The sequence below is a fragment of the Mustelus asterias genome, chromosome 3 (genome assembly GCF_964213995.1).
Source record: "Mustelus asterias chromosome 3, sMusAst1.hap1.1, whole genome shotgun sequence".
NCBI lineage: Eukaryota > Metazoa > Chordata > Chondrichthyes > Carcharhiniformes > Triakidae > Mustelus > Mustelus asterias.
Window position 1 is genome coordinate 151,269,389 of NC_135803.1, and position 72,089 is coordinate 151,341,477.

General features: G+C 43.9%; 1 protein-coding gene across 7 annotated transcripts; it reads left to right on the plus strand.

Moving 5' to 3' along the window:
• The first annotated feature begins 4,000 nt into the window (after positions 1-4,000).
• LOC144491716 (inositol hexakisphosphate kinase 2-like) lies at positions 4,001-30,291 on the plus strand. 7 transcript variants are annotated; one of them, XM_078209928.1, is made up of 8 exons: positions 4,054-4,125; positions 5,042-5,169; positions 23,811-24,120; positions 26,209-26,248; positions 26,377-26,599; positions 27,238-27,398; positions 28,438-28,613; positions 29,523-30,291. In XM_078209928.1, the coding sequence occupies exons 3-8, from the start codon at positions 24,025-24,027 to the stop codon at positions 30,012-30,014; spliced, it is 1,188 nt and encodes a 395-aa protein (XP_078066054.1). In that variant the 5' UTR covers positions 4,054-4,125; positions 5,042-5,169; positions 23,811-24,024; the 3' UTR covers positions 30,015-30,291. The 7 variants fall into 7 exon arrangements, with proteins under 7 accessions (XP_078066052.1, XP_078066054.1, XP_078066051.1 ...); XM_078209925.1 differs by lacking the exon at positions 26,209-26,248; XM_078209930.1 differs by lacking the exon at positions 5,042-5,169 and having other exon boundaries at positions 4,069-4,125.
• Positions 30,292-72,089: the final 41,798 nt, after the last annotated feature.

A 72,089-nucleotide genomic window follows, 5' to 3' on the forward strand; every position in this document is an offset into this window, starting at 1 on the left:
AGCACAGAGACAGAAGGTGGCGCGGTGGCACTTTAGCATGACCAATCCACTTAACCCGCACATCTTTGAACTGTGGGGGGAAAACGGAGCACCCGGAGGAAACCCACGCAGACACGGGGAGAATATGCAAACTCAGCACAGTCACCCAAGGCTGGAATTGATCCTGGGTCCTTGGTGCTGTGAGGCAGCGGTGCTAACCACTGTGCCTCTTAGAAATAGTCTAAATACTAAGTTGAACTGGAGCTCCATCCCAGACAGCCATATGAACGGAGTGGGAAGGGAGGGATACAAAAGAATGGTCTAGTTTGGACCAGGGAGCGGCACGGGCTTGGAGGGCCGAAGGGCCTGTTCCTGTGCTGTATTGTTCTTTGTTTGTTCTTTGTATAAGTGAGGGCAGGCAATGATGTATGAAGATAATTATCTTACAGGTGTAATCAGAAATTTTGCTGCAATTAACCATCCTAATAGTATAATTATTGGGTGGATAAGCCAGTGAAAACATCTAGGTGTGTTCTGTTCCTAGATGCGCTTTCTGTGAATGCTAAGGTAAACATTGATTTATTATTGTCACATGTATGGGTAGTCATGATGTGGAGATGCCGGCGTTGGACTGGGGTAAACACAGTAAGAAGTCTAACAACACCAGGTTAAAGTCCAACTGGTTTATTTGGTAGCAAAAGCCACGAGCTTTCGGAACAGGCTGTCCCTTCTTCAGGTGGGTGGGAGTTCTGATTACAAACAAGGCACAAAGACACAAACTCAATTTACATGAATAATGATTGGAATGTGAGCCTTTACAGCTAATCAAGTCTTAAAGGTACAGACAATGTGGATGGAGGGAGCATTAAGCACAGGTTAGAGATGTGTATTGTCTCCAGACAGGACAGCTAGTGAGATTCTGCACATCCAGGCAGGTTGTGGGGGTTACAGATAGTGTGACATGAACCCAATATCCTGGTTGAGGCCGTCCTCATGTGTGCGGAACTTGGCTATCAGTCTCTGCTCAGCGACTCTGCGCTGTTGTGTCATGAAGGCCGCCTTGGAGAACGCTTACCCGGAGATCAGAGGCTGAATGCCCGTGACCGCTGAAGTGCTCCCCAACAGGAAGAGAACACTCCTGCCATAGTGATTGTCGAGCCGTGTTCATTCATCCGTTGTCGTAGCATGGGCATACAGCCTCTGATCTTCGGGTAAGCGTTCTCCAAGGCGGCCTTCACGACACACGACGGTGCAGAGTCACTGAGCAGAGACTGGTAGGTCCATTCAAAACTCTGATGGCAGCAGGGAAGAAGCTGTTCTTGAATCAGTTGGTACGTAACCTCAAGCTTTTGTATCTTTTTCCCGAAGGAAGAAGGTGGAAGAGAGTATGACTGGGGTACGTGAGGTCCTTAATTATGCTGGCTGCTTTTCCGAGGCAGTGGGAAGTGTAGACAGAGTCAATGGATGGGAGGCTGGTGTGCGTGACCAAGAAGTGTGTCTCTAGAAAGTCACAGATTTGTGCATCGATTTTGTCAGAAGATCTTTGGGCCTTGGGCAGCTGAGGAAGATACAGCTTCGAATCATGAACAATTAAAGTTGCGAATGTGTAAGAGGTCAGAATTTTATGCTCTTTTAAGATTGAGATGAGGTAAGGTCAGAGAAGACTCGTGTGGAGAACAGCAGCAGAAAAGCATTGGACCAAATTGCCTTTTTCTATGCTGTAAATTATGTGTAAACCTATATGAATGCATCTGATTAAATAGCATTTGACCTGCCAATATTGCTCACTGAGGTTACAGGACCTATTTAAACAACTTGTGGAAATAATCACAGCTCCATGTGTTTGAATAGGTTTGCAATCTGTCTCGATCTTTTTGATAGTTAATCTCACTCCTTAACATTTTTTTTCTAACCCTAAATAAACTGATTCCATCTTACAGAAGGAAGTTATTGAATTATCACTTGGTGTGATAACATATTTAACTGACAACACTTCTTTCCAATTGCTACTCTTCAGAAAAATACAGGAAAGTTCTAAACAAATATTTGTCTATGATTTTGGACTCACTCCTAATGTTTTATCCACAGTGGATTATTTCTGCAGTCAAAATTTGTTTGGCCGCCCGTAACCATGTGACTAATTCCAATGACTTGGGTGGGGGGGGGGGGGGGGGGGGAGGGTAGAAACATAGAAACAAAAAATAGGTGCAGGAATAGGCCATTCGGCCCTTCAAGCCTGTGCCATCATTCAATATGATCATGGTTGATCATTCACTTTCAGTATCCCACTCCCGCTTTCTTTCCATATCCCTTGATCTCTTTAGCCACAAGGGCCACGTCCAGCTCCCTCTTGAACATATCTAACGAGCTGGCCCCAGCAGCTTTCCATGGTAGAGAATTCCACAGGTTCGCAACTCTCCCGAGTGAAGAAGTTCTTCCTCGCCTCAGTCATGGAATGACTTACTCCTTATTCTTAGACTGTGACCCCTGGTTCTTCACTTCCCCAACGTCGGGAAATTAAAGTTTATTTATTCATCACAAGTAGGCTTACATTAACGCTGCAATTAAGTTACTGCGAAATTCCCTAGTCGCCACGCTCCGGCGCCTGTTCGGGTACACTGAGGGAGAATTTAGCACAGCCAATGCACCCAACCAGCACATCTTTCAGATTGTGGGAGGAAACCTGAGCACCCGGCATAACCCATGTAGATATGGGGAGAATGTGCAAACTCCACATAGACAGTGACCCAAGCCGGGAGTCGAACCCAAGTCCCTGGTGCTGTGAGGCAGCAGTGCTAACGACTGTGTTCTTCCCATATCTAGCCTGTCTAGTCCCATCAGGATTTAATATGTTTCTATGAAATCCCCTCTTATTCTTCTAAATTCCAGAGAGTACAAGTCCAGTCGATCCAGCTTTTCTTCATATGTCAGTCCTGCCATTCCGGGAATCAGTCTGGCGAACCTTCACTGGACTCCCTCAATAGCAAGAGTGTCCTTCCTCAGATTAGGGGACCATAACTGCACACAATACTCAAGATGTGGCCTCACCAAGGCCCTGTATAACTGCAGCAAGATATCCCTTCTCCTATACTCAAATCTTCTTGCTCTAAAGGCCAGCATGCAGCTGGGTGGCACAGTGGCTCAATGATTAGCACTGCTGCCTCACAGCGCCAGGGATCTAGGTTCAATTCCGGCCTCGGGTCACTGTCTGTGTGGAGTTTGTACATTCTCCTTGTGTCTGCATGGGTTTCCTCCGGGTGCTCTGGTTTCCTCCAACAGTCCAACAATGTGTGGCTTAGGTGCATTGGCCACTCTAAATTGACCCTTGTGTCAGGGGATCAGCAGGGTAAATATGTGGGGTTGTGGGAATAGAGCCTGGGTGGGATTGTGGTGGGTACACACTCGATGGGCCGAATGGCCTCATTCTACACTGTAGGGATTCAATGCCATTAGTTTTCCTCGCCACCTGCTGTACCTCCATGCCAACCTTCAGCGACTGTTCCACCATGACACCCAGGTCACGTTGCATTTGCCCTTTTCCTAAACTGCCACCATTGAGCTAATAACCTTCCGTCCTGTTTTTGCCACCAAGGTGGATAAGCTCACATTTATCCACAGTATATTGCATTTGCCAAGTATTTACCCACTCAACCAGCCTGTCCAAGTCACTCTTCAGGAATGGGGGGGGGGTGGAATGGTGGGGGGGGGGGGGGGGGGGAATGGTGGGGGGGGGGAAATTAGGGGGGATGGGGGAGGGGGAACAAAGCCTTTGCCGTTTGAAAAAAAACGTTGACAACAGTGACGTAGCCACTTTCCCATGATAAGCCAATGGCCAGCCAGGCATTTGCGCCGCCAGCCAATGGCAGCGCTGTTGCTAAGGGTTGGCGCGGCAGGAGGGGAGGGGCGGTGCCTGGAGTAGGGCCCGCCCCCTTAAGGGCGGGAGCCAATGGGAGGACAGGGGGCGTGACTATGGGGCGGGAAAGCCCCGCCCCCGGACCGGGAGCCAATGGGAGGGCCGGGAGGCGGGGCCAGTGGAGCGGGACCCGCCCCCCCGGTCTGTTGTCCGCAGGAAGACGGCCGCCATTTTCTAACGTCAGGAGAACAAAGAAGAAGCGTCGAGAGGAAGAGAATAAAAGCCCCTAGCAGGTAAGCGGGCAGCCTTTATAAAAACACCGCAGCCACCCAGCAAACATACCCTAAAGACCCCGGGTAAATATAAACCTGTCCCAAATAACACGAGGAAACGAAAATTATTAATTAATGAATGGTTTCCTGCAGCATCTTTGACCGTGAGGCTCTTCTCTGGTTGCTTAGTGACTTGAGGCGAGAGCGCCTCCATCTCCCACCTCAATATTCTCTCTAATTAATTCCCCTGTTAAAATGAATCGACTGATTGGTGTTTTTGTTTGTGTGTTCGTTAAATTAATAATTAATTCGAGTCTAATTTCCTGCTGGTGTGACCATGCCATTGTTTTTTTTCCCCAATTTGCTCTTGAGGTTTTCCCCTAAGATCTTCCTTGTCTTTTCTTTAAATTAATTTTAAAAATCCTTTATTTTTGTTTTCCTATCTTTCCACCCTCCGAACGACTAGCTGAATGTGATCAGAATTAAGCAAATTCGATTTAAATAGACCCTTTTACATTTTTGTATTCATTGAAAATAAATGAGCCCAGATTTCATACATTCAGTGAATATATGATTTTGTCTATTAAGGCAATCAAGCTCTTGACAGTTGCACCTTTTTCTTGGAAAGCTATCCAACAGATGATTAAAATCTAGTCTCTTGCCAAATGTATATTTTGCTGTAGAACCAGGCTCTGAAATTCACCCAGTAGAATGAGAAAACAAGTGCTTGATTAAACCTTTATCATTATAATGGTATGTATTTAAATCTACAGCAATAAGTACAGGGTTTAGGATCTAATTCACTAATTTCCCTGTTATCTTAGGGTGTGATTAAATACAATTGGCCCAGCCAATTTGCAGAGTATTGCACCATTTATTTTTCAAAAATTTCAATTAATTGCTGCTTTGACTAATCGATAATGCAACTCTCTTGCAGGGCTCTTGTTTGTGACGGAAACTTCGTTACAGTAACTGGCCCCTATTATTCACCCAGTCTTGGGATTGCTCGCTGAGCCTATTTCATCGCCTGCTGCGCATGTGCTTGGTGTCCTGCCTGGGTCCACGGTCAGCAACCAAATTATTTTGTGCTGGTCCCTTTGAAGTGTTCTTAAATGCCCATTTTATCAATGATTAATGAAACACACCAGACCTTATCTTGTTTCTGCATTGTATGTGTTCGATTTGACCAGCCTCACTCAGTCTTGATCTCCTGATGATGTGTAAAAAAAATTAATGTAACCATTGCAGGTCCTTGTGCACAATCATCATGTGAAAAACACAGGTTATTAAATGACACAAATTGTGATCATAACCTGTAATTGTACGATCATCGCTGGGATTTCAGCAAAGTATCATGTCCTGAGTTTTCTGCCTGGGTGAGAATGTGAAAGTGTTTACTTTTGTTTCTCTTATCATTTACTCTGCTTTCATTGTTTCCCCATACACTTCATCAGATTTGAGAGAGTCTTTTCCCTGCCAATGAAACCAGTTTTACATAAAATCATAGAATTCCTACAGTGCAGAAGGAGGCCATTTGGCCTGCACTGAGAACAATCTCATCCAGGTGCTAACCCCATAACCCCACATATTTATCCTGCTAATCCCCCTGACACTAAGGGGCAATTTTGCATGGCCAATTAACCCAACATGCACATCTTTGGCGTGTGGGAGGAAACCCAAGCAGACGTGGAGAATGTCCAAACTCCACTCAGGCAGTAACCTGAGGCCGGAATCAAACCTGGGTTCCTGGCGCTGTGAGACTGTGCCACCTTATGTTCCTAAACTGCAGAGTGATTCTGGCTTTATCAAAAGTGTCTGCTCACCCCTTAGTCAAAAGGTTGCATGTTATAAGCCCTGCAGTACACATGAACAGAATAAATAGTTAAGAACCTAGTTAAGCTATCACATCATTTTCTGATACCAGAGTACCATTCCTGCTTCAAACACCAAAAGGGATCCAAGTTATTTGGTGTCTCATTCTGTTAGCGGGAGCCTTCTATATACAGATCAAACACCATCTCGAGGGCAATCAGCGATGTTCAACATGCCATGAAAGCAAGCACATCAGCAATTTTTAAAAATTTTAAAATATTTGGAGTGATTCATCAGCTCGAAAGATATAAAGATGCAAATATAGAAGCAAGTTTTTTTTAGGGTAAAGATCTGGCACTGATAAGAAAATAACTCCTAATGGTATATTAGGTCCCAGTATATTCTCCCAACCTAGTGACAATTATGGTTACTCCATCAAACAGTTGAGATTTGGGTGCATTTTCCAAAGAAAAATAGTACGAAAAGCTTTCATTACGTTTCCAGTATCATTATCTTGTGTAGGTATAGGTATTTTGTTTTTGAGTCCTACAGGCCTGATTTTTAGGTGGAAATCAGAAGCTCTGCATTGGTTAACGTGTTGGTCTAGTCCTTCGCGTCAAGCTAAGGAGGGGTGGCCCTCCTCTATGAAACCTAACATTGTAACCCTGCCTGAATATAGTAGCTATGGAACAGAAAGTGTATCTGACCTTTGTTGCAGTAGGTATGATCTTTCTGGTGTGGAATTACGCTGGCAGTAGCAGTGGGAGATTTGAGCCAGGTATCTTTTGCAGAGCAGGGAATTAAGGTAAGCTTAAAGTTGAAGGAGTATTTTGTAACCTCTATAACACATGATGCCCTGGCAAGTTCGGGAAGCTGAACAATATTCTGTTTTAATACATTTTAAAATAGAAACAAAACCTGCAGGAAAATGCCATTTATTTTTAGATGAACTTGCATACATGACATTGCAGAGTATTTCACATTTAATCTGTGTTGATGGTGTCAGATATTGGCGAGGACTTCCTCTTTTGATTCTAGCCTTGTCCGTGCCTTTGTTAGTCCCGGATTTCAGTGTTCTTCAAGCTGACCTCTCATTCTCCCTTGACTGTAAAATGTAGCTTCTCCAAAACTGCTACTCCTACACTGTCCTGCTTGCCTCTCATCCCGGCCCTTAAATGATCCACAGTGGCTCCTGACCATCCCAAAGCTTTGAATGCTGAAATTCTCACTCTCTGGTCCAAATGTCTGCTCCATCCTGTCTCTTTAACTTTCTCCTTCAAACCACAACATATTCCTGCTGCGCACCTAGCCCTTGCCCTTTGTGCAACCCTCTCCCTTCGTTTGCAGCCATATTTCCATCTGTCTAGGTGCTATCCTCTGGAATTATATAAACACCTTTTTCTCTCCTCCACTATTTCTTCCTTTAAACCAATCTATCAGCCTTTTGGCCATTCCGAGAATCTCCTCCTTTGGTTCAGTATCCATTTGTGTGTGATTAATCCTCTGCGACATCTTAAAGTAAAGCTTAAAGTTTATTTATTAGTCACAAGTAAGGCTTACATTAACACTGCAACGAAGTTACTGTGAAATTCCCCTCATCGCCACAGTCCAGTGCCTGTTCGGGTCAATGCAACCAACCAGCACATCTTTTGGACTGTGGGAGGAAACCGGAGCACCTGGAGGAAACCCACGCAGACACGGGGAGAACGTGCAGACTCCACACAGACAGTGACCCAAGCTGGGAATTGAACCCAGGTCTCCGGCGCTGTGAGGCAGCAGTGCTAACCACTCTGTCACCGTGCTGCCCGTCTTGGGTATTTTTGCTTAAATTAAAAGTGGTAACTAAATAAATTTGCTAGATTTCCTAGCCATATCTTTCAGGCTTCAAACTGCCTTCATTTTTTTTGGTAAAATGTTCAGGGTATTTTTGTTCAAAACAGACCTGTGAGCACAATGCAGTGACGGAAGAAGCAAGAGGAAGTGATGCTGATTTCATCAGTTCACATCAATTACAGTTGGCATCTGTGTCAAACTTAATGGTTACCTCATTTGGAAATTTTTGAATTCCCCCGTGTGGCTGTTTTAATCTTTAGCTGTACTTTAGACCATCTAATTTGTGTTAAAATAGCTTCCTGTATGTTCAAATTTATATTAAAATCTTGTGCTTTTTGAACAGTGGATCCCTGTAAATTGTAGCTGAATCTAAATTAAGAGCAATTAAGTTCAGAAAAAGAATGGTTAAATTTGTCTCTTCCTCCTCTCCCCAGTCTTCCCACCCCCATTAAAATGAGTAGATTAGCAATGTGCTGAACAATGAAACAACTTCAATGAGTAGATAACATAAGTAGGTCAGAATTGGGGAACTTTAAGTACACTTTCCCCATTTTTAAGTTAACAAATTCCACGTTAATTCTGTAAGCCAGAGTTCTGTTTACTTAAATATTTTATAGGTTGTTTGTAGCAGTATGTTTAGCAAACATACTTAAATCCAGTTTCAAGTAAAAGTTTCAGTTCCAAATTTATTCTCATAAAGTTTGAACCATGACTTGCATCCATCAAACTGAGATTCTTCATAAACAAGTCATCAAAACTATCAGAGCTAGCAGCATAAACTACCACAAATCTCATTTTACAGAAGGCTGCTGAAAGAATCCAAAAAACATCAGTCCTGCTCAGAACTCAGGCCTGAGAATGGGATTCCGATCAGCTGCAGTTTGTTCGGCGTGACTACATGCGCAAGCACTGTGCGAGCAGTTTTATGCCTCTGCACATTGGTAGTATTTAATTAATGTACTCAACATTCATGTAGTCAGATTTAATTACTTTGCCATTTCATTTATTTCAGGTATGTAACCTTCAGATTCAGACTGTCAAAGTCAAGATGTGTATAAGCTAACACTAAAATAAATTACTTAATATAAGTTTTCTTTGTAAAAAGCAAGGCAATTAGTCTGAACACTTAAGTGAAACGTCTTTGATTTCAGGCTGAGAGATTTTCCTAGCTCCAATACATTTACGTTTAACAATGGGTAAGCACATACTTGAGCCAAGTGCAATTTCACCCTGACCCATGAAAGGGAGTAGGGAAAGTGCAGCATTGATTTTAAGCATCTTAGGAACAGAGGTCGGCCATTCAGCCACTTGTTTGAGCCTGTTGCAAGTTTTGATGACTAAGTTGTTTGTGATGAAACTCGTAGCTTGATGGCTGTAAGTCATTTTTCAAATTTTATGTAATTTAATGGGGAAGTGAAACCTTTACTTGAAACTGGATTTAAGTATGTTTGCTGAATGTACTGTTTTGTAGAAGCTTGAGCAAATATGTATTTTAAATCTTTCATACCTGCTTCAGATCCTAGCTTTGGAAAACAAAGGTATTCAACAAGAGGGAGAGAACTAAACTTGCAGAAAAGGAAAGTGAAACTTGCATGTTTTAGTTGAAGTTTCAAATTTAGTAATGGATGGATTTTTGCTTGAACTGCTTGTTGTGCACTTGGTTGTGCTTGTACACTGCAGTAGAATTGATCCAGTAGGGTATTTTTAGTTAAATCTTTCGTGCTAATTTCATGAATGACAGAGTTGATCCTTTTTTTGGGCATGCCTTTGGTGACTTGGTTGAAAGTCTCACTGAAACCAGGCTACTCGGGTAGTTAAGTCTTATTTTCTATTACAATGATATTTGAAGTAAAACTAACAGCAATTTGTAGTGAAAGGTGATGCATATTATAATATGCAAAATTAAACCGCTCTTCAGAGAATTTCTGATTAGGCACCTAATTTTTAGGTGTGGATTCTTCCTCCTAGAAGACACTCCAAACAATTTAAATCTGTGACATGAATCCTCAATGACGATTATTTTGGTTGGTCGACTTAACCTTTTACAGGTACCGGACTCCATCTGGTTCGCTCGTGACTGAGCGATTTCTGGAGTGGGGATTTTCTGGATTTTGAATCCTAGGTTTGGGGGTGCGACAGTGGTGTTGGGTGAAATTGAATCTCTCACCATGGTTTCAAGAAATTTTGCAGTTTATCATCAGGATCCAACCAGGTATAGATGGTGTGTAGCAGTGTCTTCCGACGCTAAGCCTGAACCCAAAGAGCAGGGGGCTGGCGCGCTGTGACTCAGCCAACAGTGCCTGTTGGGGTTTTGTTGTTTCCAGGGTGGGACTCGGTTTTCAGACACTGATCTGATTGATACCTGTAGATTATTATGCATGCTTATAACCAACCAGACTTGTTCCCTGATCATGCTGAACCTAGTTTGTAAAATATCTTCCAAGATGCAGATTTTAAAATAGTGAGGTGTCTGCTTGTACCTTATTATACAGTTTTGCTTTCAATTGCCTCTAAGTTTGAGGCGCAAATTTGGATCATAACAGGAAGTAGCTGGTTTAACCAATTCTGCGTTTTGTTACATCGCAGTAATTGGCATCAAACCACTATTAAATTTCCAGTCATTATAAATACACTGCCATCGTCTCGAGGGCAATAAGGATGGCCAGAAATGCTGGCTTTACTTTTGATACTCATATCTCATTAATAACTTTTTAAGAAGTAACAACTAGCGAAAGTTTGAAGGGATAGAAAGAGGATGTTCCAGAATTGCACAGCCGTTGGCTCTGTTGGACTTTGTTATATTGAAGGGCCACTCACTTTGAAAACTAACAAGATTAATGCATGATTTATAAGTTGAACATGGCCCTAGACTGTAATGCACAAAGCTAAATTACTATCATTTTTACTATGGAGAACAATTAAAATGATTGGACAATTATGCACATTCATCAGATCATTTAGTGACTTACAAATGATATCAGCTCTTAATCCAACTACTGGATAAGACTGACCACTAGTAATTGCATCCTCTATTGTAAAGTCAAGAACATCAAAAATTCCACCTCTTTGTTTAGTGATGCAGAAGTGAAATTGTCAGAATTAGTCTTTCGTCACATCTAAAATGTAAACTAATTTTTTCAGCATGAAAGAAATGAAGCTTCTTGATTTCCTCAAATTCAGTTTAGTTTATAAATACAATGATTTTTGAGTAGCTACAGTTATTATGCACAAAAGTCCGATGGAAATGGGGGAGAAGGCAGGAAATATACACTTGAATGCGTGGGCACTTTAAGAGAATGTTCTTTGCATTGTAAATAGAATTTAACCTTTAAATGTCAAGAATTGGTGTTCAGATATTCAAGGTATTATGAGTACTGTTGAATTTAGTAGTTGCAAAGTTCTATGCTTTGGCATTGGATGCTGTACTGATTTCATACTTAAATAAAGACTTGCATTTATATAGCACTTTTCACAACCACCAGATGTCTCTTACTGCTGATGATTAATTTTGAAGTGTAATCAATGTAAGAAAAACAACAGCCAATCTAGATTAGCATGGAAACTTCTGATATTCGGCTTGATCTGTCATGACAACTGTCAAAACTTTTGTATGTTTCCAGTGTAAATTTTCAGTTCATTTTTAAAGTTCTAGCACTTCATTTTGTTTTAATGCATAGTCAAGATACCATTTATACAATATATTTTGTTCAGTGTTATGCTGTAATGAATGATGGTTTTGTTTTTTTAGACTTTTTATAAGTCTGTACCTCCTGCCCGTGTGTGTGTGTTAGAATAATTCTTCATTTAGCAGAGCCAATTTACTGTCAGTTCTTTCAGATTGTTACATTTGGTACACAATGCTGTGACAAACCTGGATTCACTCTATGCATCTGTCTTGCAAATAAAAGAATCAGTTCAGAATCCTAATAATTTTGTAGGATTATTATGAATCCCACATGCCTAAGAGGCTTCCATATTTCTGGACTGCAATCACTTATTCAGCTTAATGGTTCTCCTTTACAGAGTTGTTATTTAGACTGCATGAAATAAATCTGATGTTATCGGAAAAAAAGTAAAATCATAACAGTATCTTTGACCGGAATTTCATGTCAGATTTGCACGTCCTTTCAAAGGGTTGAGGCAATTTTAAAATGTTTTGCAGTTGATATGTATTGTAACTGTCATTTTATAGTCCCATTTAGTTGCATATGCCATTTTAATAAGTGTTATTGTGTTTAAGTCTCCTTTTCATTATCTTATTATTAGTCTCTTGGCTGAGATGGGCAGTGTTGTACTGAATGTTAAGATGGAATGTAAATCGTAGAACCGAGTTAACCTCTTGTACTAATGTCCAGCTTTGAGAAATGAAAGTAAGTTAAATCTCAGTGGCTGCCTTTGCCATGATTCAGCTTCATTAATATAATTTGGGTCATCTAATCCCCTGTAGCCTCTTATAAAATGCACAATATCTATCTTAGTTCATCCTGGAGCTATTTATCAGGTCACTGGAATGCTACTGTAATGTACGCACCTCATACACAAAATCAGACAAGGTCTTGTTCCAACATCTTACAAAATAATGGGAACTTAGTGTTCAGTTAGGTTGCTGATTGCTATTTTTAATTTCATAGGAGGAAATGTAATAAGTTCAGTCTGTTATGTGAAGCCAGTTGGTTTTGGGCTATAAATGAACATGCTTTTTGTCTTGTTTACGGTTATGCATCTTGCTTGGTGAGCCTTAGAATCAGTTAGTTCTCAGTAAATGTCAAGCATAAATGATATAGGTGCTTTAGTAAATTCTATGCAAGTCCTGCCACAGGTAGAATTTTGTATACTGCCCCTTTATAGGAGAGGATTTCGGCAAGAGAGATGTTGTTTTGACTGACATCCAGAGCAGATGACAGCAATTCCTTTAATCGTGCAGGTTGACTGCATTGAGATGGGGAATATTTTCAGCTTTGCAGTTACGAAAGGTTTGGAGGAATAACTTCTACATTTTGCACTTACAGTATTAATACAAGCAAAATTTTGTTTGTGCTTGAATGCAAACGTGATAGTTTATTTCACTTGGAAACTGAGAAATGCTCTGGATGATTAGTCCTGGAGATAATCTATCACTTTGCACAAGACTCCATTTATTGTGGGGTAGTATATTCAAAATTAAATAATGTACTCGATTGCAGGAAATCAATTGGAAGAGTAATTTTCACATTGTTGTTTGCAAAAAGCTTTATACATGCTATAAAGAATCATTTTAGAGAAAGGTATTTAAAGTAACTTTCGCTGTGGAAAAGCTGATTGTGGCATACAGCAGAGTTGGTCCCAGTTCTTAAAATGCCTTCTCTTTGCCACTTCTTGTCTTTGGCACTTCTAGTCTAGTAACTTTCTTTAAGTACTATATAGTGTAATATGTTCAGTTTTGTCATGCTAAATTCACCTTTTTGTTGCTAGATTATATGTTTATACTGTGGTGTTACCACCAAAATGATATAGCCTAGTTGTGGTTCAAGATTGTCCTTACTAAGCAGTAGTTATGCATAATTTGGCATGTACTGCTGGCTTCAGAAGCTTGTATTCTGTGGTATTTTACATAATGTTAACTATGGATGTTATAGTTCAAAATATCCCCTGCAGTATTTTCTGTTACTGGAATAAAATCTTTAAATCTTATATTGCAAAATAATGTTTCCAAAGATAGCAGTGTTGTTTAGTTTCTAGCTTAGAGTCAGAGAATCCCCACTGTGCCGAAAGAGGCCATTCAGCCCATCGGGTCTGCCCCGACCACAATCCCACCCAGGCCCTATTTTCGTAACCTCGCATATTTACACTGCTAATCCCCCCCCGACACGAGGATCAATTTACTGTGGCCAATCAACTTTGGATTGTGGGAGGAAGCCGGAGCACCCGGAGGAAACCCATGCAGATATGAGGAGAACGTGCAAACTCCACACAGTGACCCGAGGCTGGAATTGAACCCGGCTCCCTGGCGATGTGAGGCAGCAGTGCTAGCCACCGTGCCGCCCTCAAAACTGTGTATCGCAATAGATTGTTGATGTGTTTATAATTCAAGTTATTTTTCACTTAGGAGCTGAGATCCAAACTGGGAAAACACTCTAATGAAATTTGATACTTTGTCATAACCCAATTTTTTTAACCTTATTTGAGCTTGAAAGTGGTGGGGCAGGATTCTCAGGCCGTTGACACCAGAGGGATCCTCTGGTCCCGCTGCAATGGACGGAGGTTTGGCTGAGCATCAAATTCTCTGGCCCGTGATCTTTTAATCCTATGGTGTAAATCTTATGAGGTGATGTCATTACGTTATATTAATTATACAATCAGATTATGACCCAACTACTTGCTTTCCATTCATAGACCTGTATGCATATTCTGGTCGGCTTTCAACTGCATTTTGCAGCAGTTTGTAGAATTATTTATGTAGGTGCTTATTTACAATTTTTTTCCAAAACTGTAGATAGTATGTTCTTATTTATATCTAATTTGTAGAATTAAAATCCTGAGATGTTGCCTAAATCCAGATTTGGATGTGTTTGGTTTCTTGCGTTGATGTTTTGTTTAATTTAGCTTTTATTTGTTTTGTGTGTCAGTGCACATTGGATTCATTCATTTGCCTGTCCTTAACTGATGCTTCTGTGAACAGACTTCTTCATTCTATTTTGTAATAATAATGATTTTTAACTTGATAGAAATGACAATATAGAACCCATGCATGTTACTATTTATGCCCCACAGCAGTAATTCTAGATCCATGTATCTGATGCTCTGTTCCTTATCCCTTCCTTGTAACCTATTAAAATGTCAACATGGTCTCTGCTCCAGTCATTGAATATGTTACATAGTGCCTCAACCCTTTAAAAAAAGCTGCTTGGCTTGCTAGCATAAATCTTGCATTTAGTTTATTTGTGTCCACTGAAAACCAAAGTGGGGCTTTCATAAATGGGATTGAAACCATTTGTGGCAGTTGCAATGACAGAATATATTGGTCCAATGTGATGATCAGCTTTCAAAAAAATCTAAACTTTCTACACCAGTGACCTAATTATGGAGCTTTGATCAGTAAGATCGGCTTAACCCGAGAGAATGTTTTCTTTCTCAGAACTGTTCAAGCTGTTTCAGTGGGAATAAATAATACAATATCTACAGTTACATAAGTGTCCATCAGCATAATGTTGGTGCTTGCAGCTTTTGCCAGCTGCATTTGTTTATAACTCCTACAGGAGTAGAAAATCATCTTCTATATTTTAGAAGCATGTGTCCATTTCTTTTTTTAAAGAAGATTTAATAATTAAATAAAGCAAACCCATTAATTTCCAGTTAGTCTTGGGAAGGATTCATTTATAAGGTTACAATTGCGCTCTCTCATCTTGGGTAAATTGTCTACTTAGTTGCTGATGTGTGAATTGTTTTTGTCTCTTATTAAGTTTACAGTTGCAGAATACCCTCAACTATTGGCACATGTTCTAATTTTGTGCAGCCTGACATCCAATGCAGCCAAGGTTAAGACAGGAAACTGAATCTGCATGCTTCGGTTTCTGCACATAGGTAATGGATGTATTGCGAGCTAATGGAGCGGTTAAGTGTTGGATTCCACCACTTTCAAAGCTCAAGTTCATTGTTACCCTGGAATTCAAGCTTTTTGGCTTTTGTTAAGATTTGATTTCTAGCATTTATTGTTAAGTGTGTGCCTGAGAATCTAGTTGATTTAGGCTGGGTGAATTGGAACAACTTGGAATTGCATTTTTAGTAAATGATTCTCTCTTGTGCTGAAGTAAATATTTCAGTGGATAGGGAACAATATGAGGCATTTCTATTTCAGGAGGTCTCAACTATAAAAATAAGATGGAAAAGCTGCTTTGTTTAAAGCGTCTATTTCTCAGGTAACTTGCTGCTGTTTTTTGCAAATTCAGTAATTTGAGGCTGAAGTGACTTGCTGATGCATTAATTTCTGTAGTCATTGTTCTCACTTTGGAAAATAAATCTTTGCGAGGGTTATTTAACAGCCAACACAGGTCTATAAAGCAATTCCTATGATAGAGTGAATGAGTAATACAATTCCATCCCCTTCAACTGCAATAAAACAGTCTTCACTTACTATAGCAAGTGGACATTAGACTAATTGGAGAAATAACTTTCAAACTCTCTTGTCAGTAATGACTAAGAAGGCTCACATTGAAACTTGTTGAGTGATACTCATCATGTTCTCATGTTTCTACTCTGAAAAACCAATTACATCCCCTTTCTGACTGTTTGGTTTGGTGTTTCTAATAATATCAGATGTTTGAAGTGGGGAGGGAAGGAATTTTGGCTGCTGTGAAAGTTTCTGATTTGCAGGTGCTCTTGCGAGGGTATTTTAAAGTTTATTTTCAATTTGCAGCAGTGTAGAAAGGCTACTGGAATGGTAATTCTGTCGAGGGATGTAGTCCAAAGCAGAGAGCAGAGCTCAAGTAATTAGTGTGAAGGAGGAAAATGGATGGAATTTTCTCCTGGGCCCCTCCCTAATGCTGAAGAAATTCTTAAAACAATTGCTTCACTGCTACTAGTACAACATGAGGACCTCAACTTGCCACCCTATGTAAAATTTAATGCTACATATCCCTTGCTCAAGTTAATACCACTAGTATTCCTGCAGAATAATCAAGCATTTACCAATATAGTTAATGTACAATACCAGTTGATTATAATGCAATACAGTTGAGTTTTTTTCTGATTAGCTGAGCTTCTACTTTAGCATTCTAGATTGCAATATTTTTGCTTCACAATTCTTACGTCTCAAGAAATTAGAATTTCTGCTGACATTTTATTATAACATGAAAACAAAGATGGGAAAAACTATAGGTTTGTGGGCAGCATGGTGGCACGGAGATTAGCACTGCTGCCTCACAGCGCCAGGGACCTGGGTCGATTCCCGGCTTGGATCACTGTGTGGCGTTTGCATGCACTCCCGTGCGCTTCCTCCGGGTGCTCCTGTTTCCTTGCACAGTCCAAAGTTGTGCAGTTTAGGTGGATTAGCCATAGTAAATGCATGGGGTTATGGGGCGAGGGTGGGTGTGGGCCTTAGTAAAGATGCTCTTTCAGAGAGTCAATGCAGACTTGCTAGGCCGAATGGGTTCTATGGTTAGCATCTGAAAGGGGAATTTATTTTGCTATTGCTGTCATTGTATACTGATGAAGCTGGATTTTCCTCCCTTAATTAGATGATGAATTATACTTGGATTATTTATCAGTTAATTGAATTTTAATTTTATTAAAAACATGACCGGGGGTGTTAAAACAGCCCTGTATTACAATTAAATATTTAGGATGGACATTATAAATTTTGAGTCATAAATCACAGCTGTAAAAATTGTGGAAGTGTTACAGGTTATCAGACTGTACATGAGACAGCTATTTTAACCAGTGGCAAGTGATGGAAAGCATGTTTTCATGGCTAAGCAAAAATATTCTTGTTATGCGCAACTGTACATGATGGTAAATAATTTTGGAGAAAGGGCAAGGTATTGCCAGCAGTATATAAGAGTTTGTGGAATACTCTATGTTCCTTTGCAAACATGTATAAGTTGTAACTTGTTTTAGGCATTCTCATTTCCATCAAACTTTTGTATTAAAGAAATGCTTTGGCTATTCAATTAGCATTATAAACCTAATCAGCTGGAAAAAGGGATTTACTGGAAAATTATGCATTACAAATGATATGCTGCACTCAACTTGCAAGTTGCATTGAATAACATTTTTGCATTAATCATTTGTAATCTAGTTCAAAGGGCACGATTGTGTATTCAATATTTGTTCAGTGACCTGTTTTAATGACTGGAAAAATATAATCCAAACAAGTCAGGGCTTGCTTTGCACAATTTCATTTTTTTCAACTATTTACTTCCAGCTTTGTGTTCAAATTTTCCCATTGACCAAATTTTCTCATATTTGAAAGTGGTATAATGATCTGCAGATTGATTGATTGTGTAGAGCAGTGTGGTTTATATATTAAAAAAAACTCATAGTTGTACCTCTATTGCACAGTGCAAGTTATGTTTACGCTTTTCTCTTAGCTGATTTGTCTGAGGTTTTAGTTTTAACTGTTAACATCCACCAGCACTCAACCAATTATTACACCACATGCAGAATATAAAAATAATATGCAATTCAGTATACCAATGGAAGGAACCTCTAGTCATTGCGTGGATAAAGCTGACAGATGGTGAACAGGTGATCAACATTACTCTCCGAGCTCCCAAAAGCTTGTTTACATTTCAAAGTTCCTCTTACTTGACAGTTAGTTCTATCAGTTGCTGGTCCACTTTTCAATGAGCAATCTTGTATCTTTTATTTTAAGGTATTGATGAATGCTATATCTAAAGAAATATAAAATCTGAGATTACCAAAAACTTTTTTGTTGATACGATTGGCTAGAAAATTCAAATCTCGGAAATTTTGTTAGAAGCTATCCCATAGTCTTTTAAATAAGAAATGGTTTGCAACATTGATTTGTTTCAAATACCTGAGCCCATTTTTAACCATTTAAGAAACCCATTATGTTAAATCTATTGTGGTTTTTTTCAAATAACAAGTTATAATTCCCAACCAACAATCGGGCTCTCTTCTCTCTCTTCCCCCTCCGCCCCCCCACAATCCTCTCCAATTTAGATTATGCATTATGTATGTTATTTTTTCCTTTTCTGATATTTGACAGCTATGTCTGATGCACGCGCCAAGACTTGACCTGATGCATAATCACTGAGTGAACTCAAAATATATAAAGTTAGCAGATAGCAACAAATATAAAAGCGAAATACTACAGATGCTGGAAATCGGAAATAGAAAGAAAGTACGGGGATATGCTTAGAAGAGGTCTTTTTCTAAAGTCGTATTTGGCTCAGCATTAGCCCTGCTAAATAGATTTGTGGCTAATGTTTAAGCTTTCATCGCAACCAAATTATTTTGTTTTCTCATGCATGTTAAAATTGGAATAATTATCAAATGAGGCTGTTCAAATAATTTCAAATTTACTCTGAAAAGGAGGAATGTGCAAAATTATGGGGATACGGCAAGGGTTGGGACTAGGTAGACTGCTCTTTCAGAGAGCTAGTGCAGACATGATGGGCTGAATGGCCTGCACTGAAAAGATTCTGTGATTCCGTACCTAAATATTCTCTCTCAAAATATTTTTAAAGTTATACTTGAGCCCATTCAAGGTTTTGATGTTAGTATATGATGCATCATTAAAATGTTGAGTCATTCCCTAATCTCACGCCATTAGCACAATGCATGACTTCAAAATTCTGTTTGCTGTTGGTCTGGAATTTTTGTGTGAGGTTTCCCGTTGTCATACTGGAGAGTTAATGAAAACATTGTCTGACACGTACTCATGATTTCCAGTGTGCGCTAATTTCATTTGAGTTAACATCTGTGCACATAAGGATGTGAGTACATTCAGTGTATCACTGATCAGAATCTCTGCCCTGGTAAGTGGGAAATATACAGAACACAGTTTCAGATTAAAACAATTGCAGGAATAGGATGGAGGGTGAAGCTGGTCTTGGGTATAAGGCATATTCAACACTAGTGTCAGAAAATGCTTCCATTGGCTGTTAATTAATCCTGACAACCAATAGAGGATCTGTGATGGGGAAATGATCATGGTCATTTCAGGGTTTTTTTTGTTGCCTTTTTAGTAAGCTATCACATTTGAACGTTAAAAGGACAATGCAATACTTTTGAGGTGGTTGTATTTGCCAGAACCCTGCGCACTTGTACCACAAGGTTTCAAACTTTAACTTAAACAGGATTTTAAGTATCATAATTTGTATAATTGTTAACCTTCAGAATGTTATGTTCCATCCTGAAGCCATGAACTGCAACTACATTTGGAATTTGCTTAAAGCAGTTCTAATGTTAGCTTTGACTTCTGGATACCTTGGCTGTGCGAGTAAAATTGAATTTTGTGCGGACTGTTTCATGTACTCGCTGCCATCCAAACAACATGCCATAATTCCTTGTACAAATTAGAAACATAGAAAACTACAGCACAAAACAGGCCCTTCGGCCCCACAAGTTGTGCCAAACATATTCCTACCTTTTAGACCTACCTATAACCCTCCATCCTATTAAGTCCCATGTACTCATCCAGGAGTCTCTTAAAAGACCCTATTGAGTTTGCCTCCACCACCACTGACGGCAGCCGATTCCACTCGCCTACCACCCTCTGTGTGAAAAACTTCCCCCTAACATTTCCCCTGCACCTACACCCCAGCACCTTAAACCTGTGTCCTCTCGTAGCAGCCATTTCCACCCTGGGAAAAAGCCTCTGAGAGTCCACCCGATCTATGCCTCTCAACATCTTATATACCTCTATTAGGTCTCCTCTCATCCTACGTCTCTCCAAGGAGAAAAGACCGAGCTCCCTCAGCCTTTCCTCATAAGGCATGCCACTCAATCCAGGCAACATCCTTGTAAATCGCCTCTGCACCCTTTCAATCTTTTCCACATCCCTCCTGTAATGAGGCAACCAGAACTGAGCACAGTACTCCAAGTGGGGTCTGACGAGGGTCTTATATAGCTGCATCATTATCCCTGGACTCCTAAACTCAATCCCTCGATTGATAAAGGCCAGCACACCATACGCCTTCTTAACCACCTCCTCCACCTGCGGGGCCGATTTTAGAGTCCTATGGACCCAGACCCCAAGGTCCTTCTGATCCTCCACAGTACTAAGAGTCTTTCCCTTTATATTGTACTCCTTCATCCCATTTGACCTGCCAAAATGGACCACTACGCATTTATCTGGGTTGAAGTCCATCTGCCACTTCTCCGCCCAGTCTTGCATCCTATCTATGTCCCTCTGTAACTTCTGACATCCCTCCAGACTATCCACAACCCCACCAACCTTTGTGTCATCGGCAAACTTACCAACCCATCCCTCCACTTCCTCATCCAGGTCATTTATGAAAATGACAAACAGCAAGGGTCCCAGAACAGATCCCTGGGGCACACCACTGGTGACCGACCTCCATTTAGAAAAAGACCCATCTATACACACTCTCTGCCTCCTTTGGGCAAGCCAGTTCTGGATCCACAGGGCAGCAGCCCCTTGGATCCCATGCCCTCTCACTTTTTCTAGAAGCCTTGCATGGGGGACCTTATCGAATGCCTTGCTAAAATCCATATAAACCACATCTACCGCTTTCCCTTCGTCAATGTGTTTAGTCACATTTTCAAAGAACTCCACCGGGCTCGTAAAGCACGATCTGCCTTTGACAAAGCCATGCTGAGTATTCTTGAGCATACTAAACCTCTCCAAATGCTCATAAATCTTGTCCCTCAGGATCTTCTCCATCAGCTTACCAACTACTGAGGTTAGACTCACCGGTCGGTAATTTCCTGGGCTATCCCTATTCCCCTTGAAAATAGGAACCACATCCGCAATCCTCCGGCACCTCTCCCGTCTCCATCGACGACGCAAAGATCATCGCCAGAGGCTCTGCAATCTCTTCTCTCGTCTCCCACAGTAACCTGGGGTACATCCCATCCGGACCCGGCGACTTATCTATCTTGATGCCATTCAAAGATTCCAGCACAACCTCTTTGTATGTTTAATTTTTTAAAGAGAATATATCATGCACTTTTTCATATTCTGTTAAACTCATTAAGCTGCATCTGACTCTATCCCAGTCAATGGCTCTTCTTCCAATTGTAGCAGCGTGCTAGTGAGGAGTAGAAATGAGCACCCTCTGCTTTAAGAGGCAGGGTTTGAAGGGCAGAAGCAACCAGGTAGGTTGCTTAGACCCATTGCGCATGAAGGGATATGTACTAGAGGGCAACCAGTGTTCATTAAACTGTCATCAAGTTGCAATAACTTTTTAGAAGGTTCAAAGTCACTGACAAACTAAACCATGGTCGTCGATTTGTAAAAAAACAACATATTTGTCACCATCATGCAATACTTGTGGGAAAACTGGGTGTACTTTATTGATAGAGCCATAGCAATGTATAAATCCTTGAGAGAAAATATTCTTGCTGATGAATTGCTTATTATAATGGAATTTGTCACTGATAGATTGGGATTAGTAAGAAAACCTGGAGATAACATGTTAAAGTAAATAATAGATTATTTGACAACATAGGGTAGGGAAGAACCTAAATGGCCAAAGTTGGGTGGGCATAGATCTGTGCCTGCTGGTATCCAGGCATACAACACCAAAACCATCTGATATTTTAGTCAGAAATCTTCAATAAAATTGCTGGGTCATGAAGAGACCACCAAATCTCTGTTGGAATAAGTTGAAAGAGGTCCAGCCTCCCAAGAATGTAAACTTGTGAAATGTTTCTAACATTGTGCAAATGTTTTGAAACAAAAAATCAGTAATATGTTGCATTCTTGCAACCCTCAGTAAACACATCTGACCAATTGCTTTATGTGTATTCTTCAGCAGCAAAGGGACCATTGTGTTCGATCTGCCATTTGGTCATCCTTGTACCCATTAATCTTGTTCAAATTGTAGTTCAGGAGGAAATGTATGTGGTTGTGTTAGTTTCATCATTGAGGCATGGGTGTAATTGGACTTGTTTTCTTGCTGCGAGGGCGTGTTTTTAGACAGCAGGAGCTGTGGCCTTCAACCTTCATTGCAATTAGTATTCAGCAGTGAGATTCATTAGCTCGTGACTCAACAGATGGCGCCACTTGTTTGTGCCTGTAATTCTATTTACAAAATCCTTTGTCTTGGACTTGCACTGAATCTGAATTCTACGAAAGTTTATTGTATTTTATGCTTTACTGTTAAGTGAAGCGATTGTTCTTTCCCCTTTGTTTCCCCCAACACCCTTCCCTCCCACAAAAAAAATCTGTTGCTGAAAGTAAATAATTTTAAGAGCAAACATATTGGAGGCAGATGTAAACCCAATGGTTGATTTTTTTTGATTGTCAAGCCCATACTGCTTAACCTGAGATTTTATGCTTTTCCTACCCTGAGGAGGATTATCTCTTAACCTCTGAAACGCTTAGAAATAGCTGATTTTTGTGTTTAAACATTTGCTACAGTAATTTTACTTGTAGTAAATGAGGATGAGTGGATTGCTGGCTGTTGTTTTGAAGTTGCATCATTTGTTCTGCAAAACTGATGACGCTGTTCATGTCTCCTGACTGGTACAGCCAGTTAGTAGTCATTAAAAACTTAAATCTGATGGCTGAAAATATGTCTCAATAATTGTATAATCAAAAATGGTTGAAAGGTGACAACAGGCATTTTCAGTTCACCATTTATTTCCCTTTGCCTTTATTCTGTGAAATGTCAAAGTTACTGACATCCTACTTATTATAAAGTCTTTTGTAATCATCCAGCAAAAATTGCTATCTATGCACAGAAACACCACGCTTCCAGCTAGTAAAGCAAGAGTTTAATTCAGTTTTGAGTAACCTTTAGGACCATGTTTGTCAGTCTCATCTGGAAGACCCCTGCACAAAATTAACTTCCAAATAGTTCCTCTGACTTATTGAAGTGTTTCTATGTGCTTGATGGTTTCTCCTTAACTTCTATATTTAAGAAGATATCAGTGCATTAGAAATCTTTTCATTTAACTATTTAATCTGTTAACCAAACTTGATAAAAGACTGAGGCAATTGCCTTTTTAACGATAGCTTCAATTTGAGTGCATTGTTCAAGTGCTTTTATGCTGCACTTTGATCCTTTTGCGATAAGGGAAATGCTATGAAATGGATAGAAACCAGCTGAGGGCAGCATTGTTCTGCAGCTTTCCCCAGTCCAGCTCATTCTCTGTTTGGCTCACTGCCATTGCCTTCCCACTGCAAGTTAGTGGCTGTCAATTGGTCACACTTTGTGACGTAGGAGGAATATAATTGGATCAGTTATTTTTGTGTGTGTGACCTCACAGTTCAGTATTTCATTGCTCTTCCCAGTGTTTCAGCTTAGTTGCGTCTCAGCTCAACTAATGAAATTGTTTACTGGAATGTTTGTCTGACACCCAAGAGGACTTTATCTATCGGCTATATGGTTGAAAGAACCTAAACCCTGGGAATTTCATTGTTGTTACAGGATCCTGGCAGTATTATTGACCACCTGAGGAAAAAGACACTCCAACTGGGTTACAGCCTCTGTCTTCATAGAGCCTGCTGTACTTGTTTTGTCTAATGTGCTTTAAGGATGAGCCCAGCACTAGGAGCAATGGAAGTGGAGAACTATGCAAAGGGAGTCCTCCTAGAACCATTTGTTCACCAGGTTGGAGGACATTCGTGTGTCCTCCGTTTTAATGACAAGACCATTTGTAAACCCCTCATTCAACGGGAACACCAGTTTTATGAAACACTGCCTGCAGAGATGTGCCAGTTTACACCACAGTATAAAGGTAAGTACAAAAACCCTCTTCTAGTCTGACAATGTATTCGTGTTCTGTGTTTTGTTTTCTTTCCTCCTTTGTTCATGTACAAAGTCTAATGGTGTTGGGTTATCTTGGGAGGGTGGGGAGAAGAATATTTGTCTCTTGTTTTTGTTTCAAATTTATCAGATGAAAGCCGTGTTCTGACAGGTGGTTGCCAACTAGATCGCAGTGTAGTTGCGTGACGCTTGAGTAGCCTGTAATCTGCTATGCTTTAGTGGGTCTGCTGATGGAGGTAAGTTCACCCAAGAAGGATGATAAAATGTTAAGTATTTGTAAAGTTTTTTTTTCAGGTTTTAATCTTGAACTGAAGTAGATTTTAAATAAATACAGTTTCTAAAGGCTTGCCAATGTGCAAAATTGTATGTTTTTATTAAATTGAAGTGTAAATGAAACCGCTGGAGCTTTTCTCTCTCTAACGATTTCAGTAGGCTTTAGCAGGCTTTTTAAAGTTGAGGTAAGAGCTGGAAAAGCAGCATTCAGAGCCTGCCGCCTTTCACCTAGAGGGAACGGGATCGACTTGGAACAACTAGCTCCACCAGGGTGTGAGTCAGCAGTTCTGTTGTAGGCTGTAGTTGGGAAAATTCCTAGTACAGTAAGTGACAACATCTGGACATTGCAATCTCACGTGCATTTTTTCTATTTATGAGGGGAAAAAAATAATGTGCACAAAATGTAGAGGAAATATGTTCACAGATTTAGTTGCTATCAGTATTTGAAGCAATAAAGTATTTTAAAATGAGGAGGTTAACTTCAGTACTGGGATATGGGCAACAGTTTTTATTCCTTAACAGTAATTTATGCCAATCATATAACATTCATTGGAATGCTTTAATGTGAAAGATTAAGTTGTATATTTTCAGAAAGATATAAGCTTTTAACCTTGTTGTAATGAATAATTTTTTTAGATAAGAGAATTTTGTAAAATTAAGTTTTAGACTAATTTAGGTAAACATGTATCGCATGTGGTTGTCAATTTAGAATTATTTTCAGGGATGTGTTGTCTTGTGCTTTGGGGGAGGTGGGGCTCACAGCTCCTCTTTGTCCCCTCATGTTTTTTTTCCAGGATAAAGCCCTAGGCCTTGTCCTAGCTTCCCTTAGTTAACCCTGCCTGTCTGAAGGACAACCTGGGTTCCGCCACCCCCTGGTTAGATCCATTCTTGATGTGTGCTCCATGGCCAGCTGCTCAGTGCACGAATCTGAACTGCGGGTTCCTTCATCCAGAATGCTCTGTCTGGCAGTCGTGCAGGATGACAAAAGACCCATTCAGGCTGCTGTTGGACTGTTCAAAAAAAAAGACGAAGTTAGGATTGAAGCAGCAGTCATCCAACAGCTGAACCAAATTCTTTGTAAACTCATTAAGCCAAACCAAAGACTGGCCTCAGATTTACTTACAGACCTCTTCAATGAACTTGCGAAACAACAAGCACAGGTCATTGACTGTGTGTTGGGGAAGGGGAAATGCACTACATCTACAGTAAATTGCAGAACAGTAAATGGAAATATGAATTGGTGTTTTTTTTTGCATAATTGGCAAAAAAATTGGAATGTAATACTTCTTGATTTAACCCTGTAATTGTTTGTATGTAGAGCTTATGGGGGATTATGTGCTGGCTTGTCTGTCTCATAATTGCAGTTTACCTGAGATTAACAAAGCTTTACAGGATTCTGTATTTCACTGTGTCAGAATGTTGCAGCAAGCTTTGTATTCACTATTCTGCATCAGCCTCTTTACCATTTGGCTTTATGAATTGAATTGCTATGCTCTGTTTCATAATTGGAAAACTATGGTGCATTGGCCTCCAAGATTTGGATGAAATGGTATTTTCCATGTTGCTCTATTGCATACATTTTCTCAATAAATTGCACAAAAAAAAACTTCAGTTCCAATAAACAACTTCTTCAAGTCTATTTGTCTCACTTGTTTTATTGACTCCTATTTTATTATACGCTGATGTATGTGCAGTGCATGGGGTGGGTTGTTTTGTATAAATTGGAAGTCTATTTTTTTTCCAGATTACAAAGGTGTCTTTGTCTAGTTTTTTTTTGATTTGTTAGGTTGAAAGCCGGCACAACTGCATAAAAACTGAAGGCTTGGGTAAGCAAAACAGGCTGTTTTTGTTGTCACTGTTACTCTGTATAATCAAGTGACTAAATTAGCTGTTAAGGGTTTTATGTCTGCTTTCTGCCTATCTGACAGCAATGCCTTTTCTGCTCTTCTTGTAGGAGTCGTTTCTGTAAGTTTTGAGGAAGATGAAGAAGGAAACCTCTGCTTAATTGCCTACCCATTATCAGGGGACCAAGCTGATTTGGAAAATGTAGATAACTCCGAATGTGAACCTAAAAATAAGCTAATAAAATGGAGTAATAAGAAACCTGTGTTATTAGAAAATGACAATTATGGAAAAGAGCGGGTCAGGCAAAACAGGAAAGAAGAAAAAATGAAAAGGTTGGTCTCAGAAGCGAAGCACTTGATTTTTTTCTTAATTCCGTAGAATTATAAAATTAAGTATTATTTAGCTAAACATGTTAACTATTGTGATAGGAATCTTTCACTCTGTGGGTGCCTATAATTGATTTGACTTATGCTCTTAGTATATTTGCACCACAATAGAATACCTTTTGTCTTTTCCACATATCTTAGTTTAAGGGTTAAATATATGGCCTATTGGCCTTCAATTTATGTTATTAGTTTTCTATTAAAGGATAAGTACTATCCGTTGTTGGAACTTCTAAATTATCCTGCTGTGCTTTGGCAGAAATTGCAATAGTAAGAAGCCATGTCCAAGTTCTTCCCCAGAATAACTTTTGGAGAATAGTGTTTAATGTGCTATTCACTCATTTATTCATCAAATCTGGCTTCTTCAACTTGCCACTTCATTACTGTAACAATTGCAATTTGACTTTAATAAAGAAATGTACACTCAAAATACATAGCTTTATATTTAATCAGCCGGGAGATGCAGATTTAGAAAGTCTGCTTTGTGTACAGATTAAACAGTGATGTTTTAAAAACTCCTGTCCTTTTGTATTCTCAGAACAGAGACTGAATTTAACAATTAAACTTTCTTGATTCTGTTTTTACAGCCATAAACTTGATGAGGAATTTGAATCTAAGAAGTCGGAGGTATTATATTATAGTATTGAGAAGAAATCGGGGAAGGTAAAGCATAACCCTTGGAGCATGAAGTGTCACCAGCAACAGCTGAAACGTATGAAGGATAATGCCAAGCACAGAAACCAATATAGTATCCTTTTCTTGGCTGTAACATATGACCAAAGCTCATATTTTCCCTGTCTCTCTCACTCGTCCCCTCCCCTATTTTAGTTCAAAGTGTGTATTCACAAACAATTTGTGGAAGTGTGCATTGACGTTTTATAAATTATTTGTACATGGTGAGTGAATGTTTCTTGAATTACTGTGCTGGGATCAGGGCAGATTGAAGTGATTTGCTTGATATAATTTCTTGGGGATAAAGTGGTTGTGGCAGAATAGTTGAAGTACAAATGATCATATCTTTTGGTTTTGTTGCCTTTCGTGATGGGTGTGGTCTGTCCTGTCTGAACCACCTAGAATGAAACCAGACTGACTGGTACGTATGTGCTTCCAGCTGGAGACTGAACATGATTTATTTTGATTGGCGTATGCCCAGTGATACTCCTTCGGCAGGTTGGCAGGCATTTGCACAGTCTCTGGAGAGGTTTGGAAGGGGAGTAAGCTGTACTCTAACCATAAATATTTCCTTTATCATTGAGATTAACGTTAGTGCAGACATAAACATGCATTTTCTGTTTTTGTTTCAGATTTCCATCTTAAATTATAATTTGCTTTTGTGTGCAGTGAAGGTTTATCAGGCTGATTCCTGGGATGGCAGGACTGTCATATGAGGAGAAACTAAGTCAATTAGGATTATGTTCATTGAAGATTAGAAGAGTGAGAGGGGATCTTATAGAAACTCAAAATTCTTAACAAGGTTAGACAGGGTAGATTCAGAAAGGATGTTACAGATGTTGGGGGAGTCCGGAACTCTGGGTCACAGTTTGAGGATAAGAGGTAAACCTTTTAGGCCAAAACGTTGTGTGATTTCAAGAAGAAATTAGATAGTTTTTGAGGCTAAAGGGATCAAGGCGGAGGAAGGCAGGATCAGGATATGAAATTTGATCAGCTATGATCAAAATGAATGGTGGAGCAAGCTCGGATGGCTTACTCCTGCTTCTATTTTCTGTGTTTCCCTATTAACTAACTTTATTCTGAATATCTGAGAGTTGCCTTAACGCTATTATCAGAATTTATTTTACTGGAGAATTTAACCTGCCGGTATGAAGTCCCATGCGTTCTAGACTTGAAAATGGGAACACGCCAGCATGGGGACGATGCATCTGAGGAAAAGAAGGCTAATCAAATCCGTAAATGTCAGCAAAGCACTTCAGCTGTTATTGGTGTTCGGGTCTGTGGGATGCAGGTGCGTATATTTACTACCATATTAAAAAGCATTTTACGTGGTAATGATGGTCGTTGTATTTTATTTTGTAGTGCGCAGGCTCCTTAATTTGCTTGTTACACTCCATGCTTGCATTAACTTAAAAGGGGCCAACTTGAATGTGCCCTGTGTGGGACCTTTGGGTTCCTGCATGGCCGCGCAACTTAACAGGAAAGAAGATTAGTGAATGGGAATGGAAAGGAGACTTTTACTTGGGTGTAGCAGGTTGAAAATTGAAAACTTAAGAAATTGAGACAGGACTAGCCCAAACAGCCCCTATTGAGCCTACTCTTTCGTGGCTGAACTTCCACCTCAACTCTACTTTCTTGTCCAATCCCCAGAGTAACTAGATTGCGCACGCAGCCTTTATGTAATGTTTTGGCTTTAATTACTTAAACCCGTAAGCAGTACATTCGTTGCTAAATTTAAAGATCTTGATAAAAATGGGGCTTTGCTGCATTCCACGTGGAATATGTTCAACATATCAAGATCAAAGGGTCTTTATATTCAGTGCTCACTTTGCCAATTTTATACAATTAAAGTACATTTCAGTAGTTCAGTTAAAAAAAGAATTGTAGAGGTGAGAGACTTTTATCAGGCTGGAAATGGATTCCTGCAGCACTACATTGAGCAAAAATGCATCGAGAAGTGATTTGGTAGGTGCGAGCCCTGAGATGGCTCTGTACGTATTTGAAGGGATAGACAATCATATCCAACCAGTTGTGCTATTTTTAAAACTGGGTTTTGGGGCTGGATTTTACGCTGTTCCTGGGGGTTGCTGGTGCTACATTATGACTTGAGAAGCTTGAAGCTTTTTCTTTCCAATAGAGACAAGTTCATAAAATGTTATAATGGGAAAACTATATTTTTAATAATATATTCTTTCTCTAGGTATATCAGCTGGATTCTGGCCAACTCATGTTCATGAACAAATACCATGGAAGGAAGCTTTCCGTACAAGGGTTTAAAGAAGCACTTTACCAGTTTTTAAATAATGGGAAGTACTTGCGCAGGGACCTGTTTGAACCTGTTCTTAAAAAACTGTCTGAACTCAAATCTGTTCTGGAGAAACAGGAGTCATATCGTTTTTACTCCAGTTCCCTGCTTATCATTTACGATGGCAAAGAGTCAACTATGGATTCCGATTCTGAATATTCTGAAGACCTTTCTGAAGAGTCGGCTGATGAGTCTGCAGGAGCCTATGCTTACTCAAACTCCAGCAGCAGCATGGTTGACGTCCGCGTGATTGACTTTGCTCACACAACTTGCAAGTATTTTGGGGAAGACAGTGTGGTCCATGAAGGGCAGGACACTGGCTATATCTTTGGACTTCAAAATTTAATAACTATTATTAAAGAAATAAGAGATAACAACAATGAATAAACTAGAAAAGCGTAACGCTGTTGTGAATGGATTTTATTTGTAGTCAGACTATCAACTGACCAGTCTCAAGGTCTTGATACTCGTGGACCCGGTGGTAGACACTCATCGGCAGGAGACGAACAGAATGGGCATTCCCTACAACGGTGCTGGAAAATGGCACTTACAGATATCTATTTATTTTCAATATTTCACAAACATTCCATATTATTTGAGATGTCAAATACCTCTGTATTCCTGTGCGTAACTGTTCATAAATAAAATCTTGTTTTGTGGTAAAGTGTTTCCTATGCTTTTGTTTTTATTTGATTTTTGTTTTAACTGATTTTTCAAAGTGGGTTCTGCTGCAATTGGATGCATTAAGACCTGGTTTTTATGCTTATAGCATTGATATGAGATGAACCCTGGTTTACTGACCGAACAACGAGAAGAAGGGTGTTCAGCCATTTACTTAGCTGAGAAGTATGATTATAAGCCGTTCCCTCATCACAACAGCCAGCTTCTCAGCTGCTGGGCTTGCTGAGATCATCATCCGATGGGTGTTGATATCGGTGTGATTATTTGAGGCTGAATGTTTTATGTGGATGCAGTTGTTTATGGCGGGGTTTTACTCGGTGTGTGAGACTCTCTAGGCTGCCAGTGGCAAAGAAAAAATGATGTCTGGAAAGAGTGAACTTTGGGTGAAGTGGGGCTGGTGTTGCTACAGCACAAGGATCAGGAGCCAACTGTCCAGCTCCCTACTTTACTTAGCTTTAAACAATCAGTGATGACACAGTCAAATTCATTTCTTCCTGTTGTTCCTGAGAGTTCTACCAATAATTTGAGATTAATCCTGTCTAAAAGTCATTGCTTGTTTTTATGTCCTAACTCGCACCAGGTCCTGTTCACCCATTGAGCTTGCCGACCTACATTGGCTCTCCATCTGGCTACCTCATTTTCAGATCCCTCCATGGGCCTTCCCTCTCCCTTTCTCCAAAACCACCTCCAGCACTTGAGAACCTGCTGTTCTTCCAACTCTGGCTTGTTATGCATCCCCTACTTCCTCAATTATTGCACCTTGAGATGTCTAGGCCCTAAGCTTTGGTCATGCCCCTTTTCTGCTTCTCCTGTTTTAAAAGGCTCCTTAAAACCCATCTCTTTGACCAAGCTTTTAGTGACCTTTTGACTGGCAATTTTTGCCTGATTTATGCTCGTGTGAACCACCTTGGGGTACATTAGATTCAAGTTGTTGTAGAAAATTTTTAATGCCCCCCCTTTGCATTCCCTCTATTGCCTCAGGTGACCTATTGTATTTGGAATTGAATGGATCAATTCTATTTTTAGCTGTAATCACCAGGGGACATAGGACTTAGGAGCAGAAGTAATCATTTCAGCCCTTTGAACTTGCCCCGTCATATTCGGTAAGATCATGGCTGATCTGGTTGTGGTCTCAACTCCGCTTTGCTTTCTGCCTCTTCTGTCTAAACCTGCCTTAAATAAATTCAATGACCCAGCCTGTACTGCTCTCTGGGGAAGAGAATGCCACAGGCACATTGCACATGCGAGTTTGAGATTAGGCCAAGGGTGTAACTTCTCACTGGTACAGAGTTCCTTAACCTTTCCGACTGCATGCGTTAAGTGAAATGGTTCAATATGTATGCAGTATTTGCAAGATTGAGGTATTATGAATTTTTGCGATAAAAGTGAAGAGCAAAATATTGCGGATCTGAAACAAAAACAGAAAATGCTGTAAAATCTCAGCAGGTTTGAGAGCATCTGTGGGGAGAGAGAATAGAGCCAACGTTTTGAGTCTGGATAACCCTTCGTTAGCGCTGACAAAGGGTCATCCAGACACAAAAAGTTGGTTCTATATTCTCTCCCCACAGATGCTGTCTGACCTGCTGAGATTTTCCAGTATTTTCTGTTTTTATTACATTGTGTTCTGTGCAAGTCTTTAAAATGTTTTGGCATTTAATGACCTGGAGGGATTGTTTCCCCTGCATGTTTTCCCAAATTTCGTCACTCTGTAACCCATGGTTCATGGGCGGCATGGTAGCACAGTGGTTAGCACTGCTGCTTCACAGCTCCAGGGTCCCGGGTTCGATTCCTGGCTCGGGTCACTGTCTGTGTGGAGTTTGCACATTCTCCTCGTGTCTGCGTGGGTTTCCTCCGGGTGCTCCGGTTTCCTCCCACAGTCCAAAGATGTGCGGGTTAGGTTGATTGGCCAGGTTAAATAAAATTGCCCCTATAAGTCTTGGGATGTGTAGGTTAGAGGGATTAGCGGGTTAAATATGTGGGGGTAGGGCCTGGGTGGGATTGTGGTCGGTGCAGACTCGATGGGCCGAATGGCCTCCTTCTGCACTGTAGGGTTTCTATGATTTCTATGTCGGCTGTATGACTGCAGCTAGTCCCAGCAGCCTTGATGACTGTTAAGTTTATTAGTGTCACAAGTAAGCTTACATTAACACTGTAATGAAGTTACTGTGAAAATCCCTATTATTGTAACGATGACCATAATTGTGGAACTATTTAACAAGGGGCTCAAGGGAAATCGTGTTCCTGGACTGATCTTGCACTCGAATCGAAATGGACTATTAACGATTCAGACTGGGAATTCTGTGAACATTTTAGAATGAAAATAATCTTGACTCTTCCCTTTTCCCACCCCCTTACAAAGAACGGACACAGAAGTTAATTGTCATTCTGTTGCCTGAGTTGAGATTGGCACAGTAAGAAGGTCGCACAGCACCAGATTAAAGTCCCAACAGGTTTTTTTGGAATCACCGAGCCTTCGGAGCGCTGCTCCTTCATCAGGTGACCCTCCTTCATCACTCGCCTGATGAAGGAGCAGCGCTCTGAAAGCTCGTGCTTCCAAATAAACCTGTTGGACTTTAACCTGGTGTTGTGAGACTTCTTACTGTGCCCACCCTAGTCCAACGCCGGCATCTCCACATCATGAGTTGAGATTCATTCAGATGGGTTGAATTTTTAACGTTTATGGAGTCAGAGTCATAGAGGTTTACAGCATGGAAACAGGCCCTTCGACACAACTTGTCCATGCAGCCCTTTTTTTTTTAAAGCCCTAAGATAATCCCAATTGCCTGTTTCTGGGTTGAAGTGTGTAAAACAAGGAGAGCAATGTTTGAACATCAAAATAGTTGCTAATGGAATAAATTTACACTGAAATCTAATGTATTGCAAGCCAGGTAGATAAGTTAAAGTTTATTTATTAGTCAGAAGTAAGGCTGACAACACTGCAATGAAGTTACTGTGAAATTCCTCTAGTCATCACAGTCCGGCGCCTGTTCAGGTCAATGCACCTAACCACTGAATGAAGCTTTCTCTAATCTGTCTCACTGATTCATCTTCGTTAATGCAAGTCATTTACAGTGTTGTCTATGACAAATCTGAGCAACTCTACAGCGTAGGAATTTTCTCTTCGAAAGTATAAATCCATAGACTCCCTACAGTGCAGAAGTAGGCCATTTAGCCCATCGAGTCTGTACCAACTGTGGCAGAGCATCTTACCCAGGTCCAATCCCTGTAACCCCATATATCTACCCTGCTAATTCACCCCCCCCCCTCCCCCCTCCAACCTACACATCCGGCGACACTAAGGGGCAATTTAGCATTGCCAAACCACCTAACCTGCCCACTTGTGGGAGGAAACCGTGCACCCAGAGGAAACCCACACAGACATGGGGAGAAGGTGCAAACTTCGCAGTCACCCAAGGCTGGAATTGAACCCAGGTCCCTGGCGCTGTGAGGCAGCAGTGCTAACCGCTGTTGCCCCAAATCCCAACTAATGCAAGCATTCATTTAAACATAGACAGGGAATTCTGCTTGTGTGCAGAAAGGAAAGAACCTGCATTTATAAAGTTTTCGACAACCTTGTGACCTTCCAACGCACTTTCATCCCAGGAAAGTACATTTGATGCAGTTGCTATTGTAGAGAAAGATGGTGACAAATGAGCATATTACAAGATCTCACCATGGCAATGAAATGGTGGATCTGTCAGTTGAGGGATAAATGCCATGTAGGAGTCCCTGTGCTTTAAAATATTCCCACAGGGTCTTATACTTCGCTGAATAGATTTTAAACATTTGCCATAGAAGTGTAGGGCTGCAGTACAGGGCAATAACCTAGATTTTGCACAAAAATCTCTGAACTAGAATCCACAACCTTTTGACTAAGGGGAAAAGTGATAGCACCGAACCAAGGTTGCCACTGACACGTAGCTCATAAAGATAGAACGAGAACTTTGGACCCTCGTCTACTGTACTTGGACCTGTGTTACTTGTTTCTCAGTATGCCTTGCGGTCTCCTGACACTCGATTCCGTGTAATTGTTTTGAGCAGGGAACATTGGAAATGAGTTCCAACTGTCCAAATTAAATCCAGCAATCTAGGCTAGATTGGAATCTGCGTCATAGGCTGTGCTAACTTTCAAATGTACATTTCAAAAATGCAGTGTATTTACATACACTTTTGATAATAGTTTCAGATTATAGCAGCAAAGTGTAGTCCAAAGATTCAGATAACAACGTCTGTAATGGTGTCAGTGCCCTCTGTTTTGAGAGAGAATTTCTTTGCAATAGGCCTGTTAGTGAACGAACACTTTCTTTTTAAGAAGCAAACATGTTGCTGAGAATGGGTGTATAAATCTTCATTAGAATTCACTCTCCTGCACTATCTCCACATCCCTTGATTTTTTTAATATCTAGGATTCTATCAATCTCTGTTTTGAACATAATGACTGAGCCGCCACAACCCTCTGGCGCATAGAATTCCAAAGATTCGCCAACCTTTGAATAAATTCCTCATCTCAGTCCTAAACCGTCTTCCCCGAATTCTGAAACTATGTGCCCTGATTCTAGATTCTCTTTCTCTTTCCCCCCCCCCACCAGCACCCCCCCCCCTCCTCCCACCACCCCAGCTAGGGTGGCACAGTGGTTAACACTGCTGCCTCACAGTGTCAGGGACCTGGGTTCGATTCCCGACTTGGGTCACTGTCTATGCGGAGTTTGCACGTTCTCCCCGTGTCTGCGTGGGTTCCCTCCAGGTGCTCCGGTTTCCTCCCACAGTTTGAAAAACTCTGGAGAATACAGACCCAGCCTCCTCACAGGACAATTTGTCATCCGAGGAATCAGTCTGGTGAACCTTTGCTGCACTCCCTCTATGGTAAGAATATCCTTCCTAAGTTAAGGAGACCTAAACTGTAGGCAATACTCCAGCCAAGGGCCGGAATTCTCTGGTTTTGCACTGCCGCTGCCAGCGAGAACAGAGAATTTGGGACTTGGTCAAATGTCCATTCACAGCGGCGGGACTGGAGAATCCCAGCCACAGGCAAGGTTGGAGAATCCTAGCTGCGAGTGAGGTCAGAGAATTCTGACCATGGTCTCACCAAGGCCCAAACACTGAATCATAGATCATAGAATCCTACAGTGCAGAAGGAGGCCATTTGGCCCATCGAGTCTGCACTGACCACAATCCAACCCAGGCCCTATTCCTGTAACACCACACATTTACCCTGCTAATCCCCCTGACGCTAGGTCAATTTATCATAGCCAATCAACCTAACCCACACATCTTGGGACTGGGAAACTGGAGCACCCGGAGGAAACCCACGCAGACACGGGGAGAATGTGCAAACTCTACACACACAGTGACCCAAGCCGGGAATTGAACCCGTGTCCTACAACTGATTTTGTAGTTCCTCACTAGCCACAGCCTGCCCAACCCTGAGAGCATCCTGTTAATGCTTACTCTTCATTTTCAGTCTGTTAACCAATTTTCAATCCATGCCAGCATGTTCCCTCTAACTCCATGCACTCTAATTTTGTTCCTAACCACTTGTGTGGGACCTTATCGAAAGCCTTCTGAAAATCCAGACCCAAGGGTCCTCTTTATCTCTTCTGAAAGTTACATCCTCAAAAAACTGCTTTGTCAGACATGATTTTACTTGCTTGACATAGTTCAAGTTGTCTTGATCAACATACACCCCTCAACCAGCACCACTGTAACAGGTGGACTAACCCTGTCTTTCTGTTTATGGGAGTTCGTTCTGCACAAAATGTGCTGCATTCCCAACGGCAGAGCAGTGACCACACTTCAAAACGACTTGCTTGGCTGTACAGCTCTCTGCTGCTATATAAATGCAAGTCTTTATTCTCTTCGATAAACCATAAAAGGGAATAGTGGAGCAATTATCTGAGTGTGCATTGGAACTTCATTAGCTAACTCTGTATTTGGAGATATGGCGGGCACAGCGCCTGCGATTTATTATCATGCACAGTTGGCAGATGAGGCTTTTCTACCCGTGGCTCATTCAGCCTTAGTATTATAAACTTACAATGTGCAACAGTCAGGAATCTGGTGTTTTATCTGTCTTAACAAATCGTACTTCAGTGGATTGGTTGCAAAGTCCAGGGGTATATATCTCACTGCAGACAGAAAATGTCACTTGTTATTACTTACCTGCTGACTCACACTGTTCCAGACGTAGTAAAGACATTACTTGCATCGAGATTCTTCCCTCTGCAAGGGGTGTATCTCTAGACTGGCTGAGTACGCAGAGCGCTAACTGGAGAAGTATTGTAATGAATTTTTAAAAATGCATGTTGAATCTGTGTCACTTCAAGTGTTCTTTCAATGCTCAATTGGGAAAATATTCTCAACTTTTTTTTTCTGTTTCTGTTCCTCTTTATTGATGTCCCAAGTTCATCCATCCCTAATTATGAAATCTGATAGCGCTGGGCACACTCATCTCACTCAATTTTATTATTGCAAAATTTGGCAAGGGTAATGAACAACTGTGTCCGTGTAATGGACTAAACCCCGGCTGAACAAATCTAAAATTCCTATTATTGACTCTCAAGTATTAGGCAGTACAGGCAGTCCCCGGGTTACGAACGCCCGTACTTACGTACCGACCTCCGTAAAGCCTATTATTTTTAAAAATCGAGTTACATACAACGGTACGAACGGGCGGACTACATTGCGCGACGCTCAAAACACTGCGCGTTTTCAGCAGTTCGTCGGCCCGAGGGAGAACAACACCACGCCGTCGTCGCCATTTTAAGTCGGATCGCGTAAACACTGTTGTGTGCGTTGTGTTTTGACTTAAATTTTTGACGATGTCTTAGACTCGCTTGAATCCCATGCCGAAGAACTGACCAATGAGGACCTTATGGAGCTGGAGCAGCAGATGATATTGAGGAAGAAGGCCGGGACCTAGAAAACCCAGAACGCAAGAAGTTTTTGACGAAGGAGTTAGCTGAAGCCTTTTGTCTCATTGAAGCAGGGATGGCAAAGTTAGAGGAGCAAGATCCTAATGCAGAGAGGTTCATCAAAGTTTACCGGATAGTTACCGATGGCCTCAGCTGCTACAAGGCCATTTATAATGAGAAAAAGAAAAGCTCTGTTCAAACCTCCCTTGATGTTTACTTTAAGAAATTACTTTAATGTTTTTTATACCTACACACACACACACATATATATATAAATATATAAATAATCTAAGTTTTGTGCCATTTCCATTTATTATTATTATATTTAAGATGCTTTAGGTAAAATATATACTATATACTAAGACAAACATTTGACTAATTGACGCTAGATGTGAACCGTACGTAACTGTTCCAACTTACATACAAATTCGACTTACAGACAGACTTAAAAACGGAACTTGTTTGTAACCCGGGGACTGCCTGTATACTGGTCTTGGGTTGAGAGAGGAAGATCGGACTTTCAAATAATAGATTATGAGGTAGCGACTGAGTGATGCAATTCTGGTGGGCCAATGTGAAGTTGTTAGAATTAAACATGTCCATTGAATGAATCCATGCAATTCTTAAAATTCACCTATTCTAAAATTCTAAAAACACTCACCTGATGAAGGAGCAGCTCCCCGAAAGCTCGTGATTCCAGAGAAACCTGTTGACCTTTAACCTGGCGTTGTGAGACTTCTTACTTATTCTTAAAATTGACAGAGGTATTATTTAAGGAGAGGCTATAAAAGAGATATACAACAATGGTTCCAGGGAGATGCAGTTATGGTTACGTGGATAGACTGAAGAAGGTGGGGTTCTCAAACCAAAAGAGAAAATGCTGGAAAATCTCAGCAGGTCTGGCAGCATCTATAAGGAGAGAAAAGAGCTGACGTTTCGAGTCCAGATGACCCTTTGTCAAAGCAGGGTTCTCCTTAGACAAGAGAAGGTTCAGAGGAGGTTTGATGGAGGTGTTAAAATTATAAAGGGTTGGATGGAGTAAATAAAGAGAAACTGTTTCCAATGGTTGCTGGCATTGAAAGCAAGAGGATGCAAAGTTAAGATGATTGGAAAATGAACCCAAGGTAGCCTGAGGAGAATCTGTTTTGCCCAATGGATGATTAGGTCTTGGATTACATTGACTAATAGGATGCTGGAAGCAGATTCAATGGTATCTTGCATAAGAAACTTGGGTGAAGGAAAAGAAACATTGAGGACTATGAGAGAGAACAAAATAGTGGGATTAACTGGATTGGCCTTTGTAAGAGCCAGTACAAACTTGATGGATTGAATGGCCTCCTTTGTGCTGTACTGCTATTCTATGATTCTATATAGGTTACAATTGAAGGCGTCAGGTTTGCAGTTCAAGTTGGTGTAAGAACATAAGAACATAAGAAATAGGAGCAGGAGTAGGCCATCTAGCCCCTCGAGCCTGCCCCGCCATTCAACAAGATCATGGCTGATCTGACGTGGATCAGTACCACTTACCCGCCTGATCCCCATAACCCTTAATTCCCTTACCGATCAGGAATCCATCCATCCGCGCTTTAAACATATTCAGCGAGGTAGCCTCCACCACCTCAGTGGGCAGAGAATTCCAGAGATTCACCACCCTCTGGGAGAAGAAGTTCCTCCTCAACTCTGTCTTAAACCGACCCCCCTTTATTTTGAGGCTGTGTCCTCTAGTTTTAACTTCCTTACTAAGTGGAAAACAATCTTCCCCGATCCCATATCCAGAAAGGTAGCCAACTGACATGTGATGAAATCCATATTCTTTCCATCCAATATAATAACAAAATAAAAGCAAAATACTGGAGATCTGAAATAAAGCAGTTCCAATATAAGAATCACATTGGACTCGAAACATTAACTCTGTTTCTCTCCCTCCACAGTTACAGCCAGAGCTGCTGAGTTTTTCCAGCACCTTCTCTTTTCTTTCTATCCCAGATTCTTCGAGAAACTGGTCTTGATCTTGCAAAGGAAGAAAGACTGCAGACCACTCAATAGTGAGATAGTTGCAGAACGGGGTGGCACGGTGGCACAGTGGTTAGCACTGCTGCCTCACAGCGCCCAGGACCCGGGTTCGATTCACACTAGATTCCACACTGTCTGTGTGGAGTCTACATGTTCTCCCCGTGTCTGCGTAAGTTTCTTCCAGGTGCTCCAGTTTCTTCCCACAGTTCGTAGATGTGCGGGTTAGGTTGATTGGCCATGCTAAATTGACCTAATGTAGGGGGGATTAACAGGGTAAATATACGGGATTAGGGCCCGGGTGGGATTGTTGTCGGTGCAGGCCCGATGGGCCGAATGGCCTCCTTCTGCACTGTAGGGATTCTATGAACTGAAATCACTCTCAAGGTTGAAGATTCCTGACCTGCTCCAGGGAGCTGGGCTGGGCTGGGCTGGCACTCTGAGCGCAAGTTGTACTGTTGGAATCGGTTATGCCTCTGGAGGTGGAATTAGTTAATTCCCAGTCTAAAACTTTCACCTATTTTCATGCGAATTTAATTAGATTGCCGTTTCCCTTGTGTCCTCTTATCGCTCACTTGGCCTGCTTCATTACCCCAAATTAAATTTAATATTGAATTCTCCCTCACTGGACATGCAATTAACTGAGTAAGGAAACATCCAATCCTGGATGTTCTTGGAGAGCTGAACGCTGTACAGTTGAACTGTTTTCGGGAGGAATGAGCACATTGCAGTGAAAAGGCGAGGAAAGTGGGAGTTGTGGAATTGGTCGGTTACATTCCAACTCCAAACTTTTCTCTGGGTTCTGACTGGAATTTTCAGCACCTCCAAGCTCATTGGTATCATTCTTAATCCCACAATCCTGGATCCTACAATCCGATTTTTCATTTGACCATAGAATCATAGAATCCCTACAGTGCAGAAGGAGGCCATTTGGCCCATCGAGTCTGCACCAACCATAATCCCACCCAGGCCCTATCCCCATAACCCCATGCATTTTACCCTAACTAGTCCCCCTGACACTAGGGTGAATTTAGCATGGCCAATCCACCTAACCCGCACATCTTTAGGCTGTGGGAGGAAACTGGGGCACCCAGAGGAAACTCAAGCATGTACGGGGAGAATGTGCAGATTCCGCGCAGACAGTGACCCAAGCCGGGAATCGAACCCCGGTGTCTGGCACTGTGGGGCTAACCACTGTGCCACCGTGCTGCCCTAGCATACAAGGCTGCAGACCCGGTGCTGGAAAATGAGGTTAAAATAGTTAGGTTCTTCATGGCTGGCGCCGACATGATGGGCTGAAGGACCTTTTTCAGAGCATTAAATTCTATTACACTTCAAATCTCATTCTTGACTTCTATCTCACTATTGGGTGGTCCGTAATGCACCCCCAATGTGATCACAGATTTCTTTGCAATGCAACAAAAACCTTCCTTTTTGTGGCTGTAATCTTCCCTTTAATAAACAAAGACTACCCCCTTCCCTTTTTTCATCATCTTTGTAGTTTGAAAATGTTTGTAGCTGAGAAGATTTCATTTTGTTAGTCAGTGTTATAATAGGATATGCAAACAAGGCAAGTGGAAGGAATTAAGATGCCACTCAGCTAAGGTCTCCCTGAAAGGCAGAGAAACATTTTGATATTTTGATTTGATTTATTATTGTCACATGTATTAGCATACAGTGAAAATTATTGTTTCTTGCGCGCTATACACACAAAGCATACCATTCATAGAGAAGGAAAGGAGAAAGTGCAGAATGTAGCATTACAGTCATAGCTAGGGTGTAGCGAAAGATCAACTTAGCGCAAGGTAAGTCCATTCAAAAGTCTGATGGCAACAGGGAAGAAACTGTTCTTGAGTTGGTTGGTACGTAACCTCAAACTTTTGTATTGTTTTCCTGATGGAAGAAGGTGGAAGAGAGTATTTCCAGGGTGCATGGGGTCCTTGATTATGCTGGCTGCTTTTCCGAGGCAACAGGAAGTATAGACAGAGTCAATGGATGGGAGGCTGGTTTGTGTGATGGACTGGGCTTTGGTCATGATCCTTAGTAGTTTCTTGCGGTCTTGGACAGAGCAGGAGCCATACCAAGTTGTGGTACAACCAGAAAGAATGCTTTCTATGGTGCATCTGTAAAGGTTGATAAGAGTTCTAGTGGACATGCCAAATTTCCTTAATCTTCTGAGAAAGTAGGGGCATTGGTGGGCTTTCTTAACTATAGTGTCTGCATGGAGGGAGCAGGACATGTTGTTGGTGATCTGGATACCTCGAAACTTGAAGCTTTTGACGATTTCTACTTCATCCCCATTGATGTCGACAGGGGCATGTTCTCCACTACGCTTCCTGAAGGTGATGACTATCTCCTTCGTTTTGTTGACAAGGAGAGATTATTGTTGTTGCACCAGTTCACCAGATTCTCTTTCCTGTACTCCATCTCGTCATTGTTTGACTTCCGACCCACTACTGTGGTGTCATCAGCAAACTTGAAAATCAAGTTGGAGGGGAACTTGGCCACACAGTCAAAAGTGTATAAGGAATATAATAAGCGGCTGAGGACACAGTCTTGTGAGGCACCAGTGTTGAGGATGATCATGGAGGAGGTATTGTTGCCTATCCTTACTGATTGCGATCTGTGGGTTAGGAAGTTCAGGATCCAGTCGCAGAGGGAGGAGCCGAGCCCTAGGTCACGGAGTTTGGAAATGAGTTTCGTAGGAATACCGTGCCGGCAATTTTACATGCCTTCATCTTGTAGCCTGTTATGTCTTGCAGACCTTGTCATAGTCAGCGGGGGTCTGTGTGGCTAGCCTGGGACTCTAGCTTGATCCGGTACTGTCTTTGATGGATCTCTTAAGATCATATCTGGCTTTCTTATATAGGTCAGGGTCACCTGACTTGAATGCCTCAGACCTGGATTTCACAAGCAGTGGGTATCCCAGACTTGAAGGGCTTATTGTTTGAATCCATTATAAAGGAAGTAATAACAGGACATTTAGAAAGTCAAAATGCAATCCATCAGAGTAAGCACGGTTTTATGAAGGGTAAGTCATGTTTGTCTAATTTGTTCAGAGTTCTTCGAAGATGTAACAAGCCAAATGGATAATGGGGATCCTGTAGATATAGTGTATCTGGACTTCAGGAAGGCGTTTGATAAGGTGCCGCACAGAAGGTTAGTTCACAAGATTAGTTCACATAGGATTAGGGTTAATTTATTAGCTTGGATAGAGGATTGGCTAATCAACAGAGAGTTGGGATAAATAGGTCTTTTTCTGGTTAGAACATAGAACATTACAGCACAGTACAGGCCCTTCGGCCCTCGATGTTGCGCCGACCAGTGGAACCAATCTAAAGCCCCTCTAATCTACACTATTCCAATATCATCCATATGTTTATCCAATAACCATTTGAATGCGCTTAATGTTGACGAGTCCACTACTGCTGCAGGCAGGGCATTCCACGCCCTTACTACTCTCTGAGTAAAGAACCTACCTCTAACATCTGTCCTATATCTCTCACCCCTCAAGTTAAAACTATGTCCCCTCATGCTAGCCATCACCATCCAAGGAAAAAGGCTCTCACTATCCACCCTATCTAATCCTCTGATCATCTTGTATGCCTCTATTAAGTCACCTCTTAATCTTCTTCTCTCTCACGAAAACAACCTCAAGCCCCTCAGCCTTTCCTCATACGATTTTCCCACCATACCAGGCAACACCCTGGTAAATCTCCTCTGCACCCTTTCCAACACTTCCACATCTTTCCTATAATGCGGTGACCAGAACTGTACGCAATACTCCAAGTGCGGCCGCACCAGAGTTTTGTACAGTTGCAGCATGACCTCCTGGCTCCGAAACTCAATCCCTCTACCAATAAAAGCTAACACACCGTACGCCTTCTTAAGGCTGCCACAGGGTTCCGATCTCGGGCCCAATTATATTAATAACTTGGGTGCAGAGATAGTAGGTACCAAATTTGCAGATGACACTAAAACAGGTGGAATAATAAGTTGCGATGATGATAGAAGAAATATACAAATGGATATGGATAGGTTAAATGAATGGGGTAAAATGTGGCAGATGGACTTTAATGTGGATAAGTGTAAAGTTATCCATTTTGGTAGGAAAGATACAAAGACAAATTATTATCTAAATGGAGTGAAAGTTTGGAGTGCTTCAGTGCAGAGGGATCTGGGTGTCCATGTGCATGAATCGCAGAAAACTAGTATGCAGGTACATCAGGTAATAAGGAAGGCAAATGGAATCGTGGCATTTATTGCTAAAGGAATAGAATATAAAAGTAAAATGTTGCTGCTGCTGTACAAAGTATTTGTGTTTTCAAAAATAACTTCCCACTGATAAATTTCTTTAAATTATTTGATTGAGCCAAATGGCGTGTTCCTGTGATGTATATTCTGTGTCTGTAACTGCTTTTATGAAGCGCAGTAAAGGAGCTCTGTAAATGCAAGTTGTTGTTGTAGCAGTTGAGTTTGTTGTTGCCTGATCGCCACTTGTTAATTTATCCCATATTTTCTTCTATTCTGAATGCAGTCCTGGTGTCTGAGCCTTGGCCCTTTACCAATGCAAGCAAACACAGCAAATTATTTGAAGGAAACAATTAAAAGATGTTTGGTTTAACCTCAGACTGTGAAATGTAAGTGGTCTTCCTGGTTTGACCATTTTAAATTTGCAGTTCTTGTAAATGACCTAGAGTACGTTAATAACTCATTTCGCCTGTCTTTGTCTGAAACCCTCACCCAAGCCTTTATAACCACCAAATCTGACCACTGTAATGCTCTCTTGCCCAACATTCTGCCTCTCGCTCCCCCTAAAGTTGAGCTAATGCAAAACTCTGCTGCCCACATCCAAACTCACTCTGTCTCACTGCTTTCATTTGAATTGATTTATTTGATCTATTATTTGATTTATTATTATTACATGTATTAACATGCAGTGAAAAGTATTGTTTCTCGCGCACGATACAGACAAAAACATGCCATTCATAGAGAAGGAAAGGAGAGAGTGCAGAATGTAATGTTACAGTCATAGCTAAGGTGTAGAGAAAGATCAACTTAATGCAAGGTAGGTCCATTCAAAAGTCTGACAGCAGCAGGGAAGAAGCTGTTCTTGAGTCGGTTGGTATGTGACCTCAGACTTTTGTATCTTTTTCTTGACGGAAGATGAATAATTAAGGACCCCACGTACCCCGGACATTCTCTCATCCACCTTCATCCTTCGGGAAAAAGATACAAAAGTCTGAGGTCACGTACCAACCGACTCAAGAACAGATTCTTCCCTGCTGCTGTCAGACCTTTGAATGGACCTACCTTGCACTAAGTTGATCTTTCTCTACACCCTAGCTATGACTGTAACACTACATTCTGCACTCCCTCCTTTCCCTCTTTGTGAATGGTATGTTTTGTCTGTATAGCGCGCAAGAAACAATACTTTTCACTGTATGTTAATACATGTGACAATAATAAATCAAATTTTAAAAAATCAAAAAAGGTGGAAGAGAGAATGTCCGGGGGTCCTTGATTATGCTGGCTGCTTTGCCGAGGCAGCGGGAAGCGTAGACAGAGTCAATGGATGGAAGACTGATTGGCGTGATGGATTGGGCAACATTCACAACTTTTTGTAGTTCCTTGCAGTCTTGGGCAGAGCAGGAGCCATACCAAGCTGTGATACTTGCCGTTCTGCACTGGCTCCTGTTCCGTCAATGCCTCAATTTTAAAATGATCACCCTTTGTGTTCAAATTCTTCCAAAGCCTCTCCCATCTTATCTACGTTGTTTCCTCCTTTCCTACAACCCTCCAAAATATCTGCCAATTCTGGCATCTTGGACAACCCGGATGACATTCCCTCCACGGTTGATGACCATGCTTCCAGCTTTCTGGGCCTAGAGTTCCGGAATTCCTAGTCCAAACCTCTCCACCTCTCGACCACCCTGTCAACCTTTAAGATGCTCACCTTCCTCATTGGCTAAACTTTTGGTCACCTGTCCTAAAATCTCCCTCAGTGGCAGATGTCAAGTTTTGTCTGATAAGATTCTTGATAAGGGTGGCACGGTGGCATCGTGGTTAGCACTGCTGCCTCACAGCATCAGGGACCCAGGTTCAATTCCGGTCTTGGGTGTAGAGTTTGCACATTTCTCGCCCTGTCTGCGTGGGTTTCCTCCCACGGTCCAAAGATGTGTGGGTTAGGTGGATTGACCAGGCTAAATTGCCCCTTAGTGTGCCAGGACATGTGGGTTAGTGGGGTAAATATGTGGGGTTATAGGGATAGGGCCTGGGTGAGATGTTCTGTAGGGGAGTTGGTGCCGACTCGATGGGCTGAATGGCCTCCTTCTGCACTGTAGGGATTCTGTGATTCTATGAAACACCTTGAGTAATTTTACTGTGTTAAAGGTGTCATATAAAAGTAAGTTGTTGTTGTTTTTGTTGCAGTTAGAGCTGAAATGCTATGTACTTGTACCTCCTCTACAGTATAGACACCAGCATGGATCTGTAGGGCCGAATGGCCTGTGAACATCCTGTAAATAGTTCGTAACTGAGGACTCAGTTGTCCAGTGAGTACTTTTGCCTATGTGTGCTTAGCTCCTCAGTTTAAATCTTCTAGAAGAAGTGCAGGACCAGTGCAGGCAAGAGAACGGGTTTGTGGACATGTAGGTACAGCTGCAAATCTCGAAGCAGAACGCTGTCACACATTTCTAACTCAATATCCACATTTTAAGTGAAATGTTATTCCTCACTTGGTCCAAAGAAATCCTATACACCTGGGTACAAGAGACCGAGGCAAGATCAACATCATTAAAAGAAGTTTGAAAAGAAACTGGCCTGAAACAAAGAGCAAAGAACAGTACAGCACAGGAACAGGCCCTTCGGCCCACCAAGCCTGCACCGATATGCGGTTTCTACCCCCCTGTTCGCTTCCCAGTTATATGTCTATCAAGATGCACCTTGAACGTTGCTAATGTGCCTGCTTCCAGCACCTTCACTGGCAGCGTGTTCCAGGCACCCGCCACCCGCTGTGTGAAAAACTTTCCCTGCACATCTCCCCTAAACTTAGCCCCTCTCACCTTGAGCCTGTGCCCTCTTGTAGTTGCCTCTTGCACCCTGGGAAAAAGCCTCTGACTATGCATCCTATCTATGCCTCTCATAATTCTGTAGACCTCTATCAGGTCGCCCCCTCAGCCTCCGTCTTTCCAGTGAAAACAATCTGAGATTATCCAACCTCTCTTCATACCTAAAACCCCCAGACTAAGCATCATCCTGGAAAACCTTCTTTGCAACCTCCCTAAAGCATCCAGGTCCTTCTGGTAGTGTGGCAACCAGGACTGCACTAAATGCGAACGCTAACTCTATTTCTCTCTCCATAGACTCAGCTAAACCTCCTGAGTATTTCCAGCATTTTCCATTAGTATTTTCCAGCTTCCAGCTTGTTGGAGTGTTCTGATCTTTTAATGATTGCTTCACTGCGTTAACTGATGCAGTGGTGGAATGAGTTTTTAAACCAATTGTATTTACATTGTGCCTTATCTTATTCCCAGAGCACTTCACAACTGAACAACAAATTCATTCATTTCCTTTGAAACGTCGTCATGTTGCGGCTTGGGCTCTGCAGGATTCCACAAACAGCAAATGCGGTGAACATGGGGGACATAAGAAATAGGAGCAGGGGTAGGCCATTCGGCCCTTCAATCCCCTTCGCCATTCAGTGAGATCATAGCTAATCTTCTATTTCAATGCCATTTAGATGCGAGAAGGGTGTTTCCAATGGTGTAGGTGTCCAGAACCAGGGGTCACAGTCTGAGGGTAGATCGTTTAGGATGGAGATGAGGAGAAATATCTTCACCCAGAGTGTGGTCAGTCTGTGGAATTCGCTCCCACAGTAAGCAATTGAGGCCAGAACATTGTATGTTTTCAAGAAGCAGTTAGATACAGGGTGGCACGGTGGCACAGTGGTTAGCACTGAGGCCTCACAATGCGAGGGACCCGGGTTCGATTCCTGGCTTGGGTCACTGTCTGTGCGGAATCTGCACGTTCTCCCCGTGTCTGCGTGGGTTTCCTCCGGGTGCTCCAGTTTCCTCCCACAGTACAAAGATGTGCAGGTTAGGTGGATTTGCCATGCTAAATTGACCCTTAGGGTCAGGGGGACTAGCTAGGGTAAATGCATGGGGTTAAGGGGATAGGGACTGGGTGGGATTGTGATCGGTGCAGACTTGATGGGCTGAATGGCCTCCTTCTGCACTGTCGGGATTCTATGATCTGTGATATATCACTTGAGATGAAGGGGATCAAAGGGGAAGGGGGGATCAGGCTACTGAGTTGGATGATCAGCCATGATCATTATGAATGATGGAGCAGGCTTGAAGGGCCGAATGGCCTCCTCCTGCTCCTGTTTTCTATGTTTCTATTTTGCTTGTGTATTAGAGTTCAGTTCACCACCACCTCTCTTCCAGGAATGCCCTTGAAGAAATTCTGCCCATTTTTCTGACAGGATTTCCAATTTGTTTATCTTCATTATTCTCTGTTTCTCTTCTTGTGTCTGATCTGCTAACACTGGCTTTCACAGTCACATCTCCATCCTCAGCAGCTGTTTCCGGTACTGGCTGATAGCATGTGGGTTCCAACATCCACAGGTTCTGCTGAAAGTTCACCGACCTGAAACATTAACTGTCTGCTGCCTACGGGTTTTCCTGCAATTTCCATTTTTCACAGAACCCCTACGGTGCAGAAGGAGGCCATTCGGCCCATCGAGTCTGCACCGACCGCAACCCCACCCAGGCTCTATCCCCTTAACTCCACGTATTTACTTTGCTAATCCCCCTGACTCTACTGAGCAATTTATTATGGCCAATCAACCTAATCTGCATATCTTTGGACTGTGGGAGGAAACCGCAGACACGGGGAGAACATGCAGACTTCACACAGACAGTGACCCAAGCTGGAAATGAACCTGGGTCCCTGGCGCTGAGAGGCAGCAGTGTTAACCACTGTGCCACTGTAATATAAAGAAAATAAGGCACCCATTTCACTACCTGTCCAATCAGAAAGATGGTGGACGCTTGGCCATCAATGGGCAAGCTACAGTGCTGGAGGATGGAGCATTCAACAATATGCAATGATGCTTTGACCACACAGAGGGAAAATGAGGAGGTGTTAACCCAAAACAATCCAAACTATTTGTCCAAAGATCATTAAAGCAATCTTTATTGTCTCAGAAGTGGAAACCAGCCAAAAGTCTACAGAAGGCACAGATGCCAGTTAGGCTTCCATCATGGATCCTATTGCTATACACATCCCAGAGGATGGATAAAGAGTCTGCATTTATATAGCGCCTTTCACAACCGTCCCAAAGCATGTTACGGTCAATGATGTACTTTTCCAACGTGTAATCACTGTTGTAGGGAAATGTGACAGCTGATTTAAGATCCCAGAGCTTTGTAATTTATTTATTTATTAGTGTCTCAAGTAAGACTTACATTAACACTGCAATGAAGTTCCTGTGAAATTCCCCTAGTCGCCACATTCAGGCGTCTGTTTGGGTCAATGCACCTAACCAGCACGTCTTTCAGACTGTGAGAGGAAACCGGAGCACCCGGAGGAAACCCACGCAGACACGGGGACAACAAGCAGACTCCACACAGACAATGACCCAAGCCTGAATTCGAACCCGGGTCCCTGGCGCTGTGAGGCAGCAGTGATAACCACTGTGCTACCATACCGACCACAAAATTGTAGTTAGCAGAGAATGGTTTCGACCCATCGACCTCTGGGTTATGGGCCCAGCACGCTTCTGCTGCGCCACTCTGCTCCTAACGCTGGATAAGTGTATTTTTAGCCATGTTGAAAGAGGGGTAAACTCTGGTCAGGGCACCCAGGGTGAAGCCCCCTGATTTTGATTTGATTTATTATTGTCACATGTATTAACATACAGTGAAAAGAATTGTTTCTTGCGCACTGTACCGACAAAATTTGGCTTTTATTTGGCTTTTGCTACCAAATAAACCTGTTGGACTTTAACCTGGTGTTGTTAAACTTCTTACAGACAAAACATACCATTCATAGAGAAGGAAAGGAGAGAGTGTAGAATGTAGTGTTACAGTCATAGCTAGGGTGTAGACAAAGATCAACTTAATGCGAGGTAGGTCCATTCAAAAGTCTGACGGCAGCAGGGAAGAAGCTGTTCTTGAGTCGGTTGGTACGTGTCCTCAGAATTTTGTATCTCTTTCCCGATGGAAGAAGGTGGAAGAGAGAATTTCCGGGGTGCGTGGGGTCCTTGATTATGCTGGCTGCTTTGCTGAGGCAGCGGGAAGTGTAGACAGAGTCAATGGATGGGAGGCTGGTTTACTTGGTGGATTGGGCTACGTTGACGACCTTTTGAAGTTCCCTGCTCCTTGCAATGGGGGCTATGGCACCTTTTACAACAATTGGTGCCATGAGCAATCTGAGAGATTCTTAACATTACTTTAACATCTATTTGCAAAGATGATCCCGTGGACAGTGCAGCTCTCCTGCGCTGAATTGTCAGCCTGGAACATATGTTCAGGCCTCTGGGGTTGCATATTGCAGACTGCAAGTGGTTCTGAGCACAAGGCTGCCCTCATTAGAATGGATCTGAAGTGGTTTCCATATTGCTATTGCTACTGCAGCCTCTATTTTTAACCGGACTATTATTATTATTATTATCCACGTGGGTTTAAAAATAACCAGTGTGCAAGACGTGAGGCTGACCGTGTGCTGATCAAAACTGCACCCAGAACAAAAGTATTTCATCAGGATGAAACGAGATTAGGAATCTGCAGAGGGGGTGAGGAGGGGGGGAGGGGTGGGGGGGGGGGGGGGAGTTGGAAATGTGCAATAAACAGGAATTGGAATTTCTGAGAATAGTTGGAGCGACTGCATGTTCCAACTGAGGTACTTTCTGTAAACAGTTGAAAATACCGTGTCAATGCCAGACTGAAATTGAATGTTTCCTGTGAGATATTCCAGCTGCGATTGCTTCCAGACCTCATTCCATACTGTGGATGTCATAGGTTCTGGTTGTTGATTTCCAATCCAGCATTAAGCAAAGTTTATTTTCTTTATCTTTCCCTGGGAGGTAGATGTCACGGACAAGGGCAGCATTTGTTGCCCATCCTTCATTGCCCCTTGAGCTGAGTGTCTCGCTAGGCCATTTCAGAGGGCCATTAAAGAGTCAACCACGTTGCTGTGGCTCTGGAGTCCCATATAGACCATGTCAAGGACGGCAGATTCCCTCTCATCGGTGCTGAGCCAGATGAGTTTTTACAACAATCAATGAGGGTTAACAGTCACTCGTTACTGAGACTGGCTTTCGATGCTGCCAGCTCCAATTTAAACCCCTGGCAGGATTTGAACCCGTGTCCCCCAGAGCCTGAACATTCTGAGCTACGAATGGAGCCACATTACCGCCACAGCACCGTCTTCACTCTGAGGTTAAGTGGACTTTCTAAAGCGAGTGGAGGTCGAGTGGTCACGGGATGACGCGGCTACTAAAGGGTCATGTGACGGGAGCGCGGGAGTTCTCCCCGGAGCGCAGGCAGACTACAAGCAGGGAGTCGCTGCTCAGCTAATGGCTAGCGCCACTGTGCCACTGTGTAGACAGCATGGTGGCACAGTGGTTAGCACTGCTGCCTCACAGCGCCAAGGACCCGGGTTCGATTCCCAGCTTGGGTCACTCTCTGTGTGGTGTTTGCGCGTTCTCCCCATGTCTGCGTGGGTTTCCTCCGGGTGCTCCGGTTTTCTCCCACAGTTTGAAAAACATCCTGGTTAGGTGCATTGACCCGAACAGGTGCCAGAATGTGGCAACTAGGGGACTTTCACAGTAACTTCATTGCAGTGTTAATGTAAACCTTACTTGTGATTAATAAATAAACTTTTATTTTAAAACTTTATGTATCTCAGAACAAAAGAGGGGGAAAATATCAACCAAATTTCTCTCTTGTAGCTGTTATCACATGGGTTCCTGTTGCAAAATCATTGGGTGGAATTTAATGTCCCCTCCACCCTCCTCCCCCAACCCCCTCCACACTTCCCCCCACTACCCCGAGCTGGACTGTAGAATCAAGTGGGAAGGTGTCAGGGGGGAGTGAGAGAGGGGTGGGGAAGATTGAAGATGGCCTTCCGGTCTGGAGGCCAATTGAGGCCAATTAATGACTTCCTCCAGCTGTTACAGAGTGGGGATGAGAGGCCTATGTCACATGGGCAGGGTGCCCAGTGAAAGCTGACTTGGGGGCACTTGTGCACGAAACACAGAGAGGCGCAGCAGCTGATCAGGAAGGCTAATGGAATGCTGGTCCTTATTTCAAAGGGGGTTGGAGGAGAGAGTAGGACAATCGTGCTGCAACTGTACAAGGTGTTGGTGAGGCCACATCTGGAGCACAGTGAGCAATATTGCTCCCCTTATTTAAGGGAAGATATTATCTCATTGGAGGCAGTTCAGAGAAGGTTTACTCAGATAATTCCCGGTATGGAGGGGTTGCCTTATGAGGAAAGTTTACACAGGTTAGGACTCTACTCACTGGAATTTAGACGAATGAGAGGTGATCTCATTGAAACATTTCGGATTCTTAAGGGCTTTGACAGGGTAAATGCTGAGAGGATGTTTCCCCTCATGGATGAGTCTCGGACCAGAGGGCAAAGTCTCAGAATTTAAGACTGAGATGAGGAGGAATTTCTTCTCTTAGAGGTTGAGAGCCTTTGAAACTCCTTACCACAGAGAGCTGTGGGGGCAGTGTCCTTGTATATTTAAGGCTAAGATATATTTTTGATCAGTAAGGGAAACAAGTGTCACAGGGAAAGGGCAGGAAAGTGGATGTGAGGAATATTGGATCAGCCATGATCCTATTGAATGGTGGAGCAGGCTTGAGGGGCCGAATGGCCTACTCCTGCTCCTATTTCCTATGGACAGCCATCTTGTGGGCTTGGCCTGGTGGGGAGGCGGGGGGGGGGTGGCATTGGAGGTGGTGGGGGGTGGGGGGGGGGGTGGGGAGCACTCTCCTGACCTTATGGCAAGTGATGCCCCTGTTAAATGCAATTAGCCACAGAAACCAGAAGATTCTAAATTGGTCACATTTAGCTAGTGTCTAACACATTGGCCGAACCTGCTGTACCAACCAGCTGAGATCAGAGATTAAACCCAAGATTTGATGGAAGTGTTGAAAAAAACACATAGAAGGCAGTACAGGAGGAAGGAGTGCTTTACAGTTCATCAACAGACCACTTTATGTCTTACCATAAGGCTCTTCCTGGTTACTGCCCTGAGAGGAGTGAGTAACCTTAGGCATGAAAACCTCCCTGAAATTTCTTCCTGAATGCAATCGTGTGAAACTCCAGGGCTAACATCAGTCTAACATTACGTTCCATTTAGCTCAACCATTGCATTCCATTGGTAATGTTTCAAAAGTCCCCATAACAAAAGAACCATCAAGGTCAACAGTGTTGCTGAAGATCTCTGCCTATCTTTACCCTCATAACCTTCAATGTTCAGATTGGAGTTCGTCCAGCTCCTATTTGAAGCAATTCATTGAGGAAGCTGCAATGATTTCTACTGGGTGTGCCTCCAATTTACGCAGTACCCTTGAGAAACGTGGAAATTGTTGGTGTTGTATTTAAGTCCTCTAGTTATGTTAATGAGACGCTGGCCTTTATCTATAGGAGTTCCCGAAATTGTGGTCCGCGTACCCCTGGGGGTACACAAGACATATTGGCAGGCACGCGAGAGGAATTATTTAATGACGCAGATTTAATGGGCAGCACGGTGGCACAGTGATTAGCGCTGATGTCTCACAGCGCTAGGGACCAGGGTTCGATTCTTGGCTGTGGAATTCCCTGCCCAGTAAAGTCATGTTAAAGATCTCTCAGATTTCTTGTGGCATCAACTATTGTAAAAGGTGCCATAGCCCCCATTGCAAAGAGCAGGGGGCTTTGCCCTGGGTGCCCTGGCCAGAGTTTACCCCTCACTCAACATGGCTAAAAATATACTTATCCAGCGTCAGCAGCAGAGTGGCGCAGCGGAAGCGTGCTGGGCCCATAACCCAGATGTCGATTGATCGAAACCATCCTCTGCTAACTGCAGTTTTGTGGGTGGCACAGTGGTTAGCACTGCTGCCTCACAGCGCCTGGGATCCGGGTTCAATTCCCGGCTTGTGTCACTGTCTGTGTGGAGTCTGCACGTTCTCCCCGTGTCTGCGTGGGTATTCTCCGGGTGCTCCAGTTTCCTCCCACAGTCCGAAAGACGTGCTGGTTAGATGCATTGGCCATGCTAAATTCTCCCTCAGTGTACCTGAACAGGCGCCGGAGTGTGGCGACTTGGGGATTTTCACAGTAACTTCATTCCAGTATCAATGTCAGCCTTACTTGTGACACTAATATATAAACTTTAAACTCTCTCCCAACTCATGCTCTCTCTCACACATTCCCTTTGTTTTCTTCCATTTCTCCGCACTCTGTTGTCCGTGCGCTCAGTGAGGAGAGACGGGACCTGGCACTGACATCGCGGGCAGTTAAATAAAAGAGTCTTTGGCGTTTGCTGGCAACTTTAGATTGGATGTAAACTTTTTGAGAAGTCAAAGTTGAGGTGCCGTTATCCATTATTAGTTTAAAGTTAAGAATATCACCACAGTCACCACATAAGTTCATAAGTCCCTCCATCATAAGGTCAGAAGTGGGGAAGTTCACCAATAATTGCACAATGTTCAGCACCATTCGCAACTCCTCAGATACTGAAGCAGTCCATGGCCAAATGCAGCAAGATCTGGACAATATCCAGGCTTGGGCTGACAAGTGGCAGTAACATTCACGCCACACAAGTGCCAGGCAATGACCATCACCAATAAGAGACACTCTAACCACAGCCCCTTAACATTCAATGATGTAAATGGTGAATCCCCCACTGTCACCATCCTTGGGGTTACCATTGACCAGAAACTCAACTGGACTCACTGCATAAACACAGTGGCTACAACAGCAGGTCAGAGGCTAGGAATACTGCGGCAAGTAACTCACCTCCTGACTCCCCAGAGCCAGTCCACCATCTACAAGGCACAAATCAGGAGTGTGATGGAATATTCTCCACTTGCCTGGATGGTGCAGCTCCAACAACACTCAAGAAGAACAACACCATCCAGGACAAAGCAGCCCACTTGACTGGCACCACATCTACAAACATCCACTCCCTCCACCACCGACGCTCAGTAGCAGCAGTGTGTACCATCTACAAGATGCACTGCAGCAATTCACCAAAGATCCTTAGACACCACCTTCCAAATTCACAACCACTTCCACCTAGAAGGACAAGGGCAGCAGATACATGGGAACACCACCACCTGCAAGTTCCCCTCCAAGCCACTCACCATCCTGACTTGGAAATATATCGCAGTTCCCTCGCAGTCACTGGGTCAAAATCCTGGAATTCCCTCCCTAACGGCATTGTGGGTCAACCCATAGAACATGGACTGCAGCGATTCAAGAAGGCAGCTCACCACCACCTTCTCAAGGGCAACTAGGGATAGGCAATAAATTCTGGCCTAGCCAGCGATGCCCATGTCCCACGAATGAATGAAAAAAAAGAGCAGAATTAGGCCATTCGGCCCATCGAGTCCACTCCGCCATTCGATCATGGCTGATATGCTCCTCATCCCCATTTTCCTGCCTTCGCCCCATAACCCTTCAACCCATTGCCAATTAAAAATCTGTCTAACTCCTTAAATTTACTCTCTGTCCCAGCATCCACCGCACTTTGGGGCAGCGAATTCCACAGATTCACAACCCTTTGGGAGAAGTAGTTTCTCCTCAACTCTGTTTTAAATTTGCTGCCCCTTATCCTAAGTGATGCACCATTGATTTACACAAAGACTAGATGTTGCGAAATAACAGGCTTTTATTAACAAAGAACCGAAGCACTCCCAAACCGATAGCTAATCCGAACTGAGGCAAAAGGGGCGGAGAGCAGCCACCTTTATACCCCGAGGAGGGCGGAGCCCTGGATTGAGGCAGCAGGGGCGTGTCCAGGCATATCCCATATACAGACAGTATTACAGTGGTTCACCACATTCACCCCCTGTTTAAAAAAAACTTTCGGCGGGGGCGAGGTGGTGGAACGATAGTCACAAGTTATTGATTCAAGTTACAAGTTCAGTCTCTCCGGGGGCTTGATCTGCCGCTGCGACCGCCGCAGTGTCGGCCGTGGTGCCGGTTCAGGAGGCCGCGGTGATGGGTCAGACACCAGTCCATAACCGGTGAAGCCGTCCATAGCGCCTTCAGACTGCTGGGTGTGTGGAGGCTGCTCCTGGGGCTCAGGCGTGCTGTACACGGGGGCTAGATGAGCGTGCTGCGACTCTGGTGCATCATGGACGACGTTGGGAGCTGGGGGTGAGGGGCCGTGGGACGTAGTACCTGCGGGGGCCAGATCGCGAATGGAGACCGTGTCCTCCCGTCCGTCGTGATACGCCACATAGGCGTATTGGGGGTTGGCGTGGAGGAGCCGGACCGTTTCAACCAGGGGGTCCGATTTATGGGTCCGCACGTGCTTCCGGAGCAGGACAGGGCCAGGGGACGTCAGCCCCCTGGTAGTGAGGGGGTAGTGAGGTCCCCGAGGAGGACTTCCTGGGGAAAACAAACATTCGTTCATGAGGGGTGGCGTTGGTAGCCTAATTGAGTGACCTAATTGAGTGTAGCGCATCAGGGAGGACCTCTTGCCAGCGGGAGACTGGAAGACCCTTAGACCGGAGAGCTAATAAAACGGCCTTCCAGACTGTCGCATTCTCCCTCTCCACCTGTCCGTTCACCCTGGGGTTGTAGCTGGTGGTCCTACTCGAGGCTATACCTTTGGAGAGTAGGTACTGGCGCAACTCGTCACTCATAAAAGAGGAATCCCGGTCGCTATGAATATAGCTGGGGAAACCAAACAGGGTGAAGAGGCTGTGCAGGGCCCCGACGACCGTGGCCGAGGTCATATCCGGGCAGGGAATAGCAAAGGGGAACCGCGAATACTCATCAACGATGTTGAGGAAGTATACTTTGCGGTCAGAGGAGGGGAGGGGGCCTTTGAAGTCAATGCTCAGGCGTTCGAAAGGGCGGGTGACTTTGATGAGGTGCGCTCTGTCTGGCCGATAGAAGTGCAGCTTGCACTCCACGCAGACTTGGCAGTGTCTGGTTACAGACCTGACTTCCTCGATGGAATAGGGCAGGTTCCGGGCCTTAATAAAATCTAAGAACCTGGTAACCCCCGGGTGGCAGAGGTCATCGTGGAGGGTCTGTAACCGGTCTAGGTTCGCGCTGGCACAGGTCCCCCGGGACAGGGCGTCTGGGGGCTCATTGAGCTTCCCAGGCCAGTATAAAATGTCGTAATTGTGGGTGGAGAGCTCGATCCTCCACCTCAAAATCTTATCGTTCTTGATTTTGCCCCGCTGCGCGTTACTGAACATAAAGGCAACGGACCGTTGGTCCATGAGCAGGGTGAACCGTTTGCCAGCTAAGTAGTGGTGCCAGTGCCGCACCGCCTCCACGATGGCTTGTGCCTCTTTTTCGACAGAGGAGTGTCGAATTTCAGGGCCCTGGAGGGGGCGCGAGAAGAAGGCCACGGATCTGCCCGCTGGGTTAAGAGTGGCGACTAGGGCAAAGTCAGACGCATCGCTCTCCACCTGGAATGGGGTGGATTCGTCTCCAGCGTGCATCGTGGCCTTCGCGATATCCGCTTTGATGCAGTCAAAGGCCAGCCGAGCCTCCACCGCTAGGGGAAAAAATGTGGATTTGATGAGCGGACGGGCTTTGTTCGCATAATCGGGGACCCACTGGGCGTAGTATGAGAAGAAGCCGAGGCATCTCCTCAGCGCTTTGAGGGTGGTGGGGAGGGGAAGTTCCAGGAGGGGACGCATGCGGTCGGGATCGGGGCTGATGACCCTGTTCTCCACAACACAACCAAGGATGGTGAAGCGGCGCATGTGGAATACGCACTTCTCCTTATTATAGGTCAGGTTGAGGAGTGCCACAGTGTGGAGGAATTTTTGGAGGTTGGCGTCGTGGTCCTGATCGTGGCCGCAGATGGTGACGTTATCCGGGTACGGGAAGGTGGCCCGCAACCCGTTCTGGTCCACCATTCAGTCCATCTCACGCTGGAAAACCGAGACCCCGTTGGTGACGCCGAAGGGGACCTGAAGGAAGTGGTAGAGACGGCCATCCGCCTCGAAGGCAGTGTATTGGCAGTCTTCCAGGCGGATAGGGAACTGGTGGTATGCAGCCTTCAAATCAATGGTGGAGAACACCCGATATTGTGCAATCTGATTGACTATGTCAGATATGCGGGGAAGGGGATACGCGTCCAACTGCGTGTATCGATTGATGGTCTGACTGTAGTCAATAACCATGCGAAGTTTCTCCCCAGTCTTAACAACCACCACTTGGGCTCTCCAGGGTCTGGGACGTGCCTCAATGATCCCCTCCCCCAGGAGGCGTCGCACCTCGGACTTGATAAACGCTCTATCTCCAGCGCTGTACCGTCTGCTTTTGGTGGCAATGGGCTTGCAGTCGGGGGTGAGGTGTTCAAAGAGCGAGGGAGGGGCGACTTTAAGGGTCGAGAGACCACAGGTGGTGTGCGGTGGCTGGTCTAATAGCTGTGGATTTTGGACGGAGATTGGGGGAAAAGGCCCATTATACACCATGGTGATGCTCCCAAGGTGACACATGAAATCTAGCCCCAGTAGTACGGCAGCGCAGAGCTGTGGCAGCACGAGGAGCCTGCACATGTCGTACACTTTGCCCCGTACAGTCAGATTTGCTACACAGTACCTGATGACATTCACCGACCGGGACGTCAAAGCCATGGAGATTGATTGCTGCATTGGCAGTACTGGCAGTGCGTAGCGCCTCACCGTGTTAGGGTGGATAAAACTCTCCGTACTCCCACTGTCAAATAAGCAGTTAGTAGTGTGGCCGTTTACCTTGATATCCATCATCGACCAGGCGAGTTGGTGAGGCCTGGACTGGTCCAACGCGACTGAGGCCACTGTTGGATTAGGCGATGCGGTGGACGGTTCCCAAAATGGCAGCCCCCGTGACTCGGCTGATGTCACCCAAGATGGCGGCTCCTGTTGGTCGCACGTGGCTGATGGCGTCCAAGATGGTGGCCTCCGTGGGTCGCACACAGCCGCTGGCGTCCAAAATGGCGGCACCCGCGGATCACACACAGCCGATGGCATTGAAGACAGTGCCTCCTGTGGATTGCACGCGGCGCTGCTGGGCCTGGGGGCTGATTTTGCCCTGCAAACTTCCAGTTAATGACCCTTCTTACCGCAGCCAGAGCAGATCGCGTCTTTCGCCGGGCAGCGTCATCGTGGGTGCTTCTCCAGGCCGCAGAAGTAGCACCTTGGGCCTCCGGGGACTGCTGCAGTGGTCAGTTCGGCGTCGGGACAGGGCATGGCGTAGGTTTGCAGCCCTCCCGGGTACAGAGATGGCTACGGTCGCGGTGTCCACGGTGCGCCCTCGTGGTCGGGGGTGTAGGCCTCAAGGTTCCGGAAAGCCACCTCCAGTGAGCCGGCAAGCTCCACAGTTTTCTTCAGGTCCAGCCCACCTTGTTCCAGCAGACACTGCCGGATATCGGTCGACCTGATGCCCGCGACAAAGACATCTCTGATCGGGTTGTCAGCATTTTGGGCGGCTGAAACGGCCTTGCAGTTGCAGGCTCTGCCGAGTGCACACAGTTCGCGCAGGAATTGCTCAGTCGATTCCCCGGGCTGCTGTCTGCGGGTGGCCAGCAGATGTCTGGCGTAGACCTCGTTCGGCTGCCTGTTGTACTGGCTCTTGAGGAGATCGATTGCCTCCTGGTAGGTTTCCGCGTCTCGGATCAGCGCGAAGACGTGAGTGCTGAAGCAGGCGTGGAGCACGTGCAGTTGGTCGATGTCTGTTACGACGGCGGAGGAGGAGGAGGCGATGAAGGTCTCAAAACAGCGCAGCCAGTGATCGAAAGAGTTAGAGGCACCAACTGCCTGCGGACCCAAGTCCATGGTGAGCTTGACGTCCGTGGTGGGGAAGTTGTTGGAGAAGATTCTTAGAGATAGGATGTATACGCATTTAGAAAGGAATAAACTCATTAACGATAGTCAGCATGGTTTTGTGAGAGGGAGGTCATGCCTCACTAACCTGGTGGAGTTTTTTGAAGAAGTGACTAGAATGGTTGACAAGGGAAGAGCCGTGGATGTCGTCTATATGGACTTTAGTAAAGCGTTTGACAAAGTCCCTCATGGTAGGCTGGTGAAAAAGGTTGGATCTCATGGGATAAAGGGCGAGGTGGCTAGATGGGTGGAGAACTGGCTTGGTCACAGAAGACAGAGGGTGGTAGTGGAAGGGTCTTTTTCCGGCTGGAGGCCTGTGACTAGTGATGTTCCGCAGGGCTCTGTATTGGGACCTCTGCTGTTTGTGATTTATATAAATGATCTGGAAGAAGGTGTAACTGGGGTGATCAGTAAGTTTGCGGACGACACAAAATTGGCAGGACTTGCAGATAGTGAGGAGCATTGTCAGAGGCTACAGAAGGATATAGATAGGCTGGAAATTTGGGCAAAGAAATGGCAGATGGGGTTCAATCCTGATAAATGCGAAGTGATGCATTTTGGTAGAAATAATGTAGGGAGGAGCTATACGATAAATGGCAGAACCATAAAGGGTGTAGATACGCAGAGGGACCTGGGTGTGCAAGTCCACAGATCCTTGAAGGTGACGTCACAGGTGGAGAAGGTGGTGAAGAAGGCATATGGCATGCTTGCCTTTATAGGACGGGGCATAGAGTATAAAAGTTGGGGTCTGATGTTGCAGATGTATAGAACGTTGGTTCGACCGCATTTGGAATACTGCGTCCAGTTCTGGTCGCCACACTACCAGAAAGACGTGGAGGCTTTGGAGAGAGTACAGAGGAGGTTTACCAGGATGTTGCCTGGTATGGAGGGGCTTAGTTTTAGAGGAGAGATTGGGTAAACTGGGGTTGTTCTCCCTGGAAAGACGGAGGATGAGGGGAGACTTAATAGAGGTGTATAAAATTATGAAAGGCATAGATAGGGTGAACGGTGGGAAGCTTTTCCCCAGGTCGGTGGTGACGTTCACGAGGGGTCATAGGTTCAAGGTGAAGGGGGGGAGGTTTAACACAGATATCAGAAGGACATATTTTACACAGAGGGTGGTGGGGGCCTGGAATGCGCTGTCAGGCAAGGTGGTGGAGGCGGACACACTGGGAACGTTTAAGACTTATCTAGATAGCCACATGAACGGAGTGGGAATGGAGGGATACAAAAGAATGGTCTAGTTTGGACTAGGGAGCGGCGCGGGCTTGGAGGGCCGAAGGGCCTGTTCCTGTGCTGTATTGTTCTTTGTTCTTTGTTCCAATTTGTCAGGTTTCAGGAGTTGCTCCATCTCAAAATGTTTTGTTAATAAAATTGATGCACCACTTATTATGCAAAGACTAGATGTTGCGAAACGACAGGCTTTTATTAACAAAGAACTGGAGCACTCCCAAACCGATAGCTAATCCGAACTGAGGCAAAAGGGGCAGAGAGCAGCCACCTTTATACCCCGAGGAGGGCGGAGCCCCGGATTGAGGCAGCAGGGGCGTGTCCAAGCATCTCACATAACTATCACATACACAGACAACTACAGTGGTTCACCACACTAAGACTATGACCTCTCACCCTAGAATGCCCCACAAGAGGAAGCATCCGCTCCACGTCTACCTTATCCATACCTTTTATCATCTTGTATGCCTCAATTTGATCTCCCCTCATTCTTCTAAATTCCAGAGAGTATAGGCCTAAACTGTTCAATCTCTCCATACCACCCAGCAGACACTACAGGAGACAGTGAAGGCAGGTCGCAAACATGTTGAATATTCCTTGGGTTAATATGTTGAGTTTTTGAAAAAGTATCTTTGCCTGTTTGCCCAGAGTTTTTTCTCCTTTGCCCTGCCCTTTTCCCCATCATCCAAGGTGTTAGTTTTGACTTCGTTTAAAACTTATTTTTCTGGGGGTGGAATTTAAATTATTTTAGTTTTAGGGATTGATAGGCAAAATCTTCACTTATTTTACAGACTGACAGATCTGTTTGTAGAAATGATGGTTTTTATTATGTGTGCACCAGTCCCAGTTTAAATCTGAAAAAAACATAACTTGGCTGAGAAACACAGCGACAATCAGTTGTGCAAGATTTTTATCTAAAATGTTAATACATAGAGGAAGCAAAATATTCAAAGCAACTGCGCTGGCAGTCCTATTTTTAGATGTGATTGATGTGAAGTACAATAGGAGGCATTAAAACTAATGCATCTGGAGGAAGAGAAAAGTTCACTTACAAAGTGGGCGTACTGTAGTTTGCAGATACTGTGGTTACAAGGCTGAATAACTCCCAGTGCTGAGAATAGCATTTATTAACAGTGTTGGAGGCTCAGTCTGGTTCTCAGAAAAATACCCTGCGCATTCTTTAACGGTGCAATATCTGAAAATGTTTCTGGGAAAGGTCAAACAGGAAACAATGATCAAAATTGGAGTAGTGCTTTAATTTGAACAATGGGATAATGTGATGGGCCTGAAATTCTGCATTCACTGATATGTGAGATCCATTCTGCATGCAATGGAACGCATACAGCCGGACCTGTGGAATCATAGAATCCCTACAGTGCGCAAGAAGGCCATTCAGCCCATTGAGGCTGCACCGACCACGATCCCACCCATAACCCCATACATTTACCCTGCTGCTGCTAATCTCCCTGACACTAATGGACAATTTAGTATGGTCAATCTACCTAACTGGCACATCTCTGGACTGTGGGAGGAAACCGGAGCACCCGGAGGAAACCCACACAGACACGGGAAGAATGTGCAAACTCCACTCAGACAGTGAGCCAAGATGGGAATCAAACCCAGGTCTCAGTGCTAACCACTGTGCCACCCTTTTTAATCTTTGAGAATAAACTGACAGTGGGTTCAAGGTTCATTTCAAATCAATATTTTCCTGTTCTACGCACAGTCAGTTTTATCGAGGTGTGAACTACTCAAGGCCTGTGCAGTAGTTTAAAGTTTATTTATTAGTGTCACAAATAGGCTTACATTAGCACTGCAGTGATGTTACTGTGAAAATCCCCTGACGCGCTGACAGATTGATTTACCCTGGCTAATCCATCTAACCTTCACATCTTGGATCACTAAGAGTCAATTTAGCATGGCCAATCTATCTAACCTGCACATCTTTGGACTGTGGGAGGAAACCGGAGCACCCGGAGGAAACCCACACAGTCACGAGGAGAACGTGCAAATTCCACAGAGTCACCAAGCCGGAATCGAACCCGGGTCCCTGGTGCTGTGAGGCAGCAGTGCTAACAACTGCGCCACCGTGCCACCCCAATTGGTTAGTTCACCAATCCTCTGTCCAATCTAATATGCTACCCCCTGCACCATTAGCTCTTGTCTAGTAACCTACAGTGCAGAAAGAGGCCATTCAGCCCATCGAGCCTGCACCAACAACAATTCCACCCAGACTGTATCCCTGTAACTCCACACATTTACCCTGCTAATCCCTCTGACACTAAGGGGCATTTTAGCATGGCCAATCAACCTAATCTGCATAATTTTGGAGTGTGGGAGGAAACCGGAGTACCCAGAGGAAACCACGCAGACACACAGAGAACGTGCAAACTCCACACAGACAGTGACCCAAGCCGGGAATAGAACTCGGGCCCCTGGCGCTGTGAGGCAGCAGTGCTAACCACTGTGCCACCGTGCCACATATGAAAACGAAATGTGCCGTCGGATGATGTAATCAAAGGGCAGCATGTAGATGACAGATAGGATGGGGCCAAGGATACATCTTTGGGGAACACCAAGGGAGCAGGAACATAGAACATAGAACAGTACAGCACAGAACAGGCCCTTCGGCCCACGATGTTGTGCCGAGCTTTATCTGAAACCAAGATCAAGCTATCCCACTCCCTACCATCCTGGTGTGCTCCATGTGCCTATCCAGTAACCGCTTAAATGTTCCGAAAGTGTCTGACTCCACTATCACTGCAGGCAGTCCATTCCACACCCCAACCACTCTCTGAGTAAAGAACCTACCTCGGACATTCTTCCTATATCTCCCACCATGAAGCCTATAGTTATGCCCCCTTGTAATAGCTCCATCCACCCGAGGAAATAGTCTTTGAACGTTCACTCTATCTATCCCCTTCATCATTTTATAAACCTCTATTAAGTCTCCCCTCAACCTCCTCTGCTCCAGAGAGAACAGCCCTAGCTCCCTCAACCTTTCCTCATAAGACCTACCCTCCAAACCAGGCAGCATCCTGGTAAATCTCATTTGCACTCTTTCCAGCGCTTCCACATCCTTCTTATAGTGAGGTGACCAGAACTGCACACAATATTCCAAATGTGGTCTCACCAAGGTCCTGTACAGGAAGAGAAGCCATTGCCAGATATTCTCGAGCTGCGATTAGATAGATGAGAATGGTGCCACGAGAGAGCAGTCCCACCCAGCTGGGCCATAGTGGTAAGGCCTTGGAGGAAGATGATGTGGTGAACTGTGTCAAAGGCACAGGAAGAAGTCTCACAACACCAGGTTAAAGTCCAACAGGTTTATTTAGTATCACGAGCTTTCAGAGCTCTGCTCCTTCACCTGGTGAGTGAAGAGTTGGGTTCACAAACAGGGTACATATAGACACAGACTCAATTACAAGATAATGGTTGGAATGCGAGTCTTAACAGGTAATCAGGTCTTTACAGGTACAGACAATGCGAGTGGAGAGAGAGTTAAGTATAGGTTATAAGAGGTGTGTATTGTCTCAAGCCAGGACAGTTAGTGAGATTTTGCAAGCCCAGGCAAGTCATGGGGATTACAGGTAGTGTGACATGAACCCAAGATCCTGGTTGAGGCCGTCCTCATGTGTGCGGAACCTGGCTATCAGTTTCTGCTCGGCGATTCTGCGCTGTTGTGTGTCGTGAAGGCCGCCTTGGAGAACGCTTACACAAAGATCAGAGGCTGAATGCCCGTGACTACTGAAGTGTTCCCCGACAGGAAGAGAACACTCCTGCCTGGTGATTGTCGAGCGGTGTTCATTCATCCGTTGTCGTAGCGTCTGCATGGTTTCCCCAATGTACCATGCCTCGGGACATCCTTTCCTGCAGCGCATCAGGTAGACAATGTTGGCCGAATCACAAGAGCAACTTTAACCTGGTGTTGTGAGGCTTCTTACTGTGCCTACCCAAGCCCAGCGCCGGCATCTCCACATCTTGTGTCAAAGGCTGGTCGAGAATGGACAAGGGAGGAAAGTTCATCCTTGCCACACAGGATGTCACGTGCGATTTTGTTCAGAGCTGTTTCAGTGCTGTGACAGGGACGCAAACTTGATGGAGGGAGTCAAACATTGCGTTCTGGGAAGGGTGTGAACCAATTCAGGAAGTGGCAACATTTTCAAGGATTTTTCATAAAAAACACTTGACATTTGTTTTTCAAGAGTTTGACTTAGTTCTCTGAAGCTGCCAATTGTCGCAAATCTTAGGAAAGGAACAGTGGTTTCAATTCACTTCCAAATCTTATGATATCAAGTTCAGAGTTGCTGTAATGTCAAATCTCCAAACAAACAAAGCACAGGCAGTTGGTCTTTCATCATATTCCTGTCAACAGATCAGCAGCAAAGGCTAATGTCTCACTATGTAATGCTGGGAGACTCGTGGCCACACAGTGTAAAGTTATAATGTGCTATGTTTTAATTAAACAGCGAGACTGTCTCTCATTCTGCTCTGATTTATGCTGTGGTCTGCTGGCACCCTGTCAGATGCTGAGCGAGAGATCCCATTACTATTTCTTCAGATATATTCTGACTGCGTGTTCCAGTGAATGAGGTTTCAAACCCTCGATTAAAGTAAAGTTTATTGATTAGTGTCACAAGTAAGGCTTACATTAACACTGCAATGAAGTTACTGTGAAAATCCCCGAGTCGCCACAGCCCAGCGCCTGTTCAGGCCAATGCACCCTAACCAGCATGTCTTTCAGACTGTGGGAGGAAACCGGAGGAAACCCATGTAGACACGGGGAGAACGTGCAGACTCCACAGACAGTGACCCAAGCTGGGAATTGAACCCAGGTCCCTGGAGCTGTGAGGCAGCGGTGCTAACCACTGTGCCACCGCACTGCCTATTGCATCTGCCATCATGGAGTTTGAGATATTTCTGTGTGGACCATAACAATTGCTCCCTTTTTTTACAGGGTTTTATTCCAACCTTTTCCCTGCCTCTGAACTTGCTCAGAAAATCCCAACCTTTTTCCTAATCCGGATGGAATGTTACAAAAGCTGAATGTTGCTGGAAATCTGACATAAAAACAGCAAAGACTGGAAATGCTCAGCTGGTCAGGCAGCATTGGCAGAAAGGGAAGCAGAGTTGGCGTTTCAGATTGAGGGTACTACCCCCTCTTTTGGGAAGCTCAGTTGGGAGAGCGTTAGACTGAAGACCTAAAGGACCTTGGCTCGATCCCAGGTTTCGGCATGAACCCACCTGCTGGCTTTCTTTGCTATCTGCTAATTGGCACTGCATTGTATGGGCGGCATGGTAGCACAGTGGTTAGCACTGCTGCCCCACAGCGCCAGGGAACCGGGTTCGATTCCCGGCTTAGGTCACTGTCAGTGTGGAGTTTGCATGTTCTCCCTCTGTCTGTGTGGGTTTCCTCTGGGTGCTCCGGTTTCCTCCCACAGTCCAAAGATGTGCGGGTTAGGTGGTTTGGCCATGTTAAATTGCCCCTTAGTGTCAGGGGGACTCGCTAGTGTAAATGCATGGGTTATGGGGATAGGGCCTGAGTGAGATTATGGTCGGTGCAGGCTTGATGGGCCAAATGGCCTCCTTCTGCACTGTAGATTCGATGAATCTGTGACCCTCCAGTCTACTACTCGCTCATGCAGAGCACACCCCACCTCCTCAGGGCACCTTCCTGTGGAAGTGCAGGAGATGCATCACCATTTAACCGCTCCTGTCTCAACATCCAAGGCTCCAATACTCTCTCCAGTGTTTCACTTGTGTTTCCTTCAAGTCAGTATCCTCTGTTCACTGTTCGCAATGTCGTCCACTCTGCTTTAGGGGGGGTGGTACTGTTGCTGAACTAACAACTGTAATGCCCAGGCAGCACTGGTTCAAGTCCCACCATGGTAACTGGTGGAAAATCTGGAATTGAAATCTGGTCTCAGTAATCATAGAAGTATCATAGAGAGCCTACCGTGTAGAAAGAAGCCATTTGGCCCATCGAGCCTGCACCGACAACAATTCCACCCAGACCCTATCCCCGCAACTTCACACATTTACCCTGCTAATCCCCCTGACACTAAGGGTCAATTTAGCGTGGCCAATCAACCTAATCTGCGTAGCTTTGGAGTGTGGGAGGAAAGCGCAGCACCCGGAGGAAACCCACGCAGACACGGGGAGAACATGCGAACTCCACACAGACAGAGACCCAAGCCGGGAATCGAACCCAGGTCCCTGGCGCTGTGAGGCAGCAATGCTAACCATGTAATGACCATGAAACCAACATCAATTGTCATAAAAACCCATCTAGTTCCCTTTAGGGAAGGAAATCTGCCATCCTTATCCGGTCTGGCCTAATGTGACTCCAGAGCCACAGCAATGTGGTTGACTCTTGACTGTCCTCTGAAATGGCCCAGCAAGCTATTCAGTTAGTTTTATTCATTCATAGGATGTGGGCTTCACTGACTGGGCCAGTATTTATTGCCTATCCCTTAATTTCCCTTGAACTGAGTGGTGTTGTCGCTTGACTAGAAACCCAGGGTACTGCTCTCGGGACCTGCGTTCGAATCCCACCATGGCGGATGGTGAAATTTGAATTCAATGAAATATAAAATTTGGAAATAAAAGACTACGAAACCATTCTTCATGATGGTAAAAGCCCATTTGGCTCACTAATGCCCTTTTGGGAAGGAAATCTGCTTCTCCAAGTTGAAGGGCAATTAGAGATGGGTAACAAATGCTGGCCTTGCCCCCATGCTGTGAAAGAATAAAGGAACAAAGAAGCACTGGGGAGACCTGTGAGCACAGATTTGGTGACCTCTGTTCAGTCTGCAGAGTGAACATTTCAATTCTAACCCCCACTCCCTGTCTCCCACAACTCTCATTCTGATCTCCCTAACCTCAGCCTGCTGCACTGTTCTAGTGAAGTCCAAGATTATGAGGGGCATGGACAGAGTGGATAGTCAGAAGCTTTTTCCCAGAGTGGAAGAGTCACTTACTAGGGGGCATAGGTTTAAGGTGCGAGGGGCAAGGTTTAAAGGAGACGTACGAGGCAAGTTTTTTACACAGAGGGTGGTGGGTGCCTGGAATTCACTGCCGGGGGAAATAGTGGAAGCAGATACGATAGTGACTGTTAAGGGGCGTCTTGACAAATACATGAATAGGATGGGAAAGAAGGGATATGGTCCCAGGAAGGGTAGGGGGCTTTAGTTCAGTCGGGCAGCATGTTCGGTGCAGGCTTGGAGGGCCGAAGGGCCTGTTGCTATGCTGTAATTTTCTTTGTTCTTTGTTCTCTTTATTAGCTCTCTGCACTCTCTGATTCCAGCCTCAAAATCTCAGGTTTTAACTGCTGCACCTTCCAATGGCCTTTCCTTCAGTTTCCTTTGTGCTAAGTGCTCGAATTCCCTTCCTACACCCCTTGCCTCCACCTCACCGTCCTCCTTTAAGATAATCCTCAAAACCTACCTCTTTGATAAAACCTTTCATCACCTGACCAATTATCTGCGCGCTCGGTGCCATGTTTTGTTTAGCATGGTTCCTGTGAAACACTTGGGGCATTTCATTACCTTAAAGGTGCTTAAAGTCTTTTGCATTGTTGTTCCAGCATCCACATTCCTTTATTTCTTCCCCCAACTCTCTGAATAAGCCTCAAACCTTATACCCAGTCCAAGACTGCACGTTTTCACCAGCCTTTGTCCTGCCTTACCCGCAAGGTCACTGAGATGCACATCCACCCCGACTCAGGTCCACGCTTGAGTTCTTGATAATATTTTCCTTGTTGGTTTTCCAAACTTCCCCCTGCACTCACAAGCTCAAAATGGATCCAGTAATTCAGCACCTGTATCCAATCCCAAGTGAAGCTCTAACAATCTACTGCCTCTGGCCAGACCAATCCCCATCTCTTCCATGGCCCTGGCGGCTTTCCCTTTCTGTACGAACCCCGCAGAGCCATCTTCCCTCCCGCTCTCTTCCAGCCCTTTCTCCCAGCTTAAACCCTGCACTTTTCCGATTCTGCCTCTTGATCACACCTTTGGTCCCTAAACCTCTATAGTGTGGTGACCAGAGCTGCACACAGTACTCTAGCTGTGTCCTCATGAGTGTCTTACACAGCTCCATCATAACCTCCCTGCTCTTATACTCTATGCCTCAGCTAGGAAAGGCAAATATCCCATTTGCCTTCTTAACCATCTTATCTACCCATCCTGCTGCCTTCAGGGATCTTTGGAAATGCACCCCAACTTCCCTCTGGTCCTCCATACTTCCCAGCATCCTACCATTCATTGTGTATTCCCTTGCCTTGTTAGACTTCCCAAAATGCATCACCTCACACTTTTCAGGGTTAGATTCCATTTGCCACTGTTCTGCCCGTCTGACCAGCCCGTCTATATCATCCAATAATCTAAGTCTTTCCTCCTCGCTATTTACCGCACTACCAATTTTTGTCTCATCTGCAAATTTACTGATCACACACCCCACATTCACATCAAGATCATTCATGTATACTACAAACTGCAAGGGACCCAGCACCGATCCCTGCAGTACACCACTGGACACAGGCTTCCAGTGACAAAACAACCTTCAATCATCACACTCTGCCTCCTGCCACGAAGCCAATGTTTGACCAATTTTGCTAAATTGCCCTGGATTCCATGGGCTCTTACCTTCTCTTCCAGCCCTTTCTCCCAGCTTAAACCCTGCACTTTTCCGATTCTGCCTCTTGATCACACCTTTGGTCCCTAAACCTCTATAGTGTGATGACCAGAGCTGCACACAGTACTCTAGCTGTGTCCTCATGACCAGTCTCCCATGCGGGACCTTGTCAAAAGGCTTACTGAAATCCATGTGGACTCCATCAACTGCCCTGCCCTCGTCCACACACCTAGTCACCTTCTCGGAAAATTCAATCAAGTTTGTTGGGCATGATCTTCCCCAACAAAGCCTTGCTGACTATCCCTGAATAATCCTTGCTTCCCCAAGTGGAGACTAATTCTGTCCCTCAGGAAACAAAAGGGGCCCTTCTTTGATGGAATGTGGATATTGTTGACAAGGCCAGCATTTGTTGCCCATCCTTAGTTGCCCTTGAACTGAGAGTCTCACTCGGCCATTTCAGAGGGCAGTTGAGAGTCAACCACATTGCTGTGGATCTGGAGTCACATGTAGGCCAGGCCGGGTAAGGACGGCAGATTTTAGATTTCCTTCCCTATAGGAAACATTAGTAACCATTACTGAGATTAGTTTCACATTCCACATTTAACAAATTGAATTTGAACCCCACCAGCTACTGTGGTGGGATTTGAACCCCTCCGCAAAGCATTGGCCCAAACGTCTGGATTACTTTCTGGTTATTTCCACAGTTATTGCCAAAGCAATTCAAAATGACTCAAGTTTAAGATTAGTTGAACAATGGGAACCATGCAATTATCCTTATTTATATAGGGCTAAAACAACTTGCTTTGACATACAAAAAAAACACCATTGACATGTTTTATATGCTACTTACTTTCCTGATAACACTGACTGGATCTGTTTACTGAATGGGCAATAATCCCACCCAAAACCTTTTGCAATCTTGCTGATGCACGCCTAGTCATTAGCTACTTGCTCCTTAGTAGCACGGTGAATGAGATTAAATTTATCCACATTGAGATCATTCTTGGGAACCATGAGACCTGCAGGTGACATGCACCAGGTACAATCAGGAGAAAGTGTTTCCAGGCAACCAGTGTGCGTGTCTGAACTGATAATCTCACAATGTACACACGCAGGGAAAAGGGGCCCTGAGAACAGCAGCCACCGTGTTTATTCTCCTAACAGTGATTGCAAGCAATTGTTTGTTCAGCAAGGTGAATCCTAAACCTGGTTGGTTTTGCTTTACCCTGACACTGCACTGCCTCAGACCCAAGCTTGTTAACTTTCCTGGTTTATATTCCATATGTAGGGCTCTACACGTTCCTTCAAATGTCAGGTTGAGATGCAAGAGCAAAGACTAGATTCAGTAATACGAGAAGATTTGATACAGGTGTTCATTCCACGAAGGGTCTGTGCATAGTCGATAAGGAGGAACAGTTCCCATTGGTGGAAGGGTCAAGACTTAAATTAAAGTTTATTTACTAGTCACAAGTAAGACTTACATTAACACTGCAATGAAGTTATTGTGTAATTTCCCTACACAGTCCGGTGCCTGTTCAGGTTAATGCACCGAACTCAGAATGTAGGAGGAAACCGGAGCATCCGGAGGAAAACCAAGCAGACACAGGGAGAATGTACAAACTCCACACATACCCCAGTCCCTGGCACTGTGAGGCAGCAGTGCTAACCACTGTGCTACCGATTGACAAAAGACGCAATAGCGACATGAGGAACAACTTTTTGATGCAGCAAGTGGTTAGGATCTGGAATGCACTGCCTAAGAGTGAGGTGGAGACAGATTCAATCGAACCTTTCAAAAAGAAATTGGATCTTTACCTGTAGAGAAAAAAATCTGGAGGCCTGACATTGAGACCAGGTGAGTTGCTCTGAGAGCCAGCATGGATGTGATGGGCCAAATAGCCTCCTTCTGTGCTGTAATCATTCTAGAATTCCGAGCAGGATCAGTCAGGAAATTTCTCCCTTGAATAATAATCCAGAAATAGACTGTATTTTCATGATGTTTTTTGGAAGCAAAAGCCTTGGAGTCTCTTAACAGACAAATAGGAACAGGAGGAGGCCCTAACGCGCCTTGAGTGTGTTCCACAATTCAATGATTTCACGGTTGTCTTGTGATCGAACTCCAAATACCCACCTTGATCATAAATACGTTTTGTTAACAAAAATTCATCACTCAGATTTAAGATGAACTATTGGTCTAACAGCAAGTTATGTGAGTGGAAGATAGTTTCAAATTTCAACCACCCTTTGTGTGAATAGTGTTTCCTAATTTCAGTCTCAAAGACCCAACAGAGCCCAACCGTGGCCTATCCTGACCTTTTTCTGATTCTGGTCACTGGATCACCAGGAATGACTAAAATGATACCAGGGATGCTGGACTTCACATATGTGGAGAGGCTATATTGGCTGGTTCTCTTTAGAACTGGCAAGATTAAGGGGTGACTTAATGGAGGTGCTTGAACTCATGAACATATGAACATCTGAATTAGGGGTAGGATTAGGCTATTCACTACTTCCATGGCCACCGCCTTTAGTGCCTCCTTTGGCATAGTGGCAGGAGGCTGCTGTGCATCCAGATGGAAGGCATATTTCTAACATTATTCTCTTGCCCTCTTTCTCCTTGAGAAAGAAAGGAAAGAAATTAATTTCCTAATGACAACAATAGCCAACACCATAAAAATATTCTGCCCAAACCAAGGGCTTTAGAAAATGCCCCAGATAAAGAGAAACCATCAGCAACTCCCCATACAATTTATCCAATATTCCCAAGGTACCAAATTTAGAAGTCAACAAGGCCTCATTAATTTGATTTGATTTGATTAATGATTGTCACATGTAGGATCAGTCAGGAAATTTCTCCCTTGAATAATAATCCAGGAATAGACTGTATTTTCATGATGTTTTTTGGAAGCAAAAGCCTTGGAGTCTCTTAACAGACAAATAGG

Bases quoted from the DNA above. Each gene is read 5' to 3' on its own strand.
- LOC144491716 (XM_078209926.1), top strand. From the start codon at position 23,919: ATGAGCCCAGCACTAGGAGCAATGGAAGTGGAGAACTATGCAAAGGGA. The intron at 26,600-27,237 runs GTTGGTCTCAGA...CTGTTTTTACAG, and splicing joins AAAGAAGAAAAAATGAAAAG to CCATAAACTTGATGAGGAAT. The intron at 28,614-29,522 runs GTGCGTATATTT...TTCTTTCTCTAG, and splicing joins TTCGGGTCTGTGGGATGCAG to GTATATCAGCTGGATTCTGG.